Source organism: Homalodisca vitripennis, chromosome 5, assembly GCF_021130785.1.
Source record: "Homalodisca vitripennis isolate AUS2020 chromosome 5, UT_GWSS_2.1, whole genome shotgun sequence".
Taxonomy (NCBI): Eukaryota; Metazoa; Arthropoda; class Insecta; order Hemiptera; family Cicadellidae; genus Homalodisca; species Homalodisca vitripennis.
This window is the reverse complement of record NC_060211.1, coordinates 17,987,237-18,059,325: the sequence shown is the minus strand read 5'-3', so window position 1 is coordinate 18,059,325 and position 72,089 is coordinate 17,987,237.

The window sequence follows — 72,089 nt, the reverse complement described above, 5'->3', positions numbered from 1 at the left end:
CCTATATTTGTATAATACATTGTTTTTTGAAGGCTAACTATGTATGAATTAAACAATCATCATAATATACTCGTATACAGTGTATATTCCAAACAAGATCCTGGATTTCTTATAAAACTCAATTGCTCCTATTAGAAATAAACTTATTTAATGCAAATTCCTTGACTATATAGCTACACTAATACTCGAGATAATAAGAGAATTATAGAGAAGTTACATTTTGCCTAACTCCTGAGTGACAAACTTAGCTAAGGCTTAGATACATACTGTATAATATTGGCATAGTTTAACGAAGCCTATCAATCTTTTGACTTGAACAATTTAATGTTTTGCATATCTGTCCACATGATACTACAACATTGTAATACGAAGTAACTTTTTGATTTTAAATTGTGTACGAAATTTCTTTTCTATATTAGGAACTCTGAGTTCAATGGGCATTTTAACGGATTTCGTTGAGTGTTAGACATTTTTTTACATCAGTCTAAGACGTATGCCATTATGTTGGGCTTTTTATTTCTTTGATTTGTATACTGTCTAATTACCCGCAGGATACCTTTAGAATATGCACGGCCAGATAGATTTAAAATTGTGCATGTAACCTCAGCGTGCAATACTTGTTACCAGACGTGATGTGCAGTACTTCTACCTTGTGGTACATACACATCTCAATATTGATCCATCCAGAAACAACAGCCTTTATAAAGTGTAGAAATATTCTGTTCCTTTTCAAAATAATAAATGCTTCTTTACAAGCCGAACATATACAATTCTTATTATTCATATTCATTAAATTCAACATTTCTAACATTTATTTCTTTCTGTTATACATGATAAAACTGTTTTACCATATTCGTTAAAAGTTAAATCTAATTCCCTTACAAACACACTTTCAATAAACTGATAAGTGAATGTTATCTCTATGATTAAAATGTGTAATGCCAATGTCAACTAATGAATTTCACCAAACATATTGTTCTGTATAAGAGACAGCATCTTACAGTACATTAAGCCACATATTGTCAGCGACCCATTGTTTGAGCTGCACTAAATGGTTCATTTCCCGTATATGAAGTGTAATGTTTGTTATTAATGTGAAATGTTCTGTTGTTGGAAACGCCAGTTTCCCTTTGTGACGAAAAGCTATGACTACACTCTGGCCATATATAACTGGACTCATTACAATGTCAAAGTCTCTCATATTTACTATTATTTATATATTTACATATTTATATATTCATAATTGCGTAATACTACAATAATATTGTAAAAGTGGATTTAACTGATTATATTTAAATTTATTTTCTCAAAGATACATTTTTGGAATAAATTGATGTTTTTTTAATTTTAACCCGCAGTTTACTAGCTCTGAGTCTGTTGTGGCAAATTTTCAAATGCAGGTAAAACACATAATGCCAGAATAAAATATAGAATATTATATTTATAGTGGGAGTGCCGATGGCCGAGCGGTCTAAGTTGTTGGACTTTGGGTCTGAGTTAGAGATAGTGCAGGTTAAGATCCTGTCTGTGATCTTTGCCCTTTTTATCACTACAATCAACCTCGTACTGTATCGACTCTCTCCATTATTCTGTTTGATAAGATCCTCGCACAGTAAAATAAGGTTAAAGTTTTCTAATGGCAAGTCGTACATACTGACACAGTTATAGTCCTCCAACTCATAACTAGACTTGTTAATTCTAACTGGATATCTGATAACAAGTTATAAAAATCCTTAACTCAAATAATTTAGAACATTGATCTGGCTACTCGCCTTTACTTCAACAAATTCGACTCACTTTGGTGATATTCCACTATTTTCTGTAGATCTTTTGAAGCCAATGCAAGGGGGCATTCGAAACATGAGAACAATTATACTACAATGGGCATGAAAAGGTCATACAGCAGATCTTGTACGTAATTCATCCAACCATTCTGCTTTGAGAGTTCTTGAAACACATCCATTACTGCTGATGGTGTCTTGTCACTGTCAATTGACAATTTTAGCAATCTTCATGGGTTAGTCTCCATCCTATGCAACATGTCTGAGCTTTAAACCCACTAGTTAAGTGGAACACGTGCTACTGTTTCTTCCTTGAAGGTCTTCAGCCAAACATATTGAGTCAAATGGAAATATTAAGCCCAGTAACACACTCTACACCGAAATTTCCAAAGTAAAAAAGGAAACAATTCAAACACATAGCCTTCTGAAATATCAAATAGTGCATGAAGAAGTTGATATAAACATTCGCTATGAAGTACTTGAGGATGGTGACGACAGTGTTGATGAGGATTCGGCTGACGAAATAGAAGAAAAAAATTAACACACTGCTCATTCTGTTGCTAAATCTACTGATAAAAGAAATTTACTCATCAGCGCTGATAGCCATGGTCGTGATTTAGCGTGGCATCTGCATGCAGTGCAGGGAACACATGAGGCAGTAGGTTCTATAAAACCTGGTGGACTTACTGAACATATACTTAAAGTAATACATGTAAAAGAAGATAACTTTAGTGATACTTTAGTTGTGGTTTGCGGAAGTAATGACGTGGCAAAAAATGAAGCCAATACACAAAACTATTAATGAAACAAAGGACACTAATGTAGTTTTAGTAGACCTAACTATTAGATATGACTTGGCAAATTGGTCCTGCATCAACAAGGAAGTGGTAAAAACCAATAAGCGTCTTAAGGAACTCAGTGAACAGTTCAGCAATGTTTCATTGGAGGGCAGGTAATGCGGTGAGACAGTTACATACACGACACGGACAACAACCTTAACCACAAGGGTAAGAGATGGTTATCTAATATGATAGCTGAGACAGTAGCATCTTCACAGATGGGTATAATAAAACGTTCTCAGGGACCGAAGGAAGACCAGCCGCCTGCTCCAGGAACCGAATCTCTGTTGGAAAACTACAGCCTCCTGGAAACAACTGTCAATATATAGCATCAACTGATTTCATGAGCACTAGTACACCTTACTTTAAGTGATGATAGTTATATTATCTTGTAGGGAAATGTAAATAAGATCAATAGTCAAACTAATAATATTAAGAAAATGAAAGATGATGTAAAGTTGAAAAAGGGTTCTGAAAAGTCAAATTTCACAATTTACCACCAAAATTGTCAATGCCTCTCTAATAAATAACTACTTTGGAAAATATTTCAATTGAATTAAAATTTAGATTTTTTATGTCTTACTTAGCACTGGATGGAATATAATGAGATATGTACATACTCAATCAATGACTTAAAACATGAAACCAGTTATTGTCGAACTTCTAAGATCCACGGAGGTACAGTAATTTCTTCTAGGTATGATCCAACACGTCTTAAAATAATGGATACATCAATGGGCTCTCTATGGAGCTAGATTGTGAAATTGCATGTGTTGAAATTTTGGAAGTTGAGCTTGTATTAGTAACTGTATATCGTAGTTGTAATGATAAATTGAAATTTTCTTTGACATCATGGAGAAAGTATTAAGTTACATAAATCGTTTAAATAAGCAATGTGTTATATGTGGTGATTATAAGATAAATTTTCTGGGCATGAATGATAAAAATGCAGTAAACTTTGTAAATCTCTGTTGTATGTATGGAATAAAAGGAACAGTTTTTGAGCCTACTAGAGGTCTCAGATAATATTTTTACTTCTCTTGATAATAATTATACAACGATTGTAGTTAATAAGCATGTCAGTGATCACCTTGCACAAGTTTTTACATATTCTTTTGAGGTTGATCTTGAAAGTAATTTTTGTGATAAGAGTTTTAAAACTGTAAATAAAATAACTGAAGCAGGCATTAGAGAATTTAAATATTATTTATTGAAAGAAAATTGGAAGGAAGTGTTTATGACGGACGATGTTAATGTTGGCTTTAGTACATTTGTACATATTCTAAAATATTACTTCGATATATGCTTTGTAAGTATTGTGAAAAATAAAACAACAACAAAATAAAAAATACATACGAGGAAGTGTCATTGGTACAATTCTGAGCTTCAAAGAATCAAAGATAGATTAGATATTCTCTACCATTTTTCAAAAGAAACGAATATTGCATGGTACAAAAATGAATATAATACCTTGAAAAACATGTACAGGAGTAAAACTAAAGAGGCAAAAAGCACGAAAATACTAGTTTAATAAGTAATGCCAAAATAAAACAAGGGCATTGTGGAGTATTGTAAATAGAAATAAAAAGTGTACTACAAAGGAAAGTGTAAATAATTATTTTAAGCCTGATGATTTTAATGAATTTTTTATAAATTTTGCCAAAGTATTTGTAAATGTGAACCAAAATAATTATAGTTTTATGTATTATTTAGGTCAGAAAGTTGTGCCTCATGATACAAGCTGTTTTATTTTTAGAGGTATAACAGAGTGTGATATTTTAGATATAATAAAACAATTAGCTCCTAAAAATAACATGGATCATTTTGGTTTGACGAATTGTTTAGTTAAACAAACAATAACTTATTTTGTAACACCATTGACTGTTTTAATTAATAATTGTTTAAATTTATGAATATTTCCTGATGTTTTAAAAATCACCAAAGTTCATCCTATTAAAAAAAAATAAAGGAATGAAATAGGAAATTACAGGCCAGTTGCTATTGTGCCGGTTTTGTCTAAGGTCATGGAATTAGTCATATGTAAACAGTTATTACAATTTTTGGAAATGGAACATCTGCTTTGTAGAGAACAATTTAGATTCAGAAAAGGGTTATCAACAGCTCAAGCTGTTATTTCTTTAGTTGATATGGTTCTAGACTGTTATGAAAAGAAAGACTTTGCTGCTATAACTTTCTGTGACCTTAGCAAAGCTTTTGATCGAGTGTCTCATAACATTTTGATTAAAGAACTAGAACATTATAAAGGGCATAGCTTTAGATGTACTTAGCTCTTACTTAAAGAATAGATCACAATATGTAGTAGTAGAAAAAGATATATCACTGTGTAAACCAATAACCTGTGGAGTCCCACAGGGCTCTGTTCTGGGGCCTTTGCTGTTTTTAATTGCAGTGAATGATTTGAGTGTAAATGTACCTGCGAATATTGTTTTATATACGCTGATGATACCACTATAGTAACTACAAATAAAGATTATAACAAACTCTTAGAAGACTACAAATTGAATATTAATCTTGTAGAGAACTGGCTCACTGCCAACAACTTGATTCTAAATAGTGATAAGACAACTACTGTAATATTTAGCCTCAGAGAAGATCCTAATGGGACACAAGAAGATATATTTCAAAAATTTTTAGGTTTGACTTTTGATCCTAATTTAAATTGGTATCAGCAAATTGTAGGGGTTAAAAGTAAACTAAGTAAAAGTGTGTTTACAATTAAGCGTTTATGTGGTGAACTTGAGGAGAAAGCTCTTATACAATCTTATTTCGGACTTTTTCACTGTCACTTAAATTATGGTTTGATTGTTTGGGGCTCTTCTCCTTACGCAAATGAAGTATTCATCATCCAAAAAAAGTTGTCAGAATATTGGCAGGAGTCAGTAAATATCATATTTGCAGAGAACTTTTTAAACGTTTTAAAATTTTTACATTATTTTCTTTATATGTACAACAATGCCTACTTTACCTCTGAGCTAATTTGGATAAAGTAAACCTAAGGAAAAATGTTCACAATTAATTATGAAACAAGAAGTTGTAACAATATCAACTTACCTCAAACTAGACTAGCTAAAACCGACAAAAGCCCAATGATGATGGCTATTAGACTATATAATAAGTTACCATTAGATATAAGGATGCTAAGTGATATGGAATTTAAAGCTAAACTAAATTATTTTCTATGTAACGGATCATTCTATTCAGTGGAAGAGTACATCTCAACAGTGTGGACAAAACAAGACTTTTAGAATGTTCATTGTATTACAAAAGTTGTAACATTGTATTGACGTGCCAATGTATTTGTGTGGAATATTTTCTGGCAAAATAAAATTCTTATTATTATTCTTATTCTTAATATCTGTAAAAGCATGTCAGGTTATTTCATACAATCTCTCTAAATACATACTTTAATTTGTTTAAGGGTAAATTAAATGTGCCTGCACTCGATTTGGGGAGTAAGTTTGAATTTTTAACCAGTTAAACTGTAATAATACCAATGTTCTGCCAGATTCGTCATCGGCATTTGATTCAAACCTTCTTTTTCCAAAGCATACAGAAAGAAACGACGTATCAATGGAGAATTTCCTTACATGAATAAAATCTAAAGAAAGGAATTTGCGAGTCTATATTTTTGTCAGTAAAAATAAATTATGAACTTTTAAGATCATAAAAATGTACCCTTTAGACCTACGGACAAAACGCACACAGCTGTCAGTTCACTGTCGTATGTACTGTGTTTTTTATGCTGAAATCAAAAATTATGAGAGTACAAAGAAATTTTAAGTTCTGAGAAAGAAGATCCACCACTTCTTAACTACTTCATCCAGCATGAAAGCAGCTTCAAAATTATTTTATGTGTTTAACGCATGTAGAATATAGTTGGAAGCCTGGTTATTTAAAAAATGTTTTAGTTTTCAGTAGGAATATGTGATGTTGTGATTGCTTCTAGAAGAAGGGCATTAACCAAACTAACAATATAGTAACAATCAATGTATATTTCGGCTAGGGTGAGTTTAACTCAAACTGACTTACAGTACTGTTGCCAATAACATTGTTGCAGTTCATGGAGTGACTCCAGCAAGACTTTTTAACACGGAACATTGTTTTAGTAGACCGGCACAGGTTGAAAGAATCGCTCACGGCTCTATTGCTGATTATGTGGTCTATATAAATCTGGAGGCAAAAAATGAAAGTTTATTCTTCACCTGAGATAATGATAGAACAGCGGACCGTGATGTAGCTAGCAGAACGTGAACTGAAACTTTGAAGTTGGTTGCTGCTTTGCGCTCGTCTTTAAGGTTGAGTATATTATGAAATAGTAACTTAATGTAACTTAACAAATACCTTAACCTCTTTTCAAAGATATTGTAATGCACTGTAGTTCAGTGGTAGGTATTATTTCTTAAACGTTATTATTCATGTAAATACGAGTGTTTTAAGAAGATAACAAAGAGTATGTCGTAAATTGGAATTAAAACAAAACACAGTTTCTATTAGTACATTATTTATAAGAACTAATCCTAAAATATTCGCTTGCTTTTAAATTTTTAGTGAATCTTAATGTATCCAACGTATGAACTACGTATCCAATTATTTACTGTGGTTAATATTTTATTTGTAACAAAAAGATAATATAGGACATTTGATACCGCTTAAACCAAGGAATATAAATTTATTCCAGATTATATTTGAAATATTATTTTTTTAGTGTATTATATTAGTATATTAATTATTAAAAGACAAAAAAATATTATTAAGTTATTTTTATTAAAATTGTATAACCTGCTTATAACTGTTATATTTACCTTCATAAAGATGGAGGCTTATGGCCTGGTAGTTTTGAAGAAACTTTTCAGCTGGTTTTGTATGACATTGTTTACTGTTATGTGCTGCCTATATTGTCATAGTCTCCATTGTTCTAGGGATATTACTTGGAAGTGATTGCTATCCTGTGTCTTAGTAATTCAAGGACATTATTTTACACTTTGTATTTGGATTTTAAATAATTTAATGTATTCCAAGTTACATATTTCTTTAGAAGTTACGAAAAAATATTAAACTTATGTAAAAAAATTATTTTTTCATGAATCTTGATTTTTTTTTTATATCTGTACTAAGTTTGTTAGGTTTAAACCCTTGTAGCTAAATAGTTAACAGCTTGTATCATTTCAGGAGTCGATTTGATGCTGGTTCTCGGAATGAACAGTTATTGAAATACGCAAAAAATAGTGGAGGCTCAGAGTATAAAACAGACAGTTTAAGAGGCACAAGGCTCAGTCTTTAACTATGTTCATCATAGCCACACAATTACGATCGGAATAAGTCCATAAAGTTTGGTATAGTACCATTTCTCAAAGAAAATATAAACTTAATATTTACACAAATACTCGGAAAAGAACTCTACTAAAGGCAATAAAGGAGTTCTCTGCGCTAACAGATACTCCACGGCACCTATCGTTAGCCGTTAATCACTATACTCACCACTATGTACAAACTAGGCTGGATCTGCTAATATTTAAGGTGTAGGAAAACTCTCCAAACTACACAATTTTACGCTGTGCTAGGGAATTTGTTAAGTTATTGTATAACCAAATTTATGGCGTGCGCTCAACAAAGATGAAAATATAGGCCGTGGATTTTTCAGCTAATTATATAATCGAATTGGTAGAATAGGCCTCCAAAGAACATTTTTATGTGCAAATTATTTAGACTAGTATTAATCTTAATCTTAACCAGTTTGTCGTAATATGAATGTTGTTTTCCATATTATTTAGTCCTGAACTGTGGATTGAACAATAACAGTAACTACATACCTTCGTCAAAAAGTTCAAACTATGTTCATACACTACTATAGTTCGGACTTTTAAAAAGTCATCTTCTGTTGTCGGTGTCAATAACTATTAAAAGTTAGGATTATCCATCTGGAGTCGTCATAGTTTCCTACTGTGTTCGTTAATATTTGTTAATGACGACTCCAGATGGATAATCCTCGCGTTTAATATTTCTTGACACCGACACCAGAAGATGACTTAAAACTCCAAACTATAGTAGTGTACTTAAATAATATATTATATAATGTAAAATTGTGTAAAAAATTAATTTTATTATTATGTAATCTTAATCATATGGTTATATTGGCTTATGACCTTACAAATGACATCACAATGCGAGTGAGTATATTGATTAGTACGAACTGGTGAGGAAATTTTTTGACGATCTCTACTATTAGAGGCGAATTTACATTTATTTGATAATTTATGAGTGTTTGTAATTAGGTCTCATTTTAAAGTCTAGAGATATTTGAAAAAAAATTGAACAAAAATACTAAACAAGATTATTCACGTAGAAATTATCTGTAACCAATGACAGACTATGCTTGCGCTGGCAGGCAGCGGGGTGGCCGACAGAAACCTATTGTTGTTCTCGTCCGACTAGCTGACGTGATTATAACATTGTACTGTCCGTTTCGCTATTTCCCGCTTTATCCGTAATATTTTCCTACTACAAGCTTTTTAAAGTTTGGTCTTGAGTTGGCACTAAAAATCTCCACACATTCTGCTGACAGCTGGCAATATCCTGTCCATTCAGTAAGATTGATATTCTTGTTTTAGCTTGTCATCAAGTTTAAATTTAGATCTTTACCAGTAGCGTGCTTCTCAACAGATTGGCTTACTATTTTAGAAACTTTAACGAACTGTAAGACATATGTATTATTAGTAAAATAAAATTCATAGAATAGATGTACAGATAGTTGCTGGAAAGGAAGTCTCGTATTGCAATTCGAGACAAACATCCTCCGGATGTAAGTAGATACGCACATCCGCCCAGACGCCGATGGTGAACAAACAGGAAATGCTTATTTGTAAAAACCGTGCGACAATGTAAGGGACAGCCATGCTGATATGGAAAATTGTTACTCACCAATTATGATGGAGAGATTTGGCAGAGGCGTGGTCAATGAGCTGGCGGGAGAAGAACATCAAAACTGAAGAACAAGGAGGAGAGGGGGAAGTGGAGGCCGGGAATTCGAAAAGTGAAGTTCGGGAGTGTTTGTGTTCGTGTGCGGAAAAATATCTCTAGGCGTAATAAGTGTGATGTGAAATAAAATGTAAGTAATTTTAAGAACTTAGTATATTTTAGGGTTCATTAATCATTTTCAATTCCATATCTATTTAAATGTTCACAATTTCGAAAATATAAATTCATGTAAATGTTTAGCTATTTTAAAGAAAGTTTCTCATGTTAGTCCATGAACTCATTATTATTGCAACACTACAAAATTACTAGTAAATGTTATAATGAATTAAATTCAAAATAAATTGTAATGAATAATTTAATATTAAATATGTCTTCAAAGTATTAAGACATTAAGTTTTGTGCTTAATATGTCGATTGACGCAATCAATTAATCAATTTAATGAAATGTTGTCACAAATAAATGTGTTTGGTTCATTTGAGGGTATTTGTACTGCCAATCTAACCTATTATTAAATCCTCTCACAGCAACCCTTGCTCAAAATATGTCACAACCTTAATCTTAAACTAAACCAACCCTACAAAACCTTACATGGTGGAGCAACCTAAAACTCGATTGGCATTCAAATTCCTCACATGGGCGAGCACGTAGTTTCATAGGCTAGGTATAAATTAGAACTAAATAATATTTATAAGAAAGTATTTAACTAAAATAGCCTACTTCAGTGACAAACCACTCATTTACCTAAAAGATAAATTAAATTTCCAATAACTCAAAAATATTTTCAAACCCGTAATTAGAGTAACGCCAAGTAAACTAACGAGGTACGTCAATGGACATGTATAATTAAATGGAAACCATACTACATGAAGATTTAATACCATTAGACACATATAGGACTTCCAAAAGTGACATAATAAAAATATTAAATGAAAATGGAATACTATCTAGAGACACAGACACTGTAGCAGACCTCAGACCTATCCTAGCGGCACTTAAGAACTTAACACGTATAAGCGCAAGTCACCCTAATATTAAACCATATTTAATTATTTAACTACACGAAAAACTCACCTAAGTGAAGAGGACAGGGAAAACTATAAGGATCTAGCTACAATCGAGGATTTTCTAGTGCAGAGAACAAATTTATACGACATAGTACATAACCCTGAGGCGGACATCAAGACACAAGCACCCCCAACCTTAGCACAACATTACGAGCCACTCACACTACCTGACAGAACGAACACAGCGACCATGGGGGAAAACATACCGTTAATATCTGCTGGGACTTACACAGGTCTCCAGAGCGAAAATCCACAAGATTTTTTAGACAAATTCTTAGTTGCAGCAACTTCAAACAGATGGACAGATAACACTAAAGTTAATTTATTCCCAGCGCATTTATCAGGCACAGCACTAACTTGGTTCAAATATTATAAGCAAAAACAACTAGGGGAAGCCATACAATGGGATCAACTTGCTAAAAGTTTCATAGAGGCTTTCACTCCATTAGCACAAACCCAGAGTCTACAAAATGATTTTAGAACACAAAATACAGGGAGAGAACGAGCCAACACTAAACTATTTTTTAGATATATTAACAACATGCCGAAGATATGACCCTACAATACAGGACAAGCAAATTATACATTTTATCATACAGGGACTAAAACCAGAAATCTGTGAACGAGTTATAGGACTGAAAAACGACACCTTAAGTGATCTAGAGACTAATTTAAAAATTACAGAACAGCTAGTTCTAACACAAATGAAAAACAAAGAAAGATACAATAGGGTTGCAGCAAACAGACCCTATAGTACACACCCTTATATGAACAAAACATCATCCATAAACTACAAGCAGAAGTTAACACCCTAACCAATTTAGTAGCTACCCTAACTACAAACCAAATTTCAAACCATAACCACAGGTACGAAAGGTCTCCATCCCCGTATGAAAACTCAAAATATAAGCCAAGATATGATAGAACACCTAGTCCTCACCAGAATAGACATATGGAAAGCCCAAACTACCCCAAACAAACCCAAAGGCCACCTATGATTAAACACACGTTACTTTCAGTGATAGGAGAAGACAAAACCATTCCCAAATACAACCTGCTAGACAAAATAGGTATTGCACTATTTGCCGTAAAGACAACCATAATACTGAACAATGTTGGTTCAAGCAACGTTCATTAACTTCTCAACCCCAAAGTAACCGCTTAGCACCTAAAACCAACAATACACAAGAGCTGTTCTGCAGGTACTGCAAGCGAACAAACCACAATATCGAATCATGTTACAAGTCTAATTATTATAAACAGAATCAACAAAAAAACGGGAAATAGGGGGAGGTTATACTAACCCTTACCGAACTTCCCTCTTACTAAAAGCGAAAAACAAATAACACTATAGATTTTAACCAAAGGAATCGACAAACTTACAAATGTATAAAGTCTATGACATTTACTCCAACTAACCCCAAAGTAATACCACTATCAACCCCTGGAAAGACCAGTTCAGAAGTGATATTTAAAGCCATAGATTATAATCAAGAATTCCCACCCTTAAAGAAGATGGAAGAAATTGAACAACCTATTATGCAAAAGCCTATACACACCATAAAACTTCAATCTGTCTTCAATCCAACACCAACCCTAAGCGAACCAAACCCCTCGGGGACAACAAATATAAATAAACCCAGCTTTACAAGAAACCTTGCAGTCTCAGAAAATTTCACACGACAGATAAAACCTAGTGTATTAAAGGGGGTAGCGCACGTAAAACAGGACCCAGATTGTAGTATGGGGGAGGTAAACACACATACTGGATTGGAAGAAACCATTGAGATAGACACTATACAGATTTTAAATCACATAGAGCAACAGAAGAAACAGAATATGATAGATTGTACTAACTTGCAAGAAATAACGCAAGACAGGATACACAGACCGAGGAAAAATAAAACATTATTATTAGAGGATATTTATGAACTCATATTTAATTGCGAAAATAAAACCAAGAAGAAGATACCTGTCCTAACAATAGACGTAGCCTTGACCACAAACCCTCGACATCCAGTACCCTGCATTATAGATACAGGATGTAACATAAACATTATTAGAGCAGACCTAGTTTGTGAAACAAAATTAAATACTAGCAACATACCCTCGTTGATATCGGCTAACGGTATACCATTAACAGTTTTGGGTTCAACAAAGATCGCCATAAAAATTGGCAAAGTAATACTTGAAGACACGTTTTATGTGACACCTAAACAGCCCTATATTGGTAGGAAACATATTCCTATTTCAGAACTGCGTGGAGTTAAACTATAAAAATAAAACAATAAAAATTACCAAATATCAGATTGAACATATAATACCTATGAATGAACAGTGGCAGTTAGACATCAAGAATTTTAAAAACACACAGGAATTAGAAGTACAGCAAGTAACAGAGGTAACAGCCCCACAAGACATAATTATAGCACCACATCAGCACATTAGGATTAGCTCTTTAAAAGGTATAGAGTCTCGAACAGCCATCGAAACAGATAGGAATCTAAGAATAAAAAAGAAATGTCATGCATATCTTACAGAAGGGGAAGATGGTACAGATACAATTGTAAATATTTATAAAGCATCAAATTTCCCAAAAAGGATACCCGCACATACTACGATAGGACATATACATTACCCAACTCTTGAAGCACAGCCTACCCTGGAACACCATCCCACTACAAGTGACACAGGAAAAACAATATTGACAGATAAGGACGGCATAGTATTTGATATCTCACCACATTTAACCCTCCAAGAACACAAAAAAGTCCTTGACGTTTTACAGAAATACAGACACATATTTACAACAAAGGTAATCGATTTAACTCCTGCAAACATACCTCCTGTTAAACTCGAATTAAAACCAAATACGAAACCTGTAAACTCACCACCGTATAGGCAGAGTAAAACAGAAAGGGAAAAATTAAACAAATTATTGGACGATTTAGTACAAGCAAAAATATTAGAGGAATGTCAGGATTACACAGAATATGCAAGCCCAGTATTTTTAGTGAAAAATAAAGATGGAAGCGACAGAATGGTAGCTGATCTCAGGAAGGTTAATGCACAGTTGAAAACAGATGCCCACCCCATTCCTTCAGTAAACCTGGTTTTAAGCTCTTTGAACAAAGCGCACACATTTACAAAATTAGACCTTAAAAATGCATTTTATTCCATGGAGGTTAGGAAAGAAGATAGGCATATCCTAGCCATAAAAACACCTGATAGACTTCTACAGTTTTGCCGACTGCCGATGGGACTTTCAACTTCAACCACATTATTTAGTAAAGCTTTGAATGCGATATTAAACCGTCACCTTTATAATAAAGTCATCTGTTACGTGGATGACCTAATTTGTTATGGTGACTCATTTGAAAATGACTTACATAATCTAGAAACTATATTAGAAGAACTAGAAAAAGCTAATTTGAAACTAAATACAAAAAAGTGTAAATTTCTCTACAAAAGTGTAAACATTTTAGGACACGAGGTATCAGGGGAAGGCATTTTACCCCAAAAACAGTCAGTAGAAGCTATCACCGAATTTAAAAGACCAACTTGTGTAAGGCAAGTGAGACAATTTTTAGGATGTTTGTCTCGAATTGTAATACAAGACTTCCTTTCCAGCAACTATCTGTACATCGATTCTATGAATTTTATTTTACTAATAATTACATATTTCTTACAGAACTTAAATTCATTTTACATAGATTTTTTTTAAATTTATCTTTAATGGAAATATGTCTCTTGTATTAGCTTTATTGAACAGATACTACCAGTTTTAAAATATCTTAAGGTCAAATTTTACAATAAATTAGTGTTTATTCTGACATAAACACATTAACGTTGTATATTGTTCACCGTAAATATTGATTTAGTTTAATTTGAATTCATTCCATTAATTGTTTTCATTTGTTACTGGCTGAGCTTTAGCGAAGTATATCACTTGTGGGACTGCAAAAGTTCATTTCTGTCTGTCTGTATATCTGTCAGTCCATCCGTACGATAACTCGAAAACGTTCTGATCTTTATCCTTGAAAATTTGTATTGACCTTTAATGCTATTAATAGAACAATGAGTTCGATGATTTTTCATAGGGATTTCGCTGAGCGTTATAAGATATGTTTACATTGGTATTATGGGTAACCATAATGACAACAACAAAATAGCAGAAGATATAAGTTCCTAAAGAATCTGGATACAATAATATTAGATTTTAAGAAGTAATTTTGTAGCAGATGTAGATTATTTCATTAAGTAAAAAATAAACATAACAAATTGAAAGCTAATGTTTAAAAGTTGGTGGTGAGATCCAATTCCAGCGTACTCTTGCATGCTAACCGGACATTTTATTATTTAAACACAACTATGAAACCTAATTCAAGTAAATATATTGTTAATTTATAAAGTGACACGTCATCTCGTTTAAATCTGACATGGATCCTCAATTTTACATAAATACAATTATCCTTTATCATAGTGCATATCCATGGAATTTGTATAACCGTTATGGAAGCATCATATTTTATTAGGATTACATAATGTATTTTGTGCTAAATAGATGCAAAAATGAATGTTCTGTGTGATGTATACATGCTTATATGAGCACAGAATATCTAGGGAATAGAATGAGCATCCGGCTGGAAATGATGCATGCTACCTTAGTAAAGACTGTTACGTGACACGTGGTGTTGGTTACTTCGACTTTGTATTACAAGTTTTAATCCGAAGGTAGATTTCCTACCTAATATTGATCTCTCTTGTTTTATAAACGTACCAAAAAAGTCTATTTCTTAAAAACTAAAATAATTAATTTAGATTACTCACTATAAACATTCAAGATTTTCCAAGGACAAACTATGTGTGCAATCAATTGATTATGACTTGTACAAACTTTACTCAATAAAAATAGTTATCAACGGATTTGCACGCAATTTTTCGATATAGTAATATGTATGCATGTACTTTTAAAAAAGGCTCTTCTGTATATATGTCATGGCCACTGGGAGATATTCCAGTCCCCTGATTCACGTCAGTATAATAGAAAATTAATCTTAGAGACCAAATTTTGGGGTCTTTAAGTTGGAGAAGCTCGTAGTAATCTTAGTGAAAGGACCTTTGATGTAATGTAATGCCATTTAAATTCTATTGCCGTAGTATCGTTTGCATTCTTACCCATGTTAATAAAATATAGAATAGCATTGTCAGATAAATCTACTTCGGTCAACAAGTGAATACTTCCGGCCATTGCAATCTACTTCCGGTGCTATAGTAAAGTTTCCATTATTACACTGATTAAGAAAATATATAAAATGTTTTGTCTTGAGGCATACTTTGCTTAAAAAGCGACTACTTTTAGTCTTCTTAATTTAGTTTCAGTTTAAGGTGTTTTTGTTTTACGTAGTATAGTGTTTGTGCCTCGATATTACACACATTCATAGGTCCTCAAAGTATTTTTGGTCAACTTCAATTCACGCAAATCTACTTCTATTTTATGTATTTATATGAACATAGGCGTTTTAATTGTTGCCCGATAAAGATAATGTATTTGTCAAAAAATTTACTTTTCTCAAAAAATCACCACATTTGGCCCATATAAACTACTGGTTAAAGTATTTTCAGTTTCATAGTCTGTTGGGATCATAAGGCATGTGGATTTCAAATTTAACCGTAGTCTGATATCGGGAAGCTAAAACAAAAATATTTTATGTATGGTTACAACTCTCTTTATTCATAAAAAGTCATTCCAAAAGTTTATTCATAAAAAGTGAATTAACTTTTTATGAATATTGCAACAACGCACTTGTGTAAATTTCTTTCTTTCTATGACAGCAGGCAGTTGAAGGAATCAAACATTGTTCTTATAGACGTTGCAAACATCATTTAAACTCACATGGGTAAAACTTGAGGTTTTTCTGTTGAGACCGAAGACACGTATGAGTCCAATTTCATCATAGTAAACTTACCTTACTAGTTACAGCACTATTTAACCCTTTAAACGTAATTATTCCTTATAAAACTGTTTTAAAGATGTTTTAAATGTTGCTAGGCCTAAGAGCCTAAGAAAGACATTAACTGTGAAGGATTTTCTTTAATTTTATGACGAGGGGTCTGATTTACGTTAGGAATTGTACATTTTCCTTAACAATATATAACTCGTATTCAGATTTAGATAGTCTAAAAATAGGTCCGTTTCCTTGATAGGTTCGTCCCTCTAATATTCTGAATACAATAATTTAACCTACATTTCCTGAGTAATGTTCCATGGCAAACTGCGAAAAAAGATCCCTGCTCTGACATTTGTTGTTCATTAAAATAATTATTTATTAGTGGTCATAATTATTAGTGGTAGTGGTAGTAGCCGCTAGTGGCTCATATAAGAGCGTGGCCAAGGCAGAAGTTTTAATTTGTTATTAAGGACATAATAAGTGAAATCAAGATTTAACATTTATTGCTTCACAAAAAAATGATTAGTAAGCAATTTACTTATAAAGATTTCAAAAAATCATTCATATTGCACATGACGTTTGTACAATGAAATGAATCATCATTTGATGTATTTTATTGAATATTATCTGATGATTCACGATGGAGAAGGGTAGAGAGGATGAGGTGTAACTGTGGATGTAGAGTAACGGAAGGGGCTTGAAAAATGTTCCTGGACAGTCAGGGATCATAAGTCAGTGTCTCTCAAAGAAAACAGATTGCAGCTTGTTATCATCTTAAAAGATTTCATAGTGTTATTTTCTTTCTTTCTTTTTGAGATCTTCCTCATAATATTGATTTTGTACATTCTTTTAAAAAACCTCATACATTTTTATCACTATTAACTTGTTGTTCACATGTGATATTAATGTGTAAAATGATGTGTCATGGCAAACCGTTTTAATATATGTTACGTGGTACTACGGGATCCTTTTTATTTTCCAATATTAACTGACCCTTAAACATCCAATTTATAGCAATCTCCAAAAAGGGGAAAATTTATTGGATTATACTGTTGAGTAGCATTATTTTGCTTTTGGAGTTTAGGGTTACAGAGTATAAATTGCTATTAATACAAACATGAATGTATAGGAATGTATGTATCGGATGTATCTCCCGATGCAAATTGAGATCTTGAACTTCAAAGCCGAGTACATCAAAATGCATTGTTTATGCAGATAGGAATTCTCCTCCATGGCAATCAACTTGTTCAGTTATGGTTAGGTAAATCTCTGAGGTTTAATTCTCAATAATTCTAGCATACAAACACCAATAAATGTCACCAGAGGATAATAAATCGTCAGGTGGAGGTAGGATCAATGTACGAGTGCCAGTATTTAAGTACCGAGTAGTGTCTTGGATATAATATGAATGCTATAAATATATTACTTTAATGATGGAGGAAGATATCCCCTAAATGTATTTTACCTTGTATTTGTTAGCTGAAATTTAGCTAAGCCTAATTCTCATGGGGACGGAAAGATTTCAGTTCTGTATGTCTATCTTCTATGATTCTCTGTCTGTCGCACGATATATCGACAACGATATAGGCCTAAGATTTTGACTAAGCCTTGATTTTTATACGATAACTCTTGAGTTCGAAGATGGTAAATATCACTCCATAGGACTTAGCTGAGCGTTATCGAATAATTTAACATTTTGGTTATGGGCAACCATAATACGTGGTAACAAAAAACATTACAAAAAGAATCAATAAATTCGTAAAACACTTCTTTTCGCACGCACGACATTCAAATATATGACTTATAAACACAAGTCTTGTAACTATCCCAACACATCAAACCTCTTTTATTTTTATTTAGTTTGCCCTTATTATTTCAACATTAATATGAAGCCAATTTAATTACCATAAATGGGGTTGTATCATGTGGAGTCTCTTAATAGGAGTGGTCTGTAAGACAGAATAATTGTAGGAATTATTTCAAACCATTATTTTGGCGTAAGTAGGACTCACCTTTGTTAAAAACTGGAAGTGGCGGAGGGTGCGCCCTTACCGTGAAACGCGACTGAAGTGAAAACATGATGACTAAAGTGACTTACTACAACATATACAACAATTAATGGCTTAAAATATATAAAAGTTCAATATAAAAATGAAAATTACAAAAATTCTATATTGGTAAGACTTTGATAAGTATGTGAGCGGTAAGTCAGCATGCACATAGATAGTAGAGCGGGATTCGTCGATTTGCATTGATAAAATATTAAAGGTAGTTTTGATGTGTTTGTAGGAAACTATTTTGTTTAGTTTTGGCAATGGATATCGTGGTAAGTAATAATTAGAAGCCTTTAGTTAAGTCCAGTATGAGAAGGTAGATTTGAAATGTATGATATAATGCGTGTAGATATGTAATAATATATTTAAGATCTAAAAATAATAAATACATAAAAATAATGGCATTAAATGGAAAATACCGACCTTTTGAAGTACTGGTTTGAGGAAGAATGATAAAAAGGGAAATTTAATCCGCCTTGAGAATAATAATAAATAAATAAACGTAAAGATTTTTAGGGAAGTTCTGAGCTACATTTTAATTGAGAGGTAAGCGGAAACTTTGATAACAGGTCTGTTAAGATTTCACTTTGCAGTAACTAATTTAAATTTAACCCAAGTGACGTGGGAGGTAAACCGAGCAACCCTCTTCTGATACGACCCAAACTACAATCAGCTTTAACTTGAGACTGGAATGAAAAAGAAGTACGAATTTTCACAGGAAGGGATAAGTTCATGATCTTAGTCTACACATATCTATAATCTGACATTTACAATTTTAAACTTGACATTGGCGATGTCATAACGCTTTAACATATCGTTAAATTTATCGACTAATTATATTGTACGTGAGGTTAGTGTCGGTGAAGATTGAATGACAGTTATTTCTCCAATTTTCATTAAAATGCTCCATTAAGGACATGTGATGTTAAAAGTTCGGTCACATATAAAATAAGTTAACTTATGAAATTTAATATTTGTTGCAAAGATATGAGAAGATGTCAGAATTAAAAGAAATTAGAAGAATTACAAGAGAAATTTAAGAAGTGCTTCAGCACTATATACAATATTTTTATATATTTTAGGATCCTCACTTTACCCATGGTTTATTACTTAGCCTCTGATTATATAAATGCAATCATTCACATTATACTCCGACCATCGCTCCTACAATTATTGGAGATGAGGTAAAAATTCCCACAGTAAAAACACACTTGTAAGATTTAAATTATAAAATACCACATGAAACCAGAGGCAGAAGGGTAGTTTTCTCTTCGATCCACTTAAATGGAAATGAAAACTTACTTCTAATTGCCACATGTCATTAATCAGAACGCAGGTTATTTGATGAACTATTCATATCGTGCCAAGTTTTAGTCTGAATTTTAAACATCATGGTACCTTTCCAACAGTTTGCAGCTTAAATATTTAATAAATTTTACTTAATCTATTGCATTTATGAAATGGAAACATTTATAAAATATTGTTAATAGTGTATATTTTTTTACACAATTATCTAAGACACCATCCTTCAAAATACATGTTAGCTAAAAGACTCCTAAATTAAGACTGACATACGTTTTACAATGCTTTTCTACGCAACAAAAATCTTTTAAAAATTAAATAATGTACTTATGCAGCATAATATACATTAATAAATATAATTTAATTATTCCAGCATTTCTCGCAAACCCGGGTTACATATATATTTACTTCAATTCTAATACGGTACATTCAAAGCAAAAGCATACACTTCAACAGCTTTAATTATAACAAATCAGCTCTAAGCCACCGCTGACCAATTGAAGAACAGAGGCCAGTCTTGTCAAAGTTTTCACGTCACTGTTTTGAAAAACTCTGTAACTAGCTCATGGCGAACTTCCACCACTTTGATATAGTAATTAACTGATAATTACCAATCGTAATATACTAGCACTTATGTGTTAAAATTTATTACGTGAAAATGTATATACGTGATGAAATGTTAAATACGTGAGGAACAAAATTTGTAGAACTTATCAATTTTAAAAATTATTAGTTAGTTAACTTTTTACAGCGGAACGATGCAATTTTAACACAGAAACTACAACTCTTATTTTTGTTTAATCAGTTTTATGATTATCATTTATAATTAAATGTAGCTAGTAATATTTAATGAAAAAGGGATACTAATTGACTTTTTTTAAATTAATTAATTATAACACATAATATGATTTAACAATATTATTTACTATTACTTAGTTTAAGTCCAAATTTTTAACAATAATGTGTTTTGGATAAAATTTCGGCTTTTTAGACCAGATTCACTTAACCAATCCTCTCTTTATCAGTTAGGATTATAATATAATTTCATGATTTCATCAGGAGCAGCGTTTCTGATGAAGGGCTACTTACAGGAAGGCGGCTTATGTGGTGTAACAGCTCGGAAACATTCATTAGCCTCTCCTTAATCTGCTTCCCGCCATGTCAACATGTCACGTGATCCATCTTGTCGGGAATAAACAACTTGAAGGTTACTGTCTTAGACCCTACTTAAGCTTATCCTTTGGACCCTAGGCCGACTCGAGCATACGCGCGCGCGCCTGCCTGCTTGTGCCTATCTGTCCGTGTCCCGGCTTATCTCACTGCCATTAGAGAAAACATTATGCCAAATCTCAGCTAGTTAGAATTATGCGTTCACAGGTTAACTTCGTTATCAAACATTGATAAACAGGTCATTACTATTATATACATTATACATTTTTAGTTGAGACTATCTTTTAAGAGTACGAGTACGTATATCAATAATGATTTATTCATAATTTCGAAATTAAATACTAGCCAAGTTTTAATAACAAAGCTAAACTTAAAGGGACTACGGGCTTTCAGGACGAAGGAAATTTGAGGTCCTTTCACATCCAGGAATGATATCTCTAGAAAGTTTCTTTTGAAGTAATTTGTGTTGGATGGAATGAAATATAAATAATGTGCAGCATAATATTTGCATCCTTTTCGATGTCGATTACACTGGGCTAGTCTGTGTCGATAATAGAATCTCTTCATATATTGGTGATCTGTGTAGTCTGTGGAATAGGCAATTGCGATTTTGTTTCTCTATTGAAATATATTTCCTTCTAAGTTGTCTGTATTTTGTTCTATAATTTAAATTATTTCTAAATATGATTGTTTTAAACCTGTTTGACGTTGAAAATGCACTTATTGCCATGTGTTTTTTTTTAACTAATTCCGTATCAGTGGTTCTCATCTCTCAATGATGTTCAAACATTTTAATGAAATTTTTGATACATTTCTCATGGATTTTCTAAAAAAGTGACATGCTAACCTCATTATTTGGGATCATTACAACAAATGAGGTAAAGTACCAGAGCTAATCGCAGTTTTTTACATACAAGTATTTTTGGGGGAGTTTTAAACCAAAATATATACGACCGTTTGACGAAAATATTGTTATCAAATATAATCCACAGCAATATTAGAGTTATAGAAACGTAAGTAAATACAAGATTATTTAAAAGTAATGGAAAATACTGAATTAACGTAAAAAACCGGTTTCATTGATAAAGAATATTTAATATTAATGTTACAAAAAGGATAAACTAATACAAGTTACATAAAATTAAAGAACTGATACGAAAAATTAATATTTCGTGTAAATTTAGGCTTCTTGTTACCACGCGACAACCAGATTTATTAAAAGGCTTGTCATGTCTTAAAACACAATTTTCATAATATAATATCAAGATTTTGGGAACAATATTTATTTACTAATATTAATCACTGGTAAATTGTATCTAAAATTATTAACTTCCTTTTATATATGGAGAATTATTGATTTGCAACCATACTATCTGTTTATAATGCTCCCAAACTTTTATCTTACTAAATTACCAATAGTGTCATAACCTTTTGTCCAAAGATGTAGTTCATAAACGCTAGGTTTATGTTTTCCAGAATATTGTATATTTACACAATGATACTAAATTACTCTTTATATAGTTATCCATAAAGCACGAAGGAACGAATTACTTCCAATTGAAATAATTATAAATGAAGTATTTAATAAAAAAATACAATAATATAAAACTCGAAATTACTTCATGAATTTTCTAAATGCTTTTGCAATATCTCTTCTCAGTCGCAACATAAACTTTCACAGACAAGAAACAGCACCAAGTTATTAATTAAAGTTTAGAAGCAGTTACACTTGTTGCCGTCTCAGATAATCTATTTTGCTGGAAGTCAAAAATTTGAAAGGTTGTTTTATTTTATTGAACTTCATTCGCACTTAAAAGCTTTAAAGATTATTCCAGAGTCGGAGTAGAGTACTTTATATATGAATAAAATGAACTGTGTTGTTTTAATATCTGTTATGAAAATGTAGTAATTGGTCATTCTAATCAGCTACAGATCATAAAAAGAATGGTTTATAGTATTAACAATCCTACAGTTCTACAAAAAATGTCTTTAAACAATAAACAGTTAAGTTAACACTAACTACGAAACTGAATGCAGATTCAATGCATAAGGTATAAACTAGGAGAGGCTTTAACAACTGACCCTATAGCTCTAAGGCTGAGCCGCACAATAGTACAACAGAGGCTCTTGTCAAAGTTTCTACGTAACAGTTCGATAACTCTGTAGATTGCTTATGGTGAACTTCGGCCACTTTGATACAGTAATTAACTGATAATTGTTACTTCAATATAATGGCATTGTTATGTGAAAGGAACAGGAAATCAAACGTAATAATCAGCTAAGGACGAAAAAAACACCTGGAAACATAAAAATAATGAACTATTCTCTCATGTCATGAATTCATCCATTCTTACAGAATAATTTATTGTAATTAGTATTTAAATAGGTGTTCGCTCAATAATATTAAAAAAATAATCGAAAATATTTAAATCTAGGGAAAAATTACTCTTTAATTTGTAAATGCTAATTTACCTTAGATTATGTAAAATTTTATAATAAAATTCTTACACTCTTTTCTAAGCTTATTAAGTAATTACAAGACAACAAGCTGTATTAACTAAAATCTGCGTTTTATTCTAAGCAGCTTTTAATATTACCAATGCAATTTAGTTTATAATAATATTTCGTCACGTTCTAGCTTCATTGCAGGTATAACATAGCATTAAAACACAGCAATCTAGTTTTATCCAGGTTTTGGTTACAATAGGTCGAACAATACAAACTACATTAAATCATCAAGACACTAAAATTATATGTCATGTAACAGAATGAATTCCATATATGCATTAAAACTCTTTTATCTCTTAAAGTTTTGATAATATAAAGTCTCGTTCCACTTAAATTTTTTATGATTTTAGGCTTATCATATTCTACACTTGGGAAACTAACTGTGATAATTGTGTTTTAAGGTACTTTGGTTGAAGTATCTATTAGAACTTATTATTTAAAACATCACTAAAACCCTATGCATTTTTCTATTAATTTGTTTCTTCAACAAACTTGGACATTGTTACATTAGTATATTGATTTATAATGTAAAAGCTGTATCGGTTTGGCTGCAATGGTGTAATTCCAAAAAAAAAAACAAAACGAACTATGATATTTTGACTATCATTTTAAGATTGACAATGTGTTTACCTTTTGTAGTAAATCTCTGAGTACCACTTACACCCCCACCGTGAATTATCCCTCAAGTTCCCGCATGCCGGAATAAGTACTTTTTTCTTATTCATACTTATTTTTTCTTCATTGAAATTATATGTATATTTGTAATTAATAATTAATTACTAGTTATATAAAAAATAAAAGTCTTATATTTAATTAATAGAACTGTTTCATTGAACCATAAATATTGTGGTGAACATATTCAGTAACATTGATTGCTATTATGGTAGCCCTGTGGTAATTTTCAAGCAGATATTAGCATATATAGAGAAAATGTTATGGGAGAGTTTTTTGCTGAGAGGGTCACAAGTTAACCCACTACGGATCGATTTGTTTCGCGGCGTGTGTCCCACCGGGTTCGAATTAATGTAAACGTCCTCGAACAGTAACGCCATGCCGCCGTCGCCGCGCATTCTTCCGTCCAGTGCTTAATTTGTATTATTTATAGTATTATTATTAACACAAAGAACATTAAATTGGCCGTAATTGCGTACTATTATTATTATTAACAATATCAGCAGCGTGGGAACTCGTCTTATCTCTTCTTGTATATATCTTCAAAGGATGTCTAAGCCATAATCAAACACGCACGTTTTTGATCTGAATAAAAAATTTTAAACTATAAATATTCAAGCCGCAAGGGAATACTTCGTAAACAATTTATTACTATTGTAAAAAGCAATATGTCATACTACACTAGAATAACCTGGGGAGATCTGGACCTACGGTGGTTTAGATCCAATACACAATGAGGTTATATAACGATCAGTAACTACATAAAACCAGTATAACATAACTAATTGTGTAATTAGGGAAGATAGCACCAATTTTGTTCGTAATTATTTATGTGTACATTGAATAAATGCCTATGAACTTGAAATTAACTGTATTATAAGAATAAAATTGTATTTAAATTTTTTAACTATCCATCCGAAGAAGTAAAAGTATAAATAAATATTGGTAAAATATTAAAAAATTACCACTATAATCTTTTATCAGAATATAGAATAACACTTTTAAGAGTTAATGCAATCAGAAATGATAAACAAAATAGCTTTCTGACACGAAGGTGCACAAACTGAAACATGATATGCAACAAATTAGGAGTGGTGGGATATTCACCAACGAATTTCACAATATTACTTTAAATAATTTATATTACTTATATTTATAACTGAAAAAACATTTTGGTCAAACCTACCTCAGTGATTAAGATGAGTAAAGAATAACTATATTACGATATTACTTTTAGGTAGTCCACTTATTTCGTTGTTACTAGTTTGGAACAGTCTACTTTATCAAACTATATCAAGTTATTCGTAACTTCATGATTGCGAAAGACACATTTATATAGTTGGCAAACTTAAAACAGCGTTATAAGCGCTTAAAGCGTGAAATGGAAATGTAGTAGTTTACAAGATAGTTGGATTAAGTGTTTAGAAGACTTGCATGTTCAGATGCTTTTAATTATCTAGACATCCTTTTAACTACCATTTCAAGATAATAAGTCATCTTTGTAAGAACTTTCAGCTATTATTACTAATTCTCCTCCGCTTATTGTAATGGTATTTCTTATTGTGATGAGTAGAACTATTCTTGTTGTTACGATTTACAGTCACAAAACTTATTCAGAAGTTATTATTCATTGCGTTCTACCTAACTACTACATACATACAAATCTCATGTAGTGAGTTAAAGAGTTAGTAATCAGGTCATATTCCAATTGCTTCATTACTTGTATTCAAAAGTATTATGCATAAGTGTGGAGGTAATTTTGCAGAAATCATTACGAATTGTTGTTGAATTATTACAGTGAAATTGTTAGGATATGTTTTTATGTACATTAGCTATCGTTGTGGCGTTATTTTTTGTTTTTATAAAATATATAGTCTTGTTGTTTTCATAATTATTTAACGTTGAGGGAATTTAAAATGTCTGTGAAAATAAAATTTCGGTGCTAAAAATGCTGTTCATATTTAGGATATTTTAATATTCAAAAAAGAATTACAGGCATGCAGTTATTAACATAATATTTCTCAAAGTATCAGTTTTGACGTCAAGTCCTAAACAATAATCTATTTGATTTATTATTGATATGTAATAACTTCTGAAGCAGTCACGTAAAAACAAATAAAACTAGTTTATGAAAATTCATATTAGTCTTGACATTTCCTCTTGACCTGAAATGTGATAACTTTTGCTATATTGTTATAACATGTTACTTTCGTTAATTTTTATAAGACTGCTAATAAATTGTTAATACATTTCCAATAATATAAACGACAGGATTTGGTGGAGGCAGCTCTTATTTTAGAAGAATTTTAGAATTTAAAAAATTGTCATAGTGGTTATACCGTTGGAACTTAGAGCCAATTTGCATTTTATAAGCACGCGATCTGGTTTGTTTTGAAATCCTTAGACGCAGGCAACTTTTTAATTATTTAACACTTTCTTCGTATTTGCCTTGAGTTTGTATTAAACTGTTCTAACTGGTAAAAGTGCTATCTGAGAAAAAAACAATATTTTATATACTAAACTTCTTTTTCTAATATAGCAAAAAAATCTCTTGATTTCAAGAAAGGCAAGTAGTGTGGTTATCCGACTCTAGATTCATAGACTGTATTAATAATAAATTAATTCGTATTAACACTGAATTGCCATTTTGCGAATATTGAATTTAGATCCATTGCAGTATAAACTTGATTTAGTAGTCTAGGTGTTTTTGATGTGAAATCGATGCCAACAGTTCATTTTAAGCTAGTCATTGACATTTTAGATCTCTTCAGACGGATTAAAAGTCACGATTCGGAGAATCAAGTTTGTAACAGCGTGAGATGTCAGACGCTTCAATAAGTGGAGGCTGAATTTGAGCTGAACTACACGTTCGCATTGAATAAATCCCCTTCACCACATCTATGTTGCAACTATGAATGCACTTTATACGCTTATTACAGTGGACATTTGGTAAACAATGATAGAATAGTAACATTACTTCGTTATACTATTATAGTGCAACGAAAAGTAGTTTTAATTGCTTATATTTATATTCATATTTATAGTAGATATACGAGTATATCATCGCATCTATTCAAAATTATTGATACATTAATTTATAAACAAATAATATATTTTAGAACTTTATAACCCTGATCAATTTTGTTACTGTATTACGGGCTCTCATAATGGATTATTTTTTAAAGGACAAGGCAATCGTTATATATTGTAACCTACTAGGCTGTTTTTTTTCAGTAACTACCGTTTTGAAATTCCGCTGCTGTAGCGGTACGGTCAGTGGCCCGCGCCTGCGCACCGTCTACCTTTATATGTTTTGCAAGCCACAGACTCAATTACGGTAAAAACTTATCGTTTTTACATGTTTTATTGCATATTTCTAATAGTCCCGAATTAAGAATCCCACAGACTGTGTAGTAAATACTGTTAATTTTTTTCCTGCTAAGCCGTTAAAGTAACTTGATATTGATACTTGATCAAAACAGTACTTACTTTGAAACCACGCCTCGTACATTCAAATCAAATATCCGTTCTGGTAGAAATATTCGGCTAAAATATACGTGGTGTAAGGATATCATATTAAAATACTAATGTAATAAATAACGTTAATACGATGTTGCTACAAGATTACTGGCATATGTTAATTTTGGTCAAATATTTATGAGGACCATTATCTTTAAACCTTACAATGTGTTGGACAAAGTACATAAATATATTTACGTCCTTTATAAAACTGTATTTGTCGCCATATTTAAACATTCTTTTGGCAGAAACCTTTATATATATATATATATATATATCTAAAGAAAATATCAAAAGAAAAAATTCGTTACAGTTTCTGCGATATATATAAAAGAGCATGTGTAAAATTTTGGATTCAAATAGACAGTATTCATATCACATGTTTAGTACTGCTTTAAATATATATAATTCGAGGGAGAAATAAATTTATTTATTTATCAACCTTAGGTTTATTGTGTATTAAAGATAACTGTATTTCCCAAGAGTTAAAAGTTATTGTTTTACGATAATTAATTGTAAACTATGAAACATAATTTTGCCTCCTCATATCCAATATATCAATATTAAATCTAATATGTAATCAAGTGCCTTTGTAATACAAATATGTCTTTGACATTGTAGATTGTGCACATAATTGTGTCAACTACCAACAGGTTAAATTACATTTTCCAACATCAATATCTAATCAACAGACGATAGGGAGAAGTAAATATAACATTATCCAATAATATGACTTTATTACAATGATAATTCCATTAACTTTTGAAGCATAAGTAAGAAGTAATTTTGTTCATCCCATGGTATTTTTTTCAATTGATGCAACTTGTTTGAACTTTTTGATATTTATATTTACAAATATAAATAAGAAATGAATATATGTATATAATACAATTTTATTTTTTAACTAGCAGTTACCAACCGCTTCACACGCAATAATAACAATCGGAAACGTAGCCTTCTGAGTGAAATCGTTTATGTATGATATAATAATATTGAACCCAATATTTTGTTTAAGTATAAATATATACATTAGTCACACCTTAATTGAGTATTCATTGTTAAGAGATTCAATTTATACATAAAATGTTGGAATTGTTCTATTTTGGGTTTTGTTATATGATAAAATACGTCCATATAAATCTCGACCTAATTTGTACAAACAGTTTCTACTTCTGTTTATCTTAATGTATTTTATTTCTAACGTTGTTCAAGTATGTATGAAGAAAATAAATGCCAAAAAAAACCAATTTTTATCAAAAATGAAAAGTTTCGCTCAATTTTATTTACTTTTTCTCTAAGATTTATCAAGTGCCTTAGTTAAGGTTTGTTTTTATTTGTCAAAAATAAGAAAATCTAAAAATCACGATAGGAAATGTTGCTCAAGTCAAACCGTGTCAGTTCCAGCCGGTTTAACATCTGTACCGTAATAACTTATTTACTGTTTTATGTAAAAAAACTATTTTCTTAGACGTATTTCACTTTTGTTGTGTGTATTAAATATAGATTATAGGCATGTATATTACTATGGGAGTTGATACAATTTTTGTACGTATTTTGTAACTATATAAAATTACTATTTTATATTCTATTTGCTATCAATCGAAAGCACCATAACAGTTAGGAATTTGTATCAATTATCAATGGTGTTTTTATAAAAAGAGGCCTCTTTTAATATTTTTTTAAAAGTAAAGAAATCTTAAGTAATATTCAAGTTGGCATTCATATTACTGTAAGTAGATTATTTTCAGAAAGTTATAAATATTTTAAAGGATAGATTTTGTCAATTAATAGCCTTCAGAAAAACAAAACACATCATTGGCAATGGTTATTAGACAATTTTACAAAGATTATTTCCTAGTAGCTATCTAACTTCAAATTATTTGATAGTTTCTCTGGTGTACTGTAAGCTATAAATTATTCATATATATTCAGTTTTCCCCAATGAATAACATATTTAACATGTTCCGTTAAAACGTGACACGCATAAAAATATTATTTAACTTCTAATGCTGCTGGTATAGCGAAAATTATACTATAGTATCACTTACTAAAACAATTATTATTCATTGAAATCCAACATAAATGTATTAAGACCATCTTTAAAAGTTCAGTTACAACTAATAAATTGTAATATATCTTTACATAACTCCTGAATTAAAAATGTAATAAATGTAACGCAGCAAGCATTAAGGACCTGCTTATACACAGTTTTCCTTTATAATTAGCACGGTCATCGTGATTCGTGCTAATAATACGTAATAGAAAATAGCATATTACATTCGATAAAATTATCTCAATGTTACATTGATTTTGAATAATCCTAAAACTATTTATGTACAAGTATCGTGTAACAGGTTGTTATTTCGTTTAATAGTTTCTACAATATTGACATATTGTATGTGTCTTTCATTTGACTGAAATTGACATAGAACTTCTAACTGTTCCTGGATGTTCTTATAAATTATTCCTGTTTCTTTATCCATGTAAAGCAGTTACATTTTGGATATATGTTTTAAAAATAGTGATAAATTGATTGTCTGGAAACAGAGAAAATTGCGACAATTTAAAATGTAATGAAACCATTTCTATAATTTACAAATAAAAATGAAAATATTTTTCTTTGTATGATAAACAATCTGAAAGACTTTTCCTTCTGTCCAGATTACAAAAATCTAATTTCCGTTTTGTTTTCCTTAAATTAATATTTTAATTGTAGTTGTGAATTTAATATCAATACTTTGAACAGGGAGATAGTTTCATGTTACCACAAATTTTGAATACGTGACCTCTCTTCAAATTTTAATATTTATCAAAAAGTAGAAAAGCAGTCACGGGACTGACCAACAAAGTGCTGAGAATATATGTCTAGAAAAGTACGTTTGCTAATCAATAAATGGTTATTTTTTTATCTTTTAAAATAATATTAGACAATTCTTAATTCTTCAACATAAAAAGTTTATTCATATTTCAGTAATATCTTTTTAAATGTTATATATTTAAATCATTACTGACTTCTATTTTATAAATATTAAAGTAACAATATTTATACAATTTAATAATTATATTTTATATTAATTTTGATGATTGGGTAGGAATCATTTTAACTACAATCATGTACGTTGGATACAATTATTTAATTTTCAAATTATATATTTATGATAACTAAAAAAATCAGTATTAAGGAATGAAATCTCATTAATTATCTCGTAAATGCAGCATCATTTGTTTTCCATATCTCGTTGTGCTTATGTTTTTATTGATATAAATTGTTAAATTAACTTTTATTTTGAAAATTCAATTAGTGGTCTTGACTTTTCTTCAGTTATATTTGTATTAAAATCTCTTTTTAATAATTTACTTTTAAATAATGTAATTGAGTAAAGGTAATAATTAAAATTTGCAAGACTGAATTACATTAAGGCTTTGTTAGCTAGAAAAGATCTAATCAATTCATCTTTAATCCAGTTATAAATCTCTTCAGGACGAAAATAGAAGTGAACTGGAATAGGAAATAATATTAACCGTGCTATTAATAAATTTAGAATCCTGTGATCTTTCAATCCTGATATAAAGAATGCGGTAAGGTAATCCATTTTACGTTGGATTCGTTAATAAATAAATTATTAGTTAGTAGATTGATTCAAACTTACTAGTATTTTATCTTACATTTTAGTCTGTGTTTGATGTTATTAATAGTTCGTTATAAGAATTTTTCCCCTGTGCAACTTTCATCCATAGCCTGTCAAAAGAAGTAGTCATCTCAACAAAGGGTGACAGAAACCTCTCACTAGCAAGCCTGGGTAGCCATTGAACTGAACGGAGAAATGCCGTGACATAAACATGGCCGCGGTAGTACCGCCCCTGCGGCTAAAGAGCAAACAAGCGTGACATTACGTTGCATTACGCGTCATAGAAATTATACATATTTTCCCCAATGTAAAATATACATCCATAGCCTGCCAAAAGAATTAGTGACTTGAAAATGAAGAAACAGTAGCCAACAGACTTGTTTATTCACTAACTCATTTCAAAACATATACATAACAATCAATCATATAACAATCCATAACAGCTGTTATAATACACCAGTTGTTTATACAACTTCAGCAGGTTTTAATTATGTACCTGTTAATAATACAGTAGATGTTTGTAATACAACACCTGTTTATAATACAACAACATGTTTACAGAGAATACATATCAGCCCTCCGGATCGAAATTGCAAGGTATAACCTGATTAATGTGGTGCTTCTAGATCCACTCGTCATCCATTGAAAGTCTGTAGTTGAGACGACCTTCTCTTTTTAGTATTCACCCGAAACTCCACTTGTTTTACTCCCAGTAGTCCTTGATTCGGGTCCCTACCTCATCAACAATTATTACATAACAATGAAGGAACTGTGAATATGACTTCTTTATTTACTAACTTAATTCATAAGATCAACAAAATAAACAATCAAATTTCAGGGCAACAATATACAATTACTGTTTGTAATTCAACACATGTCTCTAATACACAAACGAGTTGTTCAACACAGCTGAACAAAAGCTTTAGAAACGTGCTCAATACTGTCACATAAAAGTCACTCAAATAACTCCTCTGAGTATAACATTTGTCATATTTTATGGCGCCGCTTTAGCTGTGTTAAATAAGAAGAGAAAGCGTTTATTAAACTTATTGCAGTTGTTTAGAGGATGCGCTTTGTAATGCTGTTACACAGGCAAAATTTCTTTAATTTCACTAAAAATAGCTTTTTATTAGTACGGGAAATGTTTGTACTTGATTTCCGAAATTGTTATTCACGTTTTAGACGGTGATGAACAATCTTATACTTTCACATTTTTCAAGAGAGCACAAAGGATAAGGATCGTCTTAAGAGAAGAAAATGTAAAATATGAAGTAAATCTTGGTACAATATCGACCACAATGGAGACCATAACAAGAAGGACAAAGTTCAAGTTATGTGTTGCCATTTCCGTATTACGTACAGTGGTAGTAGACTGCAGTAACAAACATAATGTAGTTGTAGAGAACCGGTAGTTGCTACCGTTAAATGTTAACATCATATGTCCGAGTATATACGACATGCGAAGTGTTGTCATTTGAAGCCCCTTTACCAAGTACAATAGTACAATAATTTTTTATGAGAATTGTAACTTAGTGCTCTTGTTTAGTTCAAGCTCTAGACGTCTCAATCTACATCATTATACACTCTTCGAGAGGTTTTAATTCAACTTACTACGTTTTGTTAGAAATTTATATATAGTAACTTTATTTTTAAATAGTTATATAACCAATAAAAAATATGAATATCTTATTATAGATATCGTTTAAGTATAGCAATAACTCGAATATTAATGTGAGAATGTGAAATGTGTTCTTTGCGGTCACTATAAAGAGGAAAATGAAAGTTTTTGAGTATAATAACGTATATGGTGCTCAAAAACACTCAAAGTTATTATTTACATTTCTCATTTATATAAATTTTCAGAAAAGTTTTAAAATTAGCTGTTACTAAATTTGAAACACTATTCAAGAGTAAAAAAACTTAGCTGTGCAATATTAAAGGGACTTGACTTTGAAAAATAAGTGCCGCTTTTTAGCATAGGATCCTGTATTCATAACCTTGTGTCGAATGATATTTTTTAATGTTATATATTATAATTTTACTTATATTACATGTTTATCACATATTATCACAATTTAGAAAGTTTTGTGTCCCTATAGTGCATATTTACAATAAATTATCTACCTTAGATCAGCAATTAATCAAACGGAATATCGTATGAAAAACACGTCCCAGCATAATAAGTAACAAGGAGCTAAACCCCAGGCAATAACGCCCTTATCTTAAACTAGATTCTCACCCCCCCCCCCTCATAATGGGTACATAACAGGAAATGGTTATGACAATATTTAGTAATTTTGAATATAGAACAAGACATTGAAAAACTAAATATATTCACAAAATATCTTTTGTTTATGAGTTTTTGTATCTTTTTGTTAGATTTTTATTATAAAACTGTCATATTGAAACATATATTACTATAGAATGGTTTGATTATTTACATTGTTCAGTTTAAAATATAGGCTAGATATTACTGCTATGGTTAATGGTAATCACATTATTGATAAATTCAAAGCGGTTTAAAGATAATTTGTAGCTCTATAACCGTAGACAGTAATTTATCAAATAAAACGATGCACAGGGAGTTTTGAAAAACGTTAACCCACCTTCAGAATACGATAGTAGAAAACAACAACCGCAAAATTCATATCAATTCATGTTTTCTCTGTCTCTCTTCGTTTAGTTTCTCTCAATACATGTTTATTTTTAAAATTGAAAGAAGCATAAACCTCACGAATTAAAATGTATAATAAAATCGACAATAATTAATCAATTATGTGTCTTTAGATTCATGTAACTTGGCCAGTAGTTTCTAAGATGTGACTTTTGATGTGACTGAACCAAATGATATGAGACATATTCTCGTACAAGGATTTGTGCTTCATCTACCTGTCGCGTACCATTCTCCTTATATTACAGATATTATTCTAAAATAAAATGTTTACCATTTGTACACACTTTTTGCTGTATGAACATATCAGCTAATAGCTAGACAACTCCCATTATTTTTAACTAAAATTTCTTTATAGTGTAATGAATGTTTGATCTTATTTCTGAAAAACATGAACATTAGTATTACCTTAATCACCAACTTTAATTTGCCAACAGTAAAAATATAAATGAGAAAAAACGTATTTAAATCGTAAATCTTTATTTTTCATTCATTCAGATATTACCTAAGGAAATCGTGTCAGGGAATACCCTTAAAATATTTCATACTGCAAATAAAAATAATAGATTAAAATATAACAAATACTAAATACATGTACCTTATTAATGAAAGAAAACATGTAAGGCATTTAACATATCATGTAAAAATAATTAAGAAACTGAAATGCAAGAGTATAAGAAACATATTTTTAGAATATGTAATAATTCTTAAAGGAGTATTGATATTTGCTGATGGATTTTGGTACTTTTATAAATGTCAAATTTGGGAATTGGGAATCTTCGCACAAAGTCGTGGTCGATAAAATTTGTTTTATATATTTAAATATGTTAGCTATACGGTCTTTCTTGTAAATAATTAGACCTATTACGAGAAAATACGGCTGTTTATATTGTAGATACTCGTTTGCAACTGATACAAAAAGGTCAAATATTTAAAAATTCAATTCTGATTTATACAAATGACAAATATTATTTCCTCCTAAGTCTAATTTATGTCCTTCGTTCTTCATATATGCATAACTTTGTAATTAAAGTTGAGCAGTGTGCATGCTTGGTGAATAGAAAATAGCAATATCTAAAAAGTGTGTTATGTATCATGATAGATAAAGAATATAATAACCTGATCAGTGAGTAACAATTTGGGAATGTAAAATATCAGACAACTCATCCCTGAGCTTTCAGTTACAAACGTTACCGCTGATAAATTGTTTCCACTCCCCTACATTTCATTAATTTCACATTTTCCCACATGTTATACATGTTTTATAGCACAATAGGTTCACTTGCATTCAACGTTAAATTTTTACATTGCAGTATTCTCCAGTTTATTATTTTCAATAATAACGATTGTATATGTAATGCAAAGAAATCCACAAAAATAATTATACCAGTATTTTAATTCAATATTCTGATCCTCTTTTTTATAGGGGTTGATAGTTCGTCTTCTACAGTTCACACATATAATGTAAAATGTATCGTAAATAAACCAGAATCAGAGGATGCTGGATTTCGCGGTAATAGTGATGGATTTAGCCTTCGTAAATGTTAGGACATCCATATCTATCTACCAGCGCTTACGGAATACCCATACTACCATTCCAAATATAAGTTTTGTGATAGCTTTATGTAAATATGTTGGCCAGTATATCAGTTCTACGTATTACATCGAGAAAATAAGGGTTTGATTTGTCAAACGAATGAACTTCGTGGTGAAACAACCCCAGACAGACCATATGATGTTACTGGAGGAATTGAGACAAATTCACACACACAGATTCTTTATTAGATATTAAGTAAAGAAAACGAGAAAACGCTTTAAGTTATTACAGCTACGTATTATATTACAATAACAATACATTTAATATTATAATTACAATATTTTAATTCTTTGACCTTTAAAATCACAAATTAAAACATCCTTCACTGGTATAAAATCATTTTATCCTTAACTAACTTTATATCACACTTTTTAGTTATTTAAAGATAGTTGCCTTACTGCTAATTGTAACTTGTCTTGTTGAACTTAACATTTAAGGGCACTGAATTAACGGCTGTGTGGCGTCTTACAGTATTTTCTATGACTACATTCACAATCACCAACAATCTTTCATTGTAACGCCAAGAATCGAAGCTAAGTTAAAATTGTACTAAAGGACTGAGTTAGAAAAAAGCGTTTAGGTATTAAATCTAGTGTTCAACTATTTATTATACCTGCTATTTATATGTAGACTTATTATAATTTATTTGCTATTGAAATACAAATTTCGGAAAATAATTTCTCCAAACTAACAGCTTATTTCAACATATTTTGTATATTATTTCAATACATAAGATAATAATATTTTGATTTCTTATATCAATTGTAATTTTTTTATTACTTAGTTAATTTTACTGTAAGATAACTATTTTTTTTAAATATTTAATTACCAATACAGCTTGTGATTACTGAGGTTTATATTACATTTATAGCGCATTAAATACGTACTTATATTTTATTTTACTTATAAAAAATATTGTTAGTTGAAAGTTTTCGTTTATTTTCCTAGAATTAGCTATACAAATATTTTAAAAGATAACATTTAGTTGTGGGTAGATTCGTAACTTACGTTTGTTGATTGTACTTTATCAATTGTATTGGACTCATTTTTTTGAACAGTGGCCAATATATTTCAAAGCAGTATATACCTTCTTTATAAAATAAATTGTTTATAAAGAAAACTCCTGTTAACAACTGTTAATAAATTTACAATGGAAACCAAACTTAAAATAAATTGATGTTAAGTATAAAAAGATTTATCGTGATATTTTCGTTTTGTTTATATTAATATGACACTTTTCAGTGTACAGTAAGATTAATAAATTTTTTAATGATCAATAATTGTAATAGTAGTCAACTTATAAAAATTCAAGCACATCTTAATATTTTGATTAAATATGAACTAACCACTGCATTATATAATCTATTTGTAGACAGAAATATAAAAATCATATTGTAATTTTAATAATTTACTTTATTTTTTTTTAATGGGGTCTCTTGGTTCGTATATATGTTAGTTTATATTTCTGAAAATTATAAAAATAATGAGCAATGATTAACCATAGAACTTAAAGGATTGATTGGTAAATTTGTTTATCATAAAAATTCCAGAAGAACATAATCGTAATCTAGAATTTTCAGAAAAAAGGAAATAAACGATGAGTTTACACACAATCGTCACTTTATAACTTATACATACTTAATTGTATATAGTGTTACATTACACGTTTACTGTAATACCTTATTCCTATGATCATATATTTTGGTTGATATATTACATTGACGTTCAGTGTCAGTTTAATAATTCATGACAAGCGCCAGCGGGTGTAACCAAGAGGCTCTTATAATACAGTTCAGCGAAAACAATTTATGAACCATAAATCTTTAAGGTTGTAACACTGTAGCAAGTAACAGTGTGGGTTTACAGTTTGTGATAGCTATCTCTAGTTTACACTTTTAATAGTATTTTATTTTTAATATTTTAATTCTATCAAAAGTCAAAATTTACTTCTCTAGTCACTGTCCCACAGGTGGATTTTATTATATAATTATATGAACATAATATATTAATAAAGATTAATCTGATAACCTCTATACTTACGAAGTTTAAATAGTTTTTAAAAAGAAAATCATATTATGCTCATTAGGATAAGATTAACATTATTCTATTGTTTTCTCTAAATTTTGATTATATTTAGCGCTGTTCTATTGTTTTATTAACAATTATTTCTTTGGGGTTTAGTAGTGACCTCCAAGGGTTACATCTCGAGATAGAACTGACCCATTGATTTTAAGTTTGTATGAGGCTTCATTATATAAGCAAGATCTAACTCATTGATTGCGTATGTCCCTTTCTGGTATTTTAATGAGGTTTAGTAAAAAGCTTTGAATTGGCTTTACGGATAAGCATGATGGCAACGAAAAAAATAAATTTAGTACAATTAAATGAAGTTATAACACGCGGTGTAGTATATCATAATGGCTATACCATACTATAGGGCACTTAAACCTTTTTTTATTAAATTGGGGCCATAACTGGTTTATGGAATAGAATTCTACTCAACACTGACCAAAAAGCTATGTGTGTGTGTGTGTGTGTGTTTGTGTGTGTGTGTGTGTGTGTGTGTGTGTGTGTGTGTGTGTGTGTGTGTGCGCGCGCGCGCGTGTGTGTGTGTGTTTTGGGGTAGTTTACATATTAGTTCGTGAAATTTAAACATTTTATTAATTAACTCAGGCTGTTTACAAATGTATTTATTATAGTAATTTATCTTTGCCATTATGGAATGACAGACACCGCCATTAATCACTGAGCCTATTTACAAACGTAGCTTCATGAAAACCTTTCAGGTGCATATGTCAGTTTATTTTTAGATATAGTACGGACTGACAATCAGACTTGTTTCATCAAATATTTTCCTCATAGTGTCCCCATATTCCTGAATGTTTTGGAAGAGAACCAAAATGTTTAATCATAAGGTTGGAGGGGATTATTTAGATCAATTGATATCTTTCAAAGTCGTCTTGCTCGGAGTGTTTAAACGCTTTTCAACAATTTTTTCCACCCACCCACAAAAACTAAAAAAAAAAAAATTATATGAACAGTTTAATTTGCTAACAATGTAGAAGATATCAAAGAATTTTCACTTTGGGAGATTTTACTGCAAGAAATTATATCTAAACTTATTTAATAATCATTTTGACATTAAATCTTACTTGTATATTATTAAGTAATATGCGTGAAATAACGTTCTTAATTGTAATAGAAACAGTTGTAGTTTTATCCCATCAGCTTTCAAAGTATTCCATCTTACAAAAGTGTTAATGTGACTAGTATTAGCATAGTCAGATATGTTTATTGGGCCTATTTTATGGTAAAAAGAGACAGTCAAGTACTGTAACAGTTTAAACATGAGTGTGACCTGATCTGCATTTATATGGGGTCTCAGTCATCACAACCCTCCTGAGCCCTTCTTATTGCTTCTTTATATTTTAAAGCACTATCAATTGGTTGTACGAATAGGTAAAAAGTATTTATTCCTTATTAAAATACAAATTAGTCTTGTTAAGTATGTTAAATTGTGAAACATACATATTTAAAAAAAGAAAAATTGATCTAAAAATCGTGATTAAATCACTTACACCAAATAATTATTAGGTTTAGTTATCTTATTTAAGTGGACATTATGATTAAAAGTTAATATAGCGAATGATAAATTTAATATAAATACTATAAATTATATAAACTTTATTTACAGTACTGTTCCTCATACACGCAAAATGAAACAAAATTGAAACTGCTTTAATTAACTTAATTAAAACATTTGATTTAATAATAATTGATATTTTAGGGAATTAATTCTTACCTATTTAATTTTTAATTTCACTGTAACCTATATAGATTATCGAATCATGAACTACTTGACCGATCGTTATAAAAATTTGTTTGTATATGTATTTTTTGATGGAGAAGGTTATATTCTATGCACATTGGTGTAATTCGCCACCAGGTAGTGCTACAAAACATAAAAGTTTTCAAAGCGCCTGCACGTTATCCCTCCATCGGGCGCTAAACGGAGTTTTCCTCCGTGTATTTTTTATTATTAAAAATAGTACTACTTTTCTGTTGTTAGCAGTCGTGTCCCGCAGTCTACTTCACGAGCATCTTTCGGGGAAGCGAAAAAATAGCCTCCCGCTTATCTTTGTCAAAATCTGTCAGTATGAGGTCTACTTCCGTGCGAGACTGGACGATTCCTACGTGAGCGCCCGATGTCGTGTTTGTAGTCCTTGGACGAAATCTCCTTGAGCGCCTTAATAGTGTTTAGTTTTTATGGAGTAATAATCCGTGTGCGCCTAAATGTCTGACCTGTGATGGTTTCTTTTTAAGTTTTACAATATATTTTATTTGAATTTTGTGAAATGGAGAATGAAGACGAGATACTTTTCAGTACAGTACCCGTGTGCTAGGGAACATTTCAGTACTGTTTATGGAGTGAAACATTGTTGTTATAAGAATTAGAAGGAAAATGTTTTTGAAACTTTGTGTAGTGTTAAAAAATGTTTATTAAAGAATAAATTTTGATTTTAGAATAATAATTGAAAGAATTGAAGTAAGTTGTTTTTGTAAGAAGTTAAAAACTAAGTTAATTTCCATATATTATTACAGAAGGTTAAACATTTTTACAATTAATTGCATTATTCCTTAAAATAAATCATGTTGTTACTATACAATAACATTTTTTTAAATTTCGAAATTCTTATTTGGAAAATTCATTACATAAGAGAGTAATTTTTATTTAAATTCTAAAAATGAAAATATTACATTGTAATTAAATCAGTATGAATATTTAAACAAATAAAAACAGTTAAAACGACTATAATATCCATTATTCACTAACCTGGAGGAAACCTCCGTGAGCGCCTGATGGTGTTTCTAATTTTAAGCGCCCGATGGAGGGTTATAAATTGCAATCACGTCATAGTTACGTATATTAAGTAGCCAATAACTATTTCAAGGCGCTAAGATGGTGTATATGTGTCTTAAAATTAAATTATTGATTGAATTTAAAACTTGAATAGAAGACCACTTTATAATAAAGTACATGTAAGGATACAAATATAAAAACATACACTATTGACAGATTTTCCTGATCATGGCAACAAGGCCAAATCTACATCGGTGTTGAAAACATAATTCGCTTGAACCAGAAGTGCTCAACCACGGGCAAAGCTTACGATAAACGTTAAAAGCCGCGGGAAATATCTAGTTATAAGTAAAATGTTGCGTACAATTTAGGTATATTTTACCTAACAATTATTTTAACACTTTTAAAATACACATTTTAACGTGGTAAAATATAACCTTATAATTATCTCACATAGTTTATTGGTCAGTTTTATCCGCCATTTCGTTTCAGTATGGCATCCATTAAAGCTTAAAATTATCAAAACCCCGTTAAATTTAAACCTAGAGGTATAAAACAAAAAGTGTTATTTATTGCATATAACTTTAAATTCAATATCAGAAATTAATTGAGCAGAATAAATAATTACAGATTTTTGTGTGTGGACAAAAAGAATGCAAGTTCATTATGTTTTCATAACAGATAAATAAATTATTAAAATTACCAATCACCCAACAAATCTTCATAAGAAATTAATATCTAGAAGATATTTAAGTCGAGGAATTTATCAGATCTATTAGACATTTATGAAATATATGAAGTTTGGTTTCAATTATGCCATATACAGACCAAACGAAAAGTTTTTTCAATAAAAAAGAAATTTTCTCATCATAATATTAATTATATGTGATTTATACAGATTCTAATTTATGTTATAGTTGTTGAATTTAAAGTACGTAAGTTTACAAACATTGTTAACAGTGCATTGTATCTTTTTCACGGAAGTATCACAAAACATATATAATACTGAGGAATAATATTATAACTCCCTAATGGGACACTAAGTATTATCAATGCTACGTATGCGTGTTAAAACTTTACCGTTTTCTTTTCTGGAAGTATATTTAAACATCTGCAAATTCCATTAAATACAGTGCATTTAATCCTATTTGTCTATTTAGTTTTTATGCAGAATATTTATTGTTAATGTAAATATATTCCTTTTGAAATGTAAATTTAAAAACTGAATGTTGATGCATGAATGTTAAACCTCCTAAAATCTACAAGAGTGAAAGTGTAAAATAATGCCTCTGAGTTACGAGGATACAGATCACTGACAACTTATATCCTTATAACAATAGAGGCCATAACAATATCGGCATCACATAACAATAAAACAATGTCACATAAAAAACCAGATATTGGCAATGTTTCCTGAAACCATTCTCTTAGACTCGTTTTCAGAAATGTCAATATAAATATAAAACAGCTTAAGAACTTATACTTTTATAAATTCCTATGCTTTTTTTGAATAATTGAATTATAACAAAACTTACTCCTATATGTACATAAAAACACACAGATACACGATTTACTTGTTTTCATAATTTTAGGTTTATTACAAGTTACATTTCTCCAATCACCTATACATCCACATCTGTTTAAACCAATATCTGCAGCTCTCTGTGGAATGATAAAATCGAGAAAATTCAAGTGCCTTATCAGGTGATGCAGCATACTTGTAAAACCCACAAGTGTGGGAAGAGTGGTATTGATTAATTCGAGGCTTGGTATTGATTAATAAGAGGAATTGCAATCTGGAAAATGGAAATAACGTTCAAATCGTGGATATTTTAAAGTTCAAGAACCAGTTGAAACGTTTTATATTTAGCTCCTTAAGAACAGTATCAATAATACCTATAACTATTAGTTTAGCTCTGTAATCTGTAAGAATAAATTGTTTGTAGATTTTTCTTAGTTGTGTATAAAACACTGCCCATTGTTTTACAGAACTAAAAATAACGTAGTTAAAAACAAAAATTTGGTATACATTATTAGTGCATTAATTGATAGACAAACAAAAAGTACACTCATCAGAGCGGATCAAAATGTTTTATTACGCATGAAACATTTGTCCGTAGGATTAAAAATATAAATATTTACAATCTAAAGAGTTAATAATCTACTTTTCTTATTTCAAGGAATGCCAAGTGGAAAACAATATCAATGCCTATCGCTTTATTTAGATTACATACGTATTATCGAATTCTCCAACGATATTAAATTTATTAGAATAAAACCTACACTGTATTGGCAGATTCCTTGATTCTTCCTTTTATAAAGAAAGATATGAGTTACAAGCCGTTGGTGGCGATATTTAGTACATTTATCTAAACTTCTTCATGTTTCATTTATGTTATAAACATCCTTAATTTGAGGCGACAGCGTTCAACAGTGTTTATGAACTCAAAGTATCCGGGAACCACAGGTAATCAGACAGAAAATATTTTACAATATACCTTCTTAGATTCAAGGTTCGTCTCTACTGTAAATTTGTGGGAAAATTCTCTTTACTACTGTATAGGGTCATGTTTGTAACCGACCACTATTCGAAGGTAATTCATGTACTATCTGACATACTTGTATGTAATTATTGATTAGCCTGAAGCAGTTTCTCTGGACACAATTAAGATAGAAACAGTAGCACGTGTTCTCTTTCAAATTTGGGCTTTAAATTTGGCACTTTGAGGATTTTGGAGATTTTGGTAACTCAGCATCTCAGCACCTTAAAAACAGCAACTGCAAGCAAGTCTTGGAGGTGAAGTGTATTTAGACCTCCAATTGTAAGACGTCGTAAGAAGCCATTTTTCAGGTTAGTAGATTGATGTGCTGCGTCGCAATTGAACTTTCCAATGCAACTCAGCAGAATTACGGGAGGATTTATTGACAGAATCAGGTTCTCCTTTTCAATTCATAGGACAACTGGTATCGAATTAACCCTTACAGAACATCCCCATTCTGAAAATTGTGGGAAGTCACTAATTCAGTACGATATCCTAAAGTCATTGGCAACTATGAAAAAAGGATGTTTTGTGTTTATGAACAGACTAAATGCATTGTAAACGCTGTGAAGGGCACTCTGGAAACATTATATTTAAAAGCAAACCTAGTTGGATGTGATATTGCTGTATTTTTGCATGAGATGACTGCAGTTGTAGATTAATATGTCATTCAACATTACAAACCTGTAGAATGAATAAACCTTTAATTGTTTTTGTGGTCATTATTAGGAATTCCCTTAGAGCCATAGCTTCTGAACTATACGAAAAATGTAAAAATATCAATGTATTCTCATCAAAATTTATGAAATTAATTACCCATTTACATATATATTATATAAAATAATTTTGACAGTCATAGTGAGATATCATGTAACTGCTTATACAAGATACTTAGTAATGTGTTAAGTTATGAATGGCCAGAGAATAGTAATAGTTTCTCGTTACAATGAGAAATTTCCGTTACAACAACAGCACATTTCATATTAATAACAAACATTACACTACACATGCGGGAAATGAATCATTTAGTGCAACTCAAACAACGGGTCGCTGACAATATGCGGCTTAATGTACTGTAACATGCTGTCTCTTACACAGAACAAATATGTTTGTTGCAATTTATGATATGTCATTGGCACTACATCATATTTAAATAATTGAGATAACGTTGACATTCCAGATTGAGGGGCTATTTTTGGTGGAATGAGTAACACAAATTGTAGCAATATAATTAAAAGTAATGAGTACAAAATGTTTTAAGCTGTTCCTTGTATTAGACTTCACGTACATAAAAAATAAATTTTTGTTTGTACAGCATAATTTAAAACACAAATAAAAAGTTTTAGAAATGATAAAGCAACGGAAATGTTAATAATAAAAAAACCATTTATTTCAATGCCTAAGTAGAGCCATGTATGATATATATATATATATATATATATATATATATATATATATATATATATATATATATATATATATATAATTATTCATTATTATATCAATTTTAAGGTTCAGAATGTCTGTGAAACTCACTCCATAAAATTATTTCACATTGTGAATTTCATACACAGCTATCAGCCATCATTGATGCCTGTTCTATATTTTCAAAAACAATTTAAGAAACTATAAATCCAGACTATATCAGAAATGTGTATATGAAAGTTCATAATTCAAACAGTATTTAGCATTATTTGTGTTTTTTTTTAAGATTATAACAATGGACCTAGCTGTTCAGAAGTATTTTTATTAAATTTTGTACCTTAAATTTCTAGCGTATACTTTTAGTATATTAAGTATGGTTATATTTAATAACCAATTAAACATAATGTATAGCTATAATAAAGAACCTATTAGTTTTATACATGACGTAAACTAAAGAGAAATATGAGTGTTGAATTTATATGAGTAAATCTCCCTTCTTAAAACCCATTCTTAAGGCCCATTAAAAACTGTAAATAAAATTTATCCATACCATATTATACATACAGTGTACAAAGTTGTTAGGTTTGTAATATAAGTTCATTAAAAAGTAAAAAATATAGATAAAAAGTAAACATTGCTATTTCAAACTTCAATTCACTGGGAATAGATGAAAATCATAGTACGACATCAATGTTTTGATCATATAGCCATGGGCAATAATTGTATTCCAAACAAGGGAATCAAATTACTCAGTTATTCTACTCCCGGATATTGTTTCCAAACTATTTTAGCGGTTAGTTCTGCCACATCGTAAATTTTACAGTTATAACCTGTATATGTATACCAGGAGGAAATATATCAGTTTGAAAATAGGGTTGTAACATTAGATTGAATTTGTTGCTCTTATAATAACAGAAAATGGGTCGTCACTTATTATAAAATTCGTGCTGCTTTTAAATTCTCTTTCTTAAAATAAAATCTGTTTACCAAATATAATGTGAGTTAGGTGGTATCAATTTGAACATTTAACATCATTGTGCACGGAATTAGATGTAAAAAACAGTGCAACGTCCATTGAAACTTTCAGGTATTATGCTTTTTGTCCTAGCATTTCTCTCTTAACTGTTATTTATATACCTACTCCACACAATTTCTTCGTACTTAAGACGAATATAAAATCGGCGCTCACAATCCATTATCAGTTGCTTGATCCATTTTGGTGCAACATGAGATATAATCTTTATCACAGTCTGTGTACAATATTAACACAAAATACTTAAGCATTGGAATCACAGTACATAACGGAAGCAAACAGCTTCAAGAAACTATACAATCAAGACGATAGTGGACTAACAAGTTACGTTACTTTAATAAATAACAAACAATTTCCATAGTATGGTTTTACATTTTTCTGTGTATTTATTTTTAAAAGTCAATCAAGCAGAATAAAATAAAATGGTATAATTCCATATGTCTAACTGTATTTACTTTTTGTATTTACATTTTAAATGTTCGTATAAGGCCATCTTTGCCGCCGGAAGATCTCATAATAAAAGTTTTAAATATTTATTGTTTTTATTTACAATGCAATGTTTACATATTTAATATTTTTCTGTAAAAACGATCAAGTTGTAAAATCTTTCAAGAGAATTTCCATTCTTTGTTTTTTTACAGCAAATAGGCATTTTTGTATATATATACCATTGCGTCTCACCATAGTCATTACTGAAAACGGTACTATATAGACTAATACACGATACGATATTAATAGACGCAGATCACTGTATAACTTATATTATATGTATTGTAACCTCATCACACACACACATGAAGATGGAAGGTGTCCCTACAGCTTATAGTGTTTGGCGTTTCTTGCTTGTTAATTAATTACTTAGATTTCGAAAATGGCAATTCCATATCTTGTAAACAATGCTTCACAATCTGTTTTTCTACCGAGACAATAACTTACGACCCTTGACTGCCCGGAAACATTTATCACCCCTCTTTCCCTCATCATCATGTTACGTGATCAATCTTGTCCAGAATAAACAGGTAATCTTGAGGTTCTCTCCAGTTTTATTGTTACTCATGTGTAATACTCAAATTCTAATGGCTCTTCCTTAGTCGAAAAAAGTAACAGAAAAAACATAGTAGTAGGCCTAATATATATAATAAAAGGAATAAACTATCAACACTTTTATATCACTCCAAATTGGAAATTAACTATACATAATTATTTGTCCAAGCAAATATGTCCAAGCAACATATTTAGGACATCATCATTTCTTAGGAGATAGAATTCATAAGATGTTAATTTACAATATTGGCAATTTTAAGAGGAGCAGATTAATAATTTTATTATTTGAACTACGCATTTATGAGATGTTTCATTCATATTAATAAACAATATGGCTTGCATAACTTCAAAAATTTATAAATCTATTGATATTGTTCAAGAATTAAAATAAATAAATAAATTAATTTATATTAACATTCAACCATTAAATTTTGTATGGAGTGAAAACATGCAAAAAGTTGTCATACAAAAGCTTTATATTAACCTTCTTCAGTATGTCTATGTGTTTGCATGTTTAAAAAATATGTGGGCTAAATGAAAACGTATTTTGTTTTGAAATTAACTTTTCCTATTTTTAATACTGATGACTATAACTCAACAAAAAGTAAAAATAGCAATATTAGAACGAAATGGCAATAAGAAATTAATAAAAAGTATATTTTTTGAGAAAGGTCGATCCCTTTTTAAGCATTATTCTGCCCGTCCTCATGGGAGCGGGCATGTGTGAGGATCTTACGAAACAGTAACAGGGGGAGAGGTCGGTACAGTACAAGTAAAATGGTACTGATAAAACCCTTACAGACATAATTGCAACTCAGATGCGAAATTCAACACCTTAGACTGCTTTGCTATCGTCATCCCCCATATATTTTTATTTAAAGAGTTTATTTTAAAATATGCTGTATATTACGTGACGTCATTGCTATCATGAGTTGTTGGAAATAAACAGTTGTTTTATGCAGTAAGTCCTAGTGTATACTTATTAAACAAACGATAGTATGAGTGTTGATGATTTGTTTCTTGTCATAAAACTAGTAACAAGATTACATTACACCACAGTATGTGTCGCGTAGCAGACTTCAATGAGTGCAAACAACATGTTAAGCCTATAGCAAATTTTATTTCTTGAGGTGTCCTACGGTTAGATAGACAGGCATAGAATCTACATAAATGAAATTAATACAGTCATTTTTCTTCTGGGAAAAATAAAATAGTTAGCAAATTACTGTAAATGGATAAATATAACATATTTCATCAGTCGAATAGTTCTGATATAACGAAAAACGTAAAACTTAACCACGTTTCGTATATATCAATATCGTTAACTAAAAGTTACTCGTGGCTTCTCACGCAGTTTTGTAGGTTTTGCACGTGTATGAGCATTTCTTGTTCGAGTGAATTATATTTCAAACGCCAATATTGAAATTACCTTGTTGCTACGATTAAGAAAATATGTCAAAATGTGTACATTTATGGTAATTTTCAGTTGGCCAGTGATACAAAAGAAACGTTAACAAACAATGACGCATTATAGAACTCATTCCCGTAGAAATGTACTTTCATACAAAACTTGAAGTCTACATGTGATATCTTTCTTGAATATTTTAGCCACATGATAAATTAAGATTTTATCATTAATTTTAGTCTTTTATCAGTTTTTAATAATAAAGTCTACATAACAAATCACTATAAAATTAGGCGTGTATGAATATGTTAAAGCCGTATCAAGGTCATTTACATTCCAATCCATTCATGGAATATAACGTCTGGAATAAAATGTATTATAATATATAGTGACTATTATATAACGTTTATGTGCATAGATCAGCAGTAGCTTTTAACCCTAGTGTATTAAAGTAAATAACATTTAGATTAAACATATAGATTATAGGATTTCTTTTAGTTTTAAGATATGCGAAGGAATATACAACATATATAAGGTGAAGCATGGTTATTACATTAAATTGCCTTCCACTCTACATAGGCCATATTTTAGTATTTCAGCTGAGAGATAAAAGCAATAGCGTCAGCAGCGTCACCAGCTCGTATCGGGTCGAGGTAACGGCTAGCAGAACCGCCGGAAAGGTTTACTCGTTCCCTTATCTAAAGTGTCCAGTCCTCTCCATGATAGACACTTTTACTGGGTTTCCTCTTTAGTATTCCTTCCTTATTCATAGTAGCCTACGTTAAAGATCGATTGTTAAAAATGTACTATTGAATGGGTTACCTATATATAAGTTATAAAATGTTTTCGGATAACTTTATTTAAAAAATGTATTTAAAGTCTTAAACAATTTTGGTCAAGGAAACACATCTGTGAAACCAATCAGGTACGTTTTAAAGCATTAGAAAATTATGCCTAGCTAGTTGGAATTATATATTAGTGGTCTACTATAAATTAATTAGTAAAGTGAAATATATATTACTTGTTAATTTAATATTCATGTTAGGAAAAAGGGCTCTATATGATATTTAAATTCATCATCGGTGAAATATGTATTAACAATATGTAGTAATATAGTTTTTTAAATCTGCAGTATACTAATGACCGACATTGTGAATTTAATATTAAAAAAACAAATAAATGTAAACAAACGTTTCTGCCTCTATGGCAAACTTCAGTCGAATAAGTCAACGGTTTACTGTCAGCTAAGTTCAAACGATGATATGTAAATATTATCAACATTTTCGGAACTGTAAATTATTTCAAAAAACTTATTCAATTTTCTCTCTATAACGATGAATTGGTCGAATTCGTCTAGCTGTCTACATCGAATATTGAAAAATTAGCCAAATTGGTTCAGATGCTTTTGCCATTAGAGCTTGGTACATTCAACAATACATTTTAGGCAATATTGTCGTAAAATACTTTATGGCTACCTATAACTAAATCTATCAAGAAAACCTGTACAGATTGACACTCTTCATTTTTTATGTTTGAGTATAATTTGAATAAAAATCTGGATAAATAAGTTTAAATATAGAGCCTGAATTATGGAGGATCATTTAAGAATAACGTTACAATAAATTTTAGTACAGTTATAGTTAGTTAATCTATAACACATAGTTTAACTAATTATTATTAGTTGCTTAATAGCAATAATGATCATGTTTATTTACATAGCTACTGTTTTCATATATTTATATATTAAAATATTCGTATGGCCCTCATTTTGAAACATTATGAGATACCTCAAAATGTAATGGAACAGTTTAGAACAAATAATTTAAACTGTATAAGGTTACATATTCAATTTTAAATGTAGATTCTGTTGTATCAATATTAAGTAATTATCTGATTTTAAAATCTAGCATGGTAATATATGGTTATCAATTAGGTACCCTACTTATTCTTAAAAGCAAGGGTTACAGTAACTTACGTAACTAAGGCTTGCACATTGATAGTATCCGTATAGGATTCGCTACACAATTAGTTGTAAGATACGGAAAACTATAATTGTTTTCGATCATATCGCTTCTATATTAATATATAATTCTTAAAACTTTGCACAGCTCGTATCTGGAAAACGCAAAAGGAGAAGTTATAACCAGATATTGAAAACCTACACGAACACCTCTTGTCTTCACTGATATAACTTTATTGCTAAAAAACTGCCTTATTGGAAAGCAATGCCGATATTTCCGATGTGGTAAAAAACACCATACGAAGGTGAACCAAACCCATCTCTAACACAAATGTAATCCGTTGTGAATACCTATCTCGTTGAAAATATCACTGAAAGCTATTGCCAGGTTAGTGACTGATGTAAAAAAGTAACTTTTAGTACCATAAACGCTCATAATCGTAGTACTTCCTCGTGTGGTATTGATCATTGGAAGCTTGTCCAAGTTTTGATGTTGATACTGATGTTTACTGTTATCGAAAATAATGGTAACACCTCTCTTGTGGTAGAGAACATTAGAAGCTAGTGATTTGTACACGTAATGTTCTCATTATGATGTGGTATAATAGCCTCTAAGTTGCAAACTGGTGAGTGATTCAGTTCAAATATAATCATGTCGCTTATAGTGAAATTTATGATTCTTAACTTAACTATCTAAATCATATATTATAGTTTAAAATAAGATGTTGGTGTTACAAAACGCGTGTTACAACGCTCTGGTATGATTTGTTTATTTTAACTCAGTTTGTAATTAATGTGTTAGGTTAGTTATTTACCTAAAGAAGAGCTCAGATTGGAGATCTCGACACGTAGTGTCCCTGACTTTTTGTATCAATGAAAGATGGCAGATATTCCGTCAAGATATAGGACCGTGGTTAGGATGCATGGCACCTTAGGCATGAATTTGGTTGGAAATATGTTTAATTTAAAAACATGTAAATGCAGTAAAATGGTCTTTTTTAAAGAGGAGAGAATTAAATATTTAAACTTTTGAAAATTAGGAACGAAAACCTTTTTAAACATCCTTTACTTTTAGTTATTTTCAACATATAATTTTATTTTATAGATTTTTTTGATAAAAATAAGCGTCGTATAATTTTTATTTTTCAAGTTATAAATACAACCATGTTGCCTAAAAGACCTACTGTCCCAGTTAGTATGCCTAACTAAAACTGTATAGTAAATATATAAGAACGAATATTTAATTTAAGAATCACTCGTTAGGTACTTTTCGCCTATACCTTGAGAAATATTGATTGGGCTGACAATGGAGTACCAAGGTATAACTTTTACATATTTTAAATGTTAGAATACAATCTAGGCCTGATTCAAAATCAATAGTTTCAATATCTGAGAAACTTCTTAGATAGAAATCACTGGTCTACTGACTACTAGCAACATATAGATAGAGCTCTATCAGACATAAGTCTTATGAGAAATTTTGCAGGATCTTTGTGGAAGATAGATTTGTAGGTAGCAACATTAAAATTCAACGCACAAAACAATTACCTTTATACTACTGTTAATTGTGCACTGAGAAATATCAAAGAAAATGTCATACAAATGCGCTATATGAACGTCAGAACCACCCGAAAATCCTAAATTTACAGCTACAGTATTACTACTAATATTTTTTCGAGAGGTAAATTTGGGTAACGAAATATATTACACACGGAATTTCTTAAAGTATTTGAGCAATATATTCAGTTAAACTACTCTTACCACACATACAGTAGCTATGGCAGGAAGATGTGATGTTGAGTTTGCTCCAAGTCACCTTCCTCTTAATGCAGGGTTTGGAATCTGAAGCTGTCTCAACTTAACCCCTGGTATCTGGAGTCATGTTCGCCTGAAAAGTCTGTAATAAATGTAAAGTTGTATTCCCATTGTATCTTCAGGTGCACTACGATGTGTCTGACATGATGTCTAAACACAGTGGAGCACCCGAGTGTTCTACACATATCGCAGCTATGGTGGGAAGGGCCGATTCAATTTCAACTATATATGCAAATACGTATATACTGAGGATAAAATAAAATATCATAAATTGTTCGTATAATGTAATATATATAAAAACGTATGTTTCTAAGTTTCAAATACTCCACAAAATTGGTATGGTACAATTATATACGAAACCGGTTATAGACGGTTATTTGATAACCCAGTAATACATCAGTTCCCTAAAACAAATTTTACAAAGCTAGCACTGACACTGAGTGCTTTGGCGGGAAAAATATTACGTAACTTATCACAGAGACAGACTGAGTAACGTGACAACAAACACTGCATTTCCCTCTGCGATAGATATCCGGTGTTTAAATTGAGCAGCCTTTTCTTTGCCAAATTCACTACGTACAGAGAATGTAATGTGTACTTAATTTATAATTAATTTTAGATTGTTTTGATTTAACAATTTGATACAATTTCGTTCCTCCAACTGCAATATATTTCATTGCTATTTAAAATTTAATTCATTACTTTTCCTTTCTTTTCACTAAAAAAAAAATTTTTAAATTTTTTTTCAATTTTGTGAGCAAAAAACCCAAAAAAAAAAAAACCCCTGAAAAAACAAAAAATAAATTTTATTTTAGTAAAAAATTTTTTTATGTTAAAATTTCCAGGGCCCTTGAAAGGAAACTTTTCCAAAAAAAATTTTAAAAACCTAAAAAAAAACGCTCCAAAAAAAATTTTAAAAAAATCCTTTTTTCGGGTTTTAAATTTTAAAATTTTTTGGTTAAAATTTTTTTTTTGGGGGGGTTTTTTTTTTTTTTTTTTTTTGGTTTGGGGGGTTTTTTTTGTGTTTTGTTTTTTGTTTGGGGGGTTGTTGGTTTTGTTGGTTTTTTTTTTTTTTTGGGGGGTTTGGGGGTTTTTTGGGGGGGGTGGGGTTTTTGTTTTTTTGGGGGGGGTTTTTTTGTTTGTTTGGTTTTTTTTTTTTTTTTTTGGTTGGGGGGGGTTTTTTGTTTTTGTGGTTTTATTGTTTGTTTTTTTAGGGTTTTTTTGGTTTTTTGTGTTTTTTTTGGTTTGTTTTTTTTTTTTAAATTTTAATTTTTTTTTTTAAAAATTTTTTTTTTTTTAATTTTGAAAAGGGAAAAAAAATTTTGTTTTTGTGGGTTTTTGGGGGTTTTTTTTTGTTGTGATTTTAAATTAAATTGAAAAATTTTAGTTTTGTTTTTGGTTTGAGATGTATTTTGAAAAGTGGGGGTTGTGAGAAAGGTAAGGGAAATAATGTAAAAATTGTTGGGGGGGGTTTTGGTTGGGGAAATGGGGGGGGGACAAATTTTTTTGAGAATGAGGTGAGCGATAGGAACAGCGGGAAAGTTTGGGTAATTTTGGCAGTTCCGGTTTAAGTAGGATTAATAGGGGACGGAAATTTTTAAAAAGTGAAAAACTTAATTTCGATGAAATTCAGGAAAAGGAAAGTTATATCGGGGCCAATTCCCCGGGACGGCATAACAAAATAGCCCCTTTTTTCCAAAAAAAACTAACCAAAAGCCACACATAGTCCGTACAAAAACATGACTTAAAAAAAAAGGTAAAAAATATACCTAATCTTTATTTAGGTCGAAAATTTTCTTACTTTTAAAAGGTTTTAAATTATGAATAATATAACGTTGTTAAAATATTTTCTTTCTTTTAAAAATTTTGTAAGAAAAAAATTAAAAGTAACTTTTTAATTTTTTTTATAACAATAAAAAATTTAAATATATTAAATTTTGTTCCTACCCAAGTTCAATAAAAGGAAACCCACAACAATAAATTTCATCTTAGAAAATTTCATAAATAATATAATGGTAAAAACAATACAACGGAATATGAGCATCAACAAAACCAATTACTACACTATTTCTGATTTTTTTGGGGAAATCCTAAAAGTCAATTGTTGTTAAATGTGAAACCGGATAAATAGATTTCCCTTTTCTCTGTTTTTAAAAAAAATTTTCTATTACAAAATGCACTATAACTGAAAAACCCCAGCTGGGGATTTTGTTTGGGGGGTTTATTTCCTGCTTCCATAAATTATTTTGAAATCGGGTCTACCATACTTACTGGGTTTTTCAAATTTATAAACTCTCCGGGAATCACCCTTTTTTTGAATGAAAAATCATTTGGAGAAAACAAACTTAAATTGGTCACAACTACTTATTTTTAAAATTTCGATAACAATAAAATGGAAATCCATTCCTTAAATTTTACAAACAAAACAGTATTTCCCTCCTTTTTAAATTCTAATATTATTAAATGATTCTAAATTTTATTCAAATTGAGAAAATCATTAATTTAAATTTAATAAAATAAATCCTGGGTTTTTTAACTTTTTTTTCGGGAATAATGATTTTAAAAACGGGGTTTTTGAATTAATTTTAGTAAAAAATTTTAATTTTTTAAAACTTTTTTTAAAAGGCAACGGTTTTTAATTCATCATTTAGGAAGGAGAATTAAAGGGGTATCAACACAAGCTGACCTAAGATCTAAAGGCCAAATTTCCATAAGATTTAAAAAATTTCAGTTTTTTTCTAATGGGAGGGTTTTTAAGCATTGTTTAAAAATATTTCCAAAAACAAATTGTTATTAAATTTTTACAAATACTTATTCAATGGTTAATTTTGTACGTTTTAAAAATTTTTATTCATTACCCTGTTTTTGTCTTATTTATTATGCCCCATAACACAAATTTTTTCTTTATTTCATTTTTATAAAAAAACAAAAGTAAAGTTTCGCATTTTGGCTACCAAAAAACCAATAATTTAAGTTTGGCATTCATAAAGCCTAAAACAAAAATTTTTTAAAGGAAATTTCTACATGATGGCCTGTATTACTATACATTAAAAGTAACAATTTTATTTTATTTTATTTAGTAATTTGATTTTTAAAGTTTCAGTAAAAAAATTTTTATATCTCCCGTTATAAAAAAAAAAAAATTTGTTAGTTTTGTAAAATGCACTTGGGGTACAAACGTTACGAAAGGAAAATCGATCAAGCAACGTCAGCGGGGCCTTGGATGGGTGACCCGACGACCCTTTCCCTTGCAAGCAGCCTCCAACCCGGCCATTGGGGGGTCGAATAAATTTTAACCCTTGCCCCTTTTTAAAAATGTTAAGAGGCCTTAGTTAAACCCCGCCGGGTATAAACATTTTCTTTACTTAAATAACACAAAAAATATTCATAATATATTTTTAAATAACATCCTTTTTATTTTCTTTTGAACCTAATTTAAAATATTTTTAAAAAATTTTAAAAGAAAAAAGGGAAAAATTTAACCCACCACCCCTTAAAATTAAAAAGATTAAATAACATTCGGGAAATTACAAAAAATATAAAAATTTCAAAGTAAATTTTTTACCTTGATTTTAAGACCTACTAGTACAAATATTTTAAAAAAATATATAATTTAAAAGTAAAAGCCTTTTTTTACATTTTTTTTTCTTTACAGAATACAAGTTTTTTTATTAATACATTTTATAAGCAGGTTGCAGAGAGGGAGTTTTACGATGAATGCTCCAGGGCCCTACACTTAATCTTCATTTAACCGTGTTAACCCCCAGTGTTGCCAACTGTTCCAGAATGTCTTACCCCCTCGTATCTTTAACCCGGACTGAAAATTTTTGGGCCTTTTGGGGTTTCGGTTTGGATTAGAATTATTTTTTAGCTTAAATATTTAGCTTAATATTTAAGTTATCAAAAAAGCTGTGCGGCAAAAAAGCAAGACAAATTTCCGGGAAACTTTTTTTTGTTTTACCTGTTATAATTTTTTGTATTTTTTAATTTTTAGACAAGCATAAATTTTCTTCGGAAAATTAGGGTTGATTTTCTGTTTAGACTGCGTTGGTTGATCAAAAATTACTTTTATCAGAATATTTTAAATTTACATAATACTTTACTGGGTTATGAAATTTAATAATTTTATTTCTGAGCTTCAGCGAAGGTCTGGGGGAAATTTCATTTGTCTGTCTGTCATCCAAAAATATTACTAAAACAACTTATAGGAAAAAAATTGTAAAAAGCTTAATTTAATGGGGACACGATTAATTTTAGGCTGTCAATCCATGGGGTTTGGTATCATTTTAAAACTTTTTAATTTGTCTCTTTGAAGACCCCGAGCAAAAGTAAATATTAGGATAAATACATTGTAAAAAACTCATCAGAAATTTTTTCATAAATATTTTAAACATTAAAATATAAAGAATTTGCGTATTATCCAAAAGGGAATATAATTTGGCATTTCTTTTCAAACCTGATATGAAAAACAATTAAACTAAATTACCAAAAACGTATTAAAAATTTCCTGAGAGAAATTTTTATGAAATATTTCTTAAAGACAATAATGTTTCTATTATTTTTGCAGCCCAAAACCACGGAATATAGCTGATCGCCCGAACACAAACCCGTAACTGACACATTTCTTTTTGTTGGGGGTATGTAAAATTATTTTGCGTATGTTTTTGTGTAGTTCCCCTGAAAAACAATGAATTGGCGGGGAAAATTAAATTTTGAATAACCTTTTAAAGCCCTTATTCGGTCGAGTTTTTGCCATACTACTATTTTACAAACAAAAAAATTTTATTTATTTTTATTGTTAAAATTAAAAAATTAAAAATAAAGAAAATTTTTTCCCTTTGAAAAAAAAAACAAAATTTCGTTTTAATTGAAAATAATATAAATTTTAGCCCGAAGTTGAATTTTAAAAAAAAAAAACTATAAAATTTTTAAAAATAATTAAACATTTTATTTTTAATAGAGGGAAAATTTCGTTTTTAAAAACAATTTTTAAATGCCTTTGCTTGCCTGTATTAGGAAAAAAGTTATCTAGGTTTTAACCAGTTCGGGGTTGTTAACTGTAATATGTACAAACAATGGAACCTTAGTGAGGGGCATAAACCTGTACCGAAGATTTTATTATGCTTGTATATATTTTTCTTCTTGAATTTTTTTAAAATTGTGAAGGCCAGGAAAAAAACCCGGTCCAGTTTCCTCAGAGCGGGAACTCTACCTTTCCGTTGTTTTGAAACAGAAAACCCAATAAGTAAAATCACTACCTAGTTTTTCCCTTTTTATTTAAAAATTTTAAAATTAAACAACAACAGATGGTCTAATGAATGATTTTAAATATTTTTTATAAAGAGCTTAAAAAAATTTTTTTATTCTTAATAAATAAGGGGAAATTATCATAATAAAAAAACGGTTTTTTTAACCATATACTTTTTTTGAAGAGGTTCTAAGATTCTTTCTTTATTAAAAAGGGTTATATATAAATTAATTTTTTTAAAACAAATATTTTTAAATACACTGAAAAGTTAAAATTTAAATTATCAATGATGTTTTGGGCCGTTTGAGAACAAAGACATCAAACAAAGACAAAAAAACAAAGCCGAACAGGGAACGGACATACGACTGGTACGTCTGGGAAACACTGGATTTTTCCCTTTTTAATCGGGCTGTACACACATCATATTAAAAAACGCTTGTTCAATTTTTTATTCTATATGTATTTTTTTACTAACCCCCCAAAAAATTTTGGCAAAACCCAAAATAAAAAACCTATAAAAGGGACAAGGTTAAAATACCCTCAATGAATAAGTAAAAACAATCCCAAAACTAAGCGCCCGGATTTCCGAAAAAAGATTTAAAATGCTTTGCAAATTTCTTTTTCTAATTTTTTAAGAACCATGAAGTTTGCAACACATTCTGGGTTTCAAAAGTATACATAATATTTGAAAAAAAAAAAGTCAGAAGCATTATTATCCGGACAAAAAAATTCATACAAGGGGGAAGAGCACAAGTTAATAATTAAAAATTTACATATAAAATAATAAAAAAAAAAATGGCAACAATGCCCCAGTAAAGTGTGTTTTTTCAGGGTTTGGAAAATGAGGGGGAAAAGTGCAACTCTTAAGTTTCATAATGTGCGTTTGGTTGTGATTTTAAGCAATGAAAAAAGCAAAACTTTATAAAATTTAAAAGGGGAAAACCCAAAGGGAAAAAAAACGATCTGCTTGTCAAAAAATAAACTCACCCTTCGTATCTCAGGAGAAAACCCAAACAATCAAAAATATTTTTCCAAAAAAAAAAGAAGAACTTTCCTAAAATTAGCCGTTAAAATTCCCGGGATCAAAAAAATCAAAACTCAAAATTCTTAGTGAACAAAAGTTTTTTGTAAAGTAAGAAAACAAACAATAGTCTTTTGTGTAATATTACCTATTTTTTTACTATTTCCATCTTTACTTACCTTTCCTTCCTTTTACCTTAAATCATTGTAAAACCGCGTTGAATAATCTCGGAGCAAGAGCCAATTTGCGTTTAATGTGTAAAATTTAAAAGATTTTTTTTTAATAGTGAAGAACTTTTTTCCACTGATTTCCAAAAATTTAAAGGGAGGAAAACCAAAACAAAAAATTTTAATTTCCCCCTTTTTTCAAAAATACCCCATTTTTTAAATATTTTTAACTTTTAAAAAAAAATTTTTAATTTAAAATTCCCAAAAAAAAAAGAAAAAACTTTTTTTTAAATTTAACATTTTAAAATTTACGCCTTTTTGACATTTTTTTTTTAAATTTCCATGCCTGGAAAGTTTTTTCTTTTAATTTTACCCTTTTTTACCCTCCCTAATCACTTAACCCCAAAAAGCGGCGCTGAAACAAATTTTTTATTGGGGGATTTTTTTTCTCAATTTTTTTAAAAAAAAAAAACAATTTGGGGTTTTTATACACAATAAAATTACTTTTTTGTCGGTCAAAATCGTTTAATTGTTTTAAAATAAATGGGAAATTTTAATTACTTCTTAAAAAACTAGAAAAAACAAAAATTTTTTATAAAGAAACAAAAAACCATTACATAGATTTAATTTGAAAAAAATTGATAAGCCCCCGGATTAATTACGTGTAAAAAAAAGATAAATAAATTAATCGATTGTTTTATATTGTTATTTTAAAGAAAAAAAATAAAATTATTTTTTAAATTAATTAAAAAAAAAGACAAAATTTAAAAAAAAATATTAAGAAATTACTTATTATAAAATTTTCAGGCAATGAATTTCTTAAAAAGTAAAGTTTTAGGGGGTTTAAAAAGCTACTTTTTTGGATTTCTTTATAAAAAGCAATTTCACTTTTTTTTTAATCAAGCCACACCAAAAAAAAAAGTTTTACAAAACTTAAAAACTATCACGGTTTTTTATTACTCTTGTTTTATTATTCAAAGCATTAATAGCGACTCCCTTTTTTGGGTTAAACTTTGATGTGTCAACGCTCGTCAAAATAAAATTACACAACAGTGAGTAAAAATCGTAATATAATTTGCTAACTGAATTAAGTGTTAAATTCATAAGGGCAAATCATATTGGTTATAATTAAATCTATTAAAAAATAATAGGGGGAGTTTATCGGGTTTATTTTGAAAGAAAGTTTTAGTAATAAAAATAAAATAAATTTAATATCTTGGTGTTTGCAAAGACCAAAAAGTTAAAAAAATTTTAATTTTGTATTTCTATTTTCCAATTGTTTGTCACAAATCTTTACATAGGAAGAATTTTTCCCTCCCCTCAACCCTTGGCTTTGCTGAAAGTCAAAAAGAAAGTAGATTTTGGGTTAAAAAAAAATGCTAACGAGAAAATTTTTTTAAAAAAACAAAAAAGATCCGACCAATACACGATATAAAATTTTTAATTGCCCAAACTAAAACTAGGGGTATTCCAAATCCTTATTGAAACTAAAAACGTTCAAAATTCTATTTAAAATATTCACTTTTTGAACGTCCCTTTTGAATTTGCATGTCCGTTATGAAATTGGTGTCTTCATGCAGCCTACTATCCCTGGAAGATTTTAACCGTGCCCTTAAAATTTTTCACAGCCTAAAGTAAATGTCCCATACACGGGAAATTGGCCAGTCATTAAGTATAAAACTGTTTTAATTTTTCTCCATCTTTTTGGGCTTTTAAAATTTTTTTTATTTATTATCTGTCTCTCTGTATCAAATGAGATAAAATAAGCTACAACTTTTCATTTTGTAATTTCAGAGAAGCCTGTTCACGATACCCGGGGAATTATTTTAAAATAAATTTTGTAAAAAAAAAATTTAGTGAGGGCGTGATAAAAGAAGCAAATCTAACAAAAAAAAACACCAACCAACCAAAACCTAAACCACAACCAAAAACACCATAAATTTTTTATTAATCCTTATTTTGCTTTTTTTATATAACAAATTTTTTAAAAGTGGGGTATGAAAATATATTTAAAAAACGATTAATATTTTAAAATTTTAAAAAAATATAATTTTAAATAAATTTTTTACAAACCCAAAAGAAAAATACTTTAAAAAATTAAAACAAATAAACCCAATTAAACAAATTTTATTTAAAAAATGGGAATTATACAAAATTACCCGTAGTATTAAATAAAATTATAAAAAACCCAAATGCAAAATTTTTTAAAATTTTTAAAGAACAATACAACAAAATGATTTTTCAAAAAAATAAATTTTCCTAAACAAATTTAAAGAAATGGACAAACACAAAAGATTAAAAGAAATAAAATTTTGGACATGAAAGGAAAGGGAAAAAAAATTAAACCGAAAAAAGGAATTTTTCAAAATTAAAAAGCCTAACAAATATTTAAAACAATTTAAAAAAATAAAACAAAACCATCTTTTAAAAATTTAAAAAGAATCAATCAAAATTAAACGTTATTAAAATTTTAACATCTGTTTTAAATAAAGCCAAATGTATTTTATTTTTTTTTTAATTTTTTAGTTGGGTTTGTTCCCCCGGGGTTTTCCGCCGTGTTGAAAATTAAAAATTTTAAAAATTTTGTTTTCAATTTAAATTATTTTAATATTTTAAAATTTAAATAAAAATAATAACAGGGGGGTTAATTGAATTTGCCACCAAAAATTTTTTAAACAAATTTTTTTCCTTTTATTTTTTTTTTGTGAAAATATTTTGTCTTTTTAGGTTATTTATTCAAAAAACTATTTACATTTAAAAAATTAATCCCTTGAACAAACTCTTTTTCTTTAAAAGTTAGTTTCCCAACTTAGAAAATTTCCTAAAGGACCTTATAAGTTAAAACAAGTGGGTTTAGGAATCGTTAATTTAGTTTTAAAAGGGTTTTTATTTGTTTTATCCCAAAACCTGGATAATTTAGTTTACTGGGGTACGAAAAAAAAATGAACCCCCTTTCAATTTTTTTAACCTAAATTTTAAATTAGCCCCCTCCTCAACATTCTGAATAACCATTTAATAAAATTTTTTTCCGTAACACCAAAATATAAAATCAAAGATTTTGTACTTCCCTACCATGTTACATTATTTTAAAACCAGGTTTCTGGGATTATTTAAAATTAATAATAGGTTTTCTTGAAAAAATGGGAAATCGTATAAATTTAAATTTTTAAATTTAAAAATTTTAAAAAAATCTTTTTTATTTCAATATTCAATCTTAAATGATATATTAATGTAATTTGAAATTTTTAAAGGGAAACATAAAAAAACAGTGAAATTATAAAAGTTATTTAACAAAAATTAAAATATATTTAACTTTCCTAAACAATTCTTTAAAGTATCTTAATTTTTGATAACAAAAATTTAAATGTTTTAGGAAACAAATTTTTTTGAAAAAAACATTTTTTTGCAATTAATTTTTTACGCTGACAAAAAGGGGAAAATGGGGGGGGGGGGGGTGGGGGGGGGGGGGGGTGGGGGGGGGGGGGGGTGGGGGGGGGGGGGGGTGGGGGGGGGGGGGGGTGGGGGGGGGGGGGGGTGGGGGAGATAGAGCCAAACAACGAACAGTAAAACCTTTCAAAACGATTCCTAACTCAGGATTCACACGTAAAATTAGCAGACCTATATCACAATACTACTATTTGAATTGTCAACTATTAATAATATAATAACTTCGAATACGTCTTACTTAAATAAGAAGTATTGTGAAATATAATATACATAAACACTTAATGAAATAGTGGATTATTATAGGAAAGGCCCATTGCAAATGAAATGGTCCAATAGCGTAAATACAGAATCTCAGCGTAAAACTGTGTTTCAAGAGAAATATAAGAAAAGTATCCTTATGAAAGTCTCGAATTCCTCCACATCGATTGTCTGAAAGTCAATACATGCAGCGAGATAGAGCCCAAACAACGAACAGTAAACCTTTCAAACGATTCCTAACTCAGGATTCACAACGTAAAATTAGCAGACCTATATCACAATACTACTATTTGAATTGTCAACTATTAATAATATAAATAACTTCGAATACGTCTTACTTAAATAAGAAGTATTGTGAAATATAATATACATAACACTTAATGAAATAGTGGATTATTATAGGAAAGGCCCATTGCAAATGAAATGGTCCAATAGCGTAAATACAGAATCTCAGCGTAAAACTGTGTTCAAGAGAATATAAGAAAAGTATCCTTATGAAGGTCTCGAATTCCTCCACATCGATTGTCTGAAAGTCAATACATGCAGCGAGATAGAGCCAAACAACGAACAGTAAAACCTTTCAAACGTTTCATAACTCAGGATTCTCACGTAAAATTAGCAGACCTATATCACAATACTACTATTTGAATTGGCAACTATTAATAATAAAATAACTACAAATGCGTCTTACAAGAAGAGAGAATTTAATTTGATAAAAAATGTCAATTGTCAGAGAGCGTCTTATATTTTATGTCTCACTATCGTCTTATTTTTCCAATTAACGTAGCTGCGATATCTCATAGGTCTATATATTAGTTTCCCTCCAATCAATAATGCACTGGTGTGTGCAATGAGTCGGTCTGTATTGGAGAATGTACAATTTGTGATGTTTTACAGCTCTAAACTTTTTGACTCTGTTGCATGTCTTTTATATGTATAAAATTTGGAGTCGTTAATTTTTATTTTGCAGATAAAATTGCCATACATTAATTATTACTCATTTGTCGTCCTTAGCCATATGTTTTACAACTTGGTTCAGACACGTGAAGAAGAGCATAGATTCTAATCCTCGTAACGATTATTTTTTTTTAAATGCATTATGCATGTTGGGAGATTTTTAAAATTCTGTTGTAAGACGATCCTCAGTTTTAAAATTATGAAAAATATGAATTAAAAAAAACTTAAAGCTCCTAAGTTGAGTCTATAGGTTGAACAAACTTAAAAATAACAAATATAGAATTTTTTGAAGTATAAATTAAACCTGAGTTGTACTTAATAATAATCTATAAATACTTTCCAGAACATAGAAAAATGAAACGAGGTGATTGACCATATGAACGTAAGTGAAAGTTTACGGTAATGGGTCAACTTTAACTGTATTTTTGATAATATAATTTATTAAATATTAAAACATTTTGTAATTTACACTAATTTGGGATAAATAGTATGCACAATAACAATATTAAAAATAATAATGAGAAAGTCATCGTATTTAAAATAAGTTTTAAGGAAACATTGGAGAAAATATAGATAAGCTAAAAGAAGAATTTAAAAGTATATGTAATAAACTGTTGCTGTAACAATAACAAAGACATTCAGAATTTGTAATTTAAGATTTTTAAACAACGTTACCTAATTTAAGAAATAAATGAGTGTTTACATTTTATACATCTGTAATATTGTTACGATTGAACCATTACAGAACTCAATACCGTCAAGGAACCTATTAAAATGTTAAAGTTTCTTAAAGGAACCTAATATTTTATTTGAATATTGTCTCCGCAGGTAAGTAGAAACTTACCACGCTACGATTAGTCCATGTTAAGTTGAGTAAATAAAGTTCAAAATCCCTTTGCTCAACTGTTTTACTTGCAAACATCGGCATTCCATGTCCATGAAGTGAAAGGTAGCTATCATACACCAAACAAGCACTCATTTCCAAAAAAGTTTACTTTTGTCTTATTATTCACTAAAGGTATTTTGCTTATTAGGTTTTTGTAAAAGTAACTTTTCCGTAAAGAAAACTATTCATAGCAAACTTTTTAATGTTTATTTGATAAAAAGCGTTAAAATTCTGTCAATTATACTTCAATAATAATGTGGTATGTAATTAATCTTCAATGCCTGATAAAATGTAATAATATATGTTTAATAACATGCTCATTGTAAATAAATATTGCATAATATATTCAATATTCGAGATGGTATAAAAAAAAACCGAAATTATACTGCCAGATCAATGTTGAGCCTGGAAAGAACTTAGGAGAATATTAATCATTACATTACACATCTGTTGGTCTTAAAAGCTTGACCTTCAAATGCAATTGTTTTATCTGAATTTATTTTAACATGAAATGCAACTTTGAGGAAAACCTAACATATGTAACACTTCCTGTATTATAGTGCATGGATAGGTTCATGCTACACCAGATGAATCGCATAAATGTCCGCCATTAATTGTTAATGTTTGCCTGTCATACAGATATTACGAGCGTCACAAGAATAAGTCGTGGTAATTGGAAAAAATATCAATCTCTGTATTAATTTTGCTATAGAGTGTAACATAACTTCATATAGGGTGCGTTATTTGGAACACTGATATTCATTGTTAAATATAAACATACATAATACTTAATGAAATAGTGGATTATTCTAGGAAATTCACATTCCAAATTAAATGGTCCAATAGCGTAAATACAGAATCTCTACGTAAAACTGTGTGCTAGAGAATATAAGAAAAGTATCCGTAACACAGTCTCGAATTGCTCCACATCGATTGTCTGAAAGTCAATACATGCAGCGAGATAGAGCCAAACAACGAACAGTAAACCTTTCAAACGTTTCCTAACTCATGATTAACACCTAAAATTAGCAGACCTATATCACAATACTACTATTTGAATTGGCAACTATTAATAATATAATAACTTCGAATAAGTCTTACTTAAATAAGAAGTATTGTGAAATATAATATACATAAACACTTAATGAAATAGTGGATTATTATAGGAAAGGCCCATTGCAAATGAAATGGTCCAATAGCGTAAATACAGAATCTCAGCGTAAAACTGTGTTCAAGAGAATATAAGAAAAGTATCCTTATCAAAGTCTCGAATTCCTCAACATCGATGGTCCGAAAGCCATTACGTGCAGAGAGATGAAGCCAAAACAACGAACAGTAAACCTTGCAAACGTTTCCTAACTCAGGATTCACACCTAAAATTGGCAGACCTATATCAAAATACTACTATTTGAATTGGCAAACTATTAATAATAAAATAACTACGAATACGTCTTACAAGAAGAGAGAATTGAATTTGATAAAAATGTCAATTGTCAGAGGGCGTCTGTATTTTATGCCTCACTATCGTCTTATTTTTCCAATTAACGTAGCTGCGATATCTCATAGGTCTATATATTAGTTTACCTCCAATCAATAATGCACTGGTGTGTGCAATTTGTCTGTCTGTTGGAGAATTATGATTAGTGATTTTGTACAGCTCTGGACTTTATGACTCTGCTTTATGTCTTTTATATCTATAAAATTTGAAGTCGTTAATTTTTATTTTGCAGATTACACTGTCATACATTAATTGGCGATTTTTCGTGCTTAGCCATATGTTTTACAATTTGGTTCAGACACGTGAAGAAGAGCATAGATTTTAATCCTCGAAACGATTTTTTTAAATGCATTATGCATGTTGGGATATTATTAAAATTCTGTTGTAAGACGATCCAAAGTTTGAAAATTATAAAAATATGAATTTAAAAAAACTTAAAGCTCCTAAGTTGAGTCTATAGCAATAAAGGCGTTCATTTTGTACGGCACAATTCACGATATGGGACAATCATCTCCCAATCCAATATGTGAAAAGTGCATGGAATGCAGTCTTGATGCTCACATTAGTGACATCATACTGCCAATATCCGGTGTGTGGAATATTCCGCCTCGTACTCGTTATGGTAATAATATTGCGTCAGACATAATTAAAAAACCAGTTATAATTGAAAAAAATCAGTTACTAAACCCTTATGGAGTAAAAATAGTTTTTAGACACAGGTGACATTAGATAATACATAAATTATGCTTTTATTATTTGTATAATTATCACCTCTACAATAACACACCATATTATCACCACAACACTTGCCAATGAAATGTAACTCACAGCAGACATATGGAGGTTTAATTCCAATACTTTAACAATTTAACGAGAAAACTATCGATTATGTCTTAGTTAATTTATTTGTTAAATTTCATAGGGTCGGACCTATTAAATAGGTTTTAACATATTCAAGCTAAAAAGGTTATTTTATAAGGTTTCAAGTTTTGTTCTACGATTGAACGAAACTAGCTATTTACGTTGTAATGTAATTAAATCTAAGCACTTAACATATATGAAATAAATGTTATTGGTAGAATTGCTGTCAGTTGAATAGCGGTTACGTCTCTAACCGGCGCATTTAATTTCGAAAACTACAGGAAGTAAAATCAAAATTTAAATTATAATTGTTTCCAAATTTTAAAAGGAAAAACGTATCAGGACACTCCTATTATGCTTATGGATGTTTAATTGTGTGCCAAAATTATTTTTCAGTGGTTTTAAAATAGTAGATTGTATACATTAAAACGAAATAAACATTGCGTTTCATGAAAATTTCACACGCGCATCCTTTTGAAACTGTCTACTAAAGATTATATTTGAGTAGGAATTATAATCCTAATGACACATACAAATTTACGGAAATATAATCGTAATTAGAAACCAAACAAAGCGAAATAAACCATAAAGTGAGATAAACGCTGCTATTACATCCACCTATTCAACCATATCTTAAAATATTTCACAGCATTTTCTAGACACCCTGAAAAAAATACTAAACACTTATTACTTTTTAGTAGACTGTTAGAAAATACAAAACTATGTAAACACAAGGTAATTGAATATGTAATGGAAACCATACATTGCTATCCACCAGGTAGTTATGGTGAGGGCCACGACTGCTATAATTACAATTACCACAGCAAACAGCATCAGGTTACCTGTTTGTTTACCAATGAAATAACAGGTAATTTGACCTGTTATACAAATTTGTATTAATATAAATTAATTTTTAATAAATCCAATGTTTTTTGGTAATTGAACTGTGTTCAAGGTCTTAGGTTTGTTAAGTGTACTACTATTGAGATGATTTGAAAAACTATAACTTCTTAACCAGCATCTCATATCACCCTTCACATACACTGCCTAAAAACCTAGAATTCTCTATTATTAAATATTGTTGCCAAACTGTGAATTTGAACTTTTAATCAAATTTAAAATTGAAACTGATTTAAAAACTAAATTAATTGACGGGTTTATAGGTAGGACGGTTTGCCTGACGTGTGCTAGATCGAGTAACAATGTTTGGGGGTCCTTTGATATTTCGATGTATCGGTTTGTTTAGAACCGAAAATTTTTCATTCTTTTCTGCACTATTACAGGTAAAAGGAAAAACTTTTAATTTAACCTAGTAAAAACTACAATGAAATGATTTTCAACTCCCTACGCATTTGTTAAAAAACTTACCTTCCGTTAATACGTAAACATTTTTTAAATTTAGAGCGAGTCTTTAATAAAAGTTTATCAATTTAACACTAGTAAGATTTTATTTATAATTAATAATCATAATATTAAGAAGAGAAATTATAACCATCAGCTTAAAGTTATAAATAAACAATAACAGTTATTTACTGTGTTGATTTTTAAACCTGTAAATCTAGTAAATCACACTATGTGAATCACACTATGTATGTAACACACTGTAAATCATTAAATCTAGTAAAATGAACCTTATTTTGTTCACTTTATTTAAAATTGATTTATACTAAACGATAAAACGTTGATGATAAATACACATTAAGTTACTTGGTTACCAAATATTAATAGTGTTTATGATCCAAAATATTAATTAAACATATGTTTAGTATACAGTTAAAACTAATTTCATATTATTCAACATTTTAATTTTGAATATAAACAAAATTAACTCAAAATATTTTAAACATTTTTATACTAACCTAAGCTTAGCAATAAATATGAAACATACCATTATATCTTTCAGCTCAGAGAGTCTTCTATTATTACCTATCTCACACCTGTAAAACAAGAGAATAAGGATTACGTCACTCCACGAGTTGCGTAACAGGTTTCACTGAGTTTGTATAGTTTATTTTACTCTAGATATGTCCTGTAGATGGATAAAGAGAGTAAAGAATTCACTATACAGTAACGAAATTTACATCAACTAAAAGATAAATTGCGTAAGCCTATTTGAGGGGTAGGATAAAATGATGCTCAGCCAAATCTTACAATTCGACAAGTATCATCACAGAAATGAATCTTGTCTATGTAAAAAATGTAGTTTCATTCAAAATTTACGTATAAAGTTTTTTCGAGATATATTTCCTTATGGTCAAAAATGCATTGTCGAATATTGCCATCGAAAATTAAAATTAAATAGGTTTGCAAAGCAGAAAATACTTCTGTAAAATTTGCAGACAGACGTCAGCTGACTTATTTTGGTTCCGTGTTCGTCGTCAAGGGCTACATAATTCTTTTAGGGATTTTTTAAAGCACTTGAGGAAGTATTTTCACATAGATATTTTATTATTATAGTGATTTGATGGTAAGCGATGCACATACGCAAAAGTACTTTATTAAGAATAAGAAAACTGAGAGAGAAAAATTAATTTCACAGAAAGTAACTTTACAGCTACATTAGCGTATTAGCCCTGGTTTATACTTTGGTTCACTGGGGACAACCCGTAGAGCCACTGTGAAACAGATGAACTCAATTATGAACCGTAACATTTCGGAGCTGTAATGCTATAAAGTCATTACATAATATTTTTAGTATGCAGTTAATTCTAATTTCATATTATTCAACATTGTAATTTTTTATAAAAACAAAATAAACATTTTACCTGACAAAGCTTAGTAACTAAAAATATTTTAGATACTAAGCTAAGAATTATTATTCATTGCCTCTGAAAGAGCTAAAATTTGAGTAGTTGCTGTTTGAACTTGGTAAAGGCTACGTAATGGAGCATATTCATTAACATACTGTATGACCCCTTCAAAGAAATAAGACAAATTATCATAAACACGGGTAAACCTAATTTTTTGTCTGAGCGCTAACAATGTTCATCATTTGACAGGCTGGAATACTTTTCATTTATGTTTATCTGTATGTCTGCATGTACGATATATCGAGAAAATTCTAATTTATGGAAGTAATCTATTTTGCATGAATTCATTATTTAATTTCCATAAAATTTATATCCAGTTTGAAGACAGTGCATCTCACTTCTGAAACTGGCGTGAAAGTTTATATTTGTTACGTAGTGCATTCATTTGTCAATACAAATTTGATAACATAATTGATGTATTCTAACTAAAATAAAATGAGCTGCATACAGAAATATTTTCATGTAAACTTAGCGAAGCCTTGTGCATCCAATATAAGCGATACATGGTAGGTATACTATTTCGTTTGTAGGCCTGTATAATACTGAGTAACTAATAAAATTTAAGAAAATCTTCAATAAATATTGAACAATTTTAAAAAAGTAAAATGTTAAAGTTAACGAATAATCTAATAACTAAACATTAGTACAAAAATCTAGTTTTTTATGCATTTTTAAGAATTATTATGCAGCATTTGTTGTTTTATATGAAATGAAGTAAACTACTATAAACTATCACTCGTAGTCACTTTGAGAACAACGCAAATCCCCAAAAACTAATTAAATTTAAGTTCATTTTCAAATGTAGACACACTTTAATTAAACATACAAAGAGTACCACTTTACTGCAGTTTTAATTTATGTTGTTTAATCAAACTCTTTCCTGTGTAGTGATTGTATTTACACTACTACACAACTTGTAGTTAATATTACAATCAACCTGGCTCTTCAATAACAACGCCCTTTTTATCTGTATTTTCCATTAGTTTTCAGCTCCGTGATATTGTAGCGTATGAAATATAACATTAACTTTTGTATATCAGAATCAAGAATTTTGAAGTAATACAGTAAGATACCTAAAATGTTTAAAATATTTAAAATTCAACTTTAGACCATAGGAAGAGATTACAACTAGGCTTAAATAAGTTCAGAATAACATGGTAGTAATGTATAAATTACAAAACTGGAAAAAGAGTTGGAGGAAACAATAATTAAATAGCCGTGTTCAAAGTTATATTCTGTTCTTATAAGTAATAGCTTTCATTCAAAGTTTTCTTTGCAATAATTTTTTTGTAATTACTTACAACTAACAATAAACCCCGAATACAATGTAGGTGCGGCCTCATAGCGCCACAGCTCATAGCGCCACAGCTCACAGCGCCACAACAAATGTGTGGCGCTATGAGCTGTGGCGCTATGAGCTGTGGCGCTGTGAGCACTCCGGCCAAATGTGTGGCGCTATGACCTGTGGCGCTATGAGCTGTGGCGCTGTGAGCATGGATCCGATTATTTATTCGGTTGTGTTGGCGCTGTGAGCACTCGACCAAATCTGTGGCGCTATGAGCTGTGGCGATATGAGCTGTGGCGCTGTGAGCAATCGGGCGAATTCTGTGGCGCTATGAGCCAGTCTCTACTTTCTGGTGTTGCATAGCGCCACAACCTCCTATTGGTTCAAATATATTAAATAATAACTTTGGAGGGGGACACTTGATGTAGGGGAAATACGGAGGCAGACAAGCGGCCCAACCTTCGTCACGGCGCATGTAGTGGATAATGCAATGACATTGCAGTTGCATTTTAGTTATCTCTATACATAAGTTTGTTTTACTTCTTGATTACATATTATATCATACTATTGCAGTTAAAAACTGCACATATCAGTTAGCAGCCCAATTCTTTTAGTATAGATTGTTTTTCTAAAGAAGATAGGTTTTGACTTTGTTGTTCCTACATGTGTGGTTTGGGTGAAAACCACAGACTCGGTGGTGTTGCGCGCCAGGCGGAGATCCCACGAGCTACGAACTAAGTTGGCTGCTCGCTCCCTCGCATTCCAATCTATTTATCTGCTAATCTTCCGGTCCCCGACCTAAGTTTTATTTCCTGGCCACATCGGCTGATGACTCGATACACCCAGTTCACAAATAGTCCTTAATATTTTGGACACTTGTTTTCCAACAACCATTCCCTTTTGAAGTTCTTGATCAATATACGGTAGCCTATACGTACAACAAAATTATAATGTAAATTAATTTGTAAGATTTGTTAATAGCTTGGAACCCAATTCAGATTCCAGATGTTGAAGTTCACACTAAAAATACTTAATGGGAAGCCCATTGTGTGGTATATGGTTTAACACTGCTTTTCTCCACTGATAACTTTGGTACAATAAAAAATGAAAATTGTTACACCGCTTTCAAGACAAATTAAAGATTTTGAAAGCATTTAAAAAAAACACAGCCATGCCATAAATGGTTTACTATAATTTGTTTTTCTACAGGATATACCTGACGGAACCGGGACCCGAAGACCTCTCTTACATGCTAAACATCTTATTTCAAACTTCTACCACATTAAAGTAGTCTATACACCTACATCACATTGGAATAATCTTTTACTGATTAGGTTGTATTCACACATGTATTCGAGTAAAAGAAAAATATTTTGTATATTATTTTGGATTATGATAACCAAAAAACAGTTTTGTTTAAAATTTAAGCTTTCTCCTCGTTAACTTATCATTATTCCTTATTATTATTCTGCATTTTGTGCATGTCTTTTGAAGAACGACATACAAAGAAATCAGGAAGAACCTTACAAAATCGGTTATCAGTTATTATTTTGAGATTTAATAAACACTGTATGATATTACACGTTCTGCATGTGAATACTGATAGGGATTTATCCTCATTAGACATTTATTTGTTTATAAATCAACCAGCTGTTACACGCGGCCGTTGCCTACTTTGTCAAAGCACTTATGATGTTTGCATGTTGAATTTAGCTGCAATTCACAATCCTTTTATAGCAGTGTGTGGTATTTGACGCTGTCTCAAACTTGAGTCCTGCAGAGATCCAAAGAAAGTCGGCGACGAAGAAGCTCAA